This window comes from Nelumbo lutea, chromosome 1, assembly GCF_056320005.1.
Source record: "Nelumbo lutea isolate HS-2025 chromosome 1, American lotus-T2T, whole genome shotgun sequence".
In the NCBI taxonomy this organism is placed as follows: domain Eukaryota; kingdom Viridiplantae; phylum Streptophyta; class Magnoliopsida; order Proteales; family Nelumbonaceae; genus Nelumbo; species Nelumbo lutea.
Genome location: NC_142684.1, coordinates 16841059 through 16897610, shown reverse-complemented (window position 1 = coordinate 16897610; position 56552 = coordinate 16841059). Strand labels below are relative to the sequence as shown.

Genomic DNA, 56552 nt, shown 5'->3' with positions numbered 1-56552 from the left:
TTTGGATTTTGAGAGGAAGAAACTTGGCCAATAGGATTTTGGTTTACATTGACTTATATACTTGTTTCTTTTTTTTAGGTTTATATGGGATCTACAAAAAAATTATTAATTTTCCTATTAGGAAAAAGTTGCCAATACTTTGATGGAACAAAATTACCCTTTTTAATAATATCATTTTATGACTAAAATGGTTATTATCTTATTTACCTATAAAATAAAAGAATATGGATAAATGCATTTGCCTATATAAATAATTTTCAGAAAATATTTACTGAGATAGATGTATTTATCCAGATGAATAACTTCTCAAAAAGCGAACCAGCCTGCAGTATTCACCACAAATACGGGTTTCTTCATTCTACTAATTAACTCCCCTTCTCTTGCAATGCTTTTGACCTATGCAATTGCTCTCACATACACATGGATAGGGTTAGGCTTGTTGTCTGTTGATAGGTCGGGTCTGGTAAGTGGTTGATCGTTGACCCTATACTCAACCGATAAAAAATTATTGAATCCAGACCCTACTATGGTTTTGGAGTAATTGATCTAGATGCGGTCCCTTTGATTATCAGGTTTGGTTTCATACACCCACTATATGTTTGACATCGATACTACAGATACACCACCGTTTTCTGATGTGTGGATTGGAAGCACCATTTTTTCAGAGCAACAACAACACTTTCTATTTGGAAATGTTGTGGCCATTAGGACATTTTCTAGAGCAACAACAACACTTTCTATTTGGCACCAATGCTCCATATTTGCTTTCAGCACTAGTATCTATTATAGGAAATCCATGCCACTGTTACATCATGTCATCGCTAGCAACAACGAGCTCCAATCTGAAAAAACGCCAAATTCTATATTACTCCAAACCATACCTTCTCGATTTCCAAAATGCGATTTAGAGCACTGTTTTTACGAAAAAAAAAAGTTTCAAACATATATATCACCGTTTTCTAAAGCAACCGCAGACGCCCAATTAATAAATATTAGCGTCTCATTTAAAATGTATAACTTATAATTAACCTTTTAAATATCATCTTTATATAATATAGTATGTCATATTATATAATTAAGGATCAATTTGGCTTACAAGAATAGGGTCTGGAATTAGATTTTCAGCCGTTTAGTTGGGTGAAATGGGATTCGATAGAATGGCATTTCTCTATTGGAGGGAATGATCATTCCGTCCTCCTTCGTTGCGAATGAGAATTTAATTCTAGTATTCTACCTGGCAATAAAAGAAAAGCAATTGACTTAAAAACCCCTCCAAAGTCCAAACCCTAGTAAAATGGGGACTTTGAGTCGTGTGTAGTGTTGAAAACTTGGCTAAAATCCTTGAATCATTGCTGTTTTGCCGCTGCATGTACTGGAAGGTGGGTATTGCACTGAGTCGCTGACACATGCTTAATGTGAAAATCTGCCATCATTCCTCTGCATCAGGCTTCGGGAACAAACAAAGAAAAGGTGGCACGAGGTTGGTGAGCAAGCGGGGATGTCGGTCGGACCTGCTATTCATTAAAGTCTACTGCAGGTTTTGGTGTCTAAGACTATAGACTCTAGTGCAACCTGGCATGTGATGAAGTGCCTGCTGTAATTGCACAAAGTACAACTCATCTTTTGGTCGCTGTGATACAATTCGTTGCATGTGGAATTGAAAATGCCCTTGGCTTAATGATTTTTCATTTGAATTCCATTGATTGTTTATGTTTTGCCATCAATAATTCAAAATTTGTTCGGTCATTTCATCGAAAACTTAAGAGTGAAGTCAACTTTACCTGCTTGCAAGTTTGAACGTGTTAACTGAAATTCAGACCACAAAGAGTCCCGATCCATCTTATTGTGATGAAAGTGCACCTCTAAAGAGTGTAAATCAGCTTGAACGTATGCACATACGTGTGTATATATTATACGGTATCAAACTCTCATACTCTTCTCTATTATTTTTAAAGAGTGTAAATCAGTTATTATTAAAATACTAAAAATAAAGTTTATAATTTTTTAATGTGGGACAAGTTTAAAACTGGGTTTTGTAAGAAAAAAGCTAAATTTTCAATCAAATGTACATGTGCAATTTCTCATGTAGTTGACCAATCAAACCCATTGAATTTAATCTCTTATGAGATTAAAATCCAATAATTCCCCACATTGATTAATCAATTACATAGTTCTCTCTCAATCCAAACTACTATGACACAGTTATGCATACAAAATGTGTTTATCAACTTAAACCTTTTGTTAGTATAGATATCTTAGAGCTTTGTCAAAGTTATTGGTGATAAGACTTCAAACCAATTACTCTCAAGATAGATTGGAGGCACCTATACACACAAAAATGTCCAGTCTCTGCAAGAGTTTCAAGTTTTGCTTAGCACTATTATGGCCATGTACTTATTTCTTGGTTTCATGAACAATCCCGAGAGCAAACCCAAACTCTCATGAGAAGCGCCACCACTTCTATGTTCACATAGGTGAAGTTCCACTGTGTTCCCTTTTTTGACACATTTCAGAACTTCATTAAGAGTTTAACTTAACCTCTCATAATAACGGGCAACATTGTTTATGTTGTGATAGGAAATTTTTCAATGTCAGTGATAACAATCACATTGTTGTGACTTGTTGTTACTCATTAAATCCAATACTGATGGTTTTTCAGTTTAGGTCGGGTTACCATTACAGGTGACTAAGTAAAGAATTTTAATCCCATCTCTTTGGTTGTCATTCTTATCAATTCTTTAGCCAAGCCCTTAGTAAGAGGATTAGCCAAGTTTTTACTTGACCTCACATATGTTATAGTGATGACTCCATCTTAAATCAGTTGCCTAACAAATTCATGTCTCAGACTTATATGTTTGGACTTACCATTGTAAGTACCACTGTAGGCTATTGACAGAATTGCCTCACTATCACAGTAAATGGAAATTGGAGGCATAGGACCAAGCCAAAGTTTTATATCTAATAATAAGTTTCTAATTCATTCAATATATTTTCCAACAGTTGCTAAGGCTATGAATTCGGATTCCATGGTCGAGTGAGATATATAAGTTTCTCTCTTGGATGCCCAAGAGATAGCACCCCTACCAAGGTCGAAAATTCATCCGGAGGTGGACTTGTTATCTCTATTACTGGTAATCCAACTTGCATCAGTGTACCATTTCTAGTACAGCTAGATAATCATAATAAAACAAACAAAGTTCCAAGGTTCTCTTGAAACACCCAAGAAATCTCCCAATTGCCTTCTAGTGCTTTGCATTGGGATTACTTGTAAACCGACTAAGTTTAATTACTACAAATGCAATATCAGGTCTAGTGCAAAGCATAGCATACATCAAGCTTCTTACTGCATTAGTATACTCAAGTTGTGCAATTGCTCTACCAGTATTTTCTACTAACTTTATACTAGAATAATATGGCGTGCTATATTCTTTAAACCCTAAATGCTTAAATTTCTCAAATACTTTCTCAATATAATGTGATTGGCTTAATGCATAACCCCTACTATGCTTTTTAACTTTTATTCCCAAAATGATATCTACTTCTAAATCTTTCATCTTGAAGACAGAGGATAAATATTTTTTAATTTTATTTATGCCAATCATATTTATACCCATAATAAGCATATCATCAACATAAAGACATTTAATTACTCCATAATTTTCAGTGAATTTTGAGTAGATGCATCTATTAGCACTATTATATTTAAAACCAAAATCTAGAATGTAAGAATCAAATTTCCCATGCCACTATTTAGATGTTTGTTTTAATCTATATAGTAATTTAACCAGTTTATAGACTTTTTTCACGTTTCCAGGAAGAACAAACCATTCTGGTTGTTCTATATAAATCTCTTCATTTAAATCACCATTTAAGAAAGCAGTTTTAACGTCAATTTGATGAACAGATAAGTGATAAATGGATGTTAATGCTATGAGTGTTCTAATAAAAGTTGTTTCAGCCACTGGTGCATAGGTGTTAAAGTAATCAATCCCTTCCTTTTGACTAAATCCTTTAACTATCAATCAAGCCTTAAAAGTTTGTATAGTTCCATCAGTGTTGCATTTTCTTCTAAACACTCATTTACATTTTATTAGTTTTGATCATAGAGGCAGGTCTATTTGTACCCATGTGTTATTTGACATTATTGAATCCATTTCATCATTTATAAATTTCTTCCAAAAAGCAGCATCTCTAGAGGTCATGGCTTCACTATAGGTTTTTAGATCATTTTCAATGTTCAAAACAATGGGTATCTTATTTAAAATGTTCTTTCTATCAGCCTCAACAAAAAATACAACTGATTGAGTAGAGACAAAATCTGAACCTAAGTGTTTCTCTGTTCTTTGTCTTTGACTTCTTCTAGGTCCTATTGTAGGTGTTACAATTGTGTCATTTCTTCTTTCAGTCTCATTATTATCAATATGTATTGAGATATGAGTTTCTCTTTCAAGTTTTCTATCATGGTTCATTTTCTGTAGATTCAGAACATAGTTTATTTTCAAAGAATTCAATATCTCTAGTTTCAATTATTATGTTGGACTCTAAGTCTAGAAGCCTATAGGCCTTGCTATGTTTTGCATATCCAACAAACATATTTCTCTTAGCTCTGAGTCCTAACTTGGTTCTTTTAGGATCTGAAACTCTATAATATGCTGAGCACCCCCACACTTTTATATATGCTAAATTAGGCTTTCTTCTTGTCCATAATTCATATGGGCATTTGTTATTAACTCTAGAAACAATTCTGTCATGTAAATGGCAGGCTGTTAGGAGTGGTTCCCCCCGCAGGTTTAATGGTGCATTATCTTTTAACAACATGTAGTTTATCATTTCTGTAAGTGTTCTATTTTTTCTTTCGGTCAGGCCATTCTGTTGAGGGGTATAGGGAGCAAAACACCGTTGTATTATTCCAAATTCTTCACAAAAAGAATTAAACTCATTTTTAAGGTTTTTAGCACCCCTATTACTTCTAAGGATTTTAATTTTCTTTTTTAATTTATTTTCAACTTCAGTTTTGTACAATTTAAACATGTCAAAGGCTTCATCCTTAGTTCTCATAAGGTAGACATATGTATACCTAGAAAAGTCATCTATAAATGTTATGAAGTATCTCTTACCTCTTCTAGTTAATACATTATTGAGTTCATAGATGTCATAATGAATTAGTTCTAGAAGTTGAAAATTTCTCTAAACACTAGGGAAATGTTTCTTAGCCATGTTAGATTTTACACATATCTCACATTTTTCAGTTGATTCATTACTGTAAACAATTATACCAAGTTTGCTCATGTTCTTTATGGATTTAAAATTCAAGTGGCTAATCTATCATGCCATAAAGAGAAAGAATCAACAATACAAATAGCAATTATTCCTTCATTAATACTTAATTTGAACATACCATTACAATCATATCCCTTTCCAATAAACATCCCATTTTTGGATAGGATTAGTTTGTCGGATTCAAAAACAACTTTGAATCCCCTCTTATAGACAAGATTTACTGAGACCAAGTTCTTTCTAATGTCAGGAACATGAAAAACATTCAGGAGAGTCAGTGTCTTTTCGGAAGTGAAGTTCAACTCTACGCTGCCTCTTCCAACAACTTTGACGCATGTTTAGTTTTTCATCTGTACCTCCTGGCCATCAGTCACTTCTTCATATGTCTTCAACAAGGACTTGTCCTTACAAACATGGACTGTGGTGCCTGAATCAAACCACCATCCAAAAGACGATTCTGCCATGTTGAATTTAGTAATCATGGCCACTAGATTGTCTTCTACCATGTTTGCAGACTTGGTCTCGCCTTTCTGATGTCGGCAGATTCGAGTATAATGCCCATTCTTTCCACAAACATAGTAAGATCCTTTCTTATTATTGCTTTTCTTGAAGTTCTCATCCTTCTTCTTTACTTGTAATGTAAGGTTAGTCTTCTTCAATCCATTTTCCACAAAATTGACCTTAGAATTCAGCATACCGGCCGGGGTCTTATCCCTATTGTCTTTAATTCGAGATTCTTCTTCAATACGAGTGTGTTGCTGAATTTGCTCAAAGGTAAATTCTTCAGCCTTATGTAGTAGCTTCTTCTTGTAATCCTTCCAAGAGGGTGGAAGTTTGACAATGATTGCTCCCACTTGGAAAGATTCAAGAAGGATGATGTCAATGGATCAAATTTTGTTGACTATCACCTGTAGTTTATGAACTTGCTCTAGTATGGGTTTATGGTCGTTCATGGTGAAGTCAAAGTATTTTGCAATAAGATATTTATTCGTACTTGCTTCTTGCACTTTGTATTTGAATTCCAGGGCCTTCCAGACTTCTTTTGGAGATGTAAGTTCCTTGTAGAAATTGTAGAACTAGTCTGATAAAGCATTCAGTATGTGTCATTGGCACATAAGTGAGTTATCTTCTCATTTTGTTTTTTGTGGTCAGAAAGAATATCATCTTGTCTTGCCATCAGTTGAAGTTTGCTCCATCGAACTAGTCTAGTCGAACAAGATCTTGGTTCATCATCTTGATCAAAGTCATGCTTACTTCCACCTCCATTGTAGAGTAATGTTCTATAATTGTAGGAAAATGGGGTCACTATAACTTTGGAGGAGAAACTCTGAGGCGCGTCTAAAGACATTGTCTTTAGAACGTTATTTGCCCCCACTCAGTCTCACTGAGTTTGTTGTTGGGTTACAGACAAATCCGTTTCCAGGATACAATAGAGCATTGGGCGAGAATCTACAACCAGCAAAGTTGAAGAATCTCCGAAGAAACCTTCTGTGAGACTGTAGCAAACCGGACAAAGAGAGAGAGAGAAAGTGGATTTCAAAAATGTGTGTTTTGAAGTCTAATTCATACTCCTTAAATAGTTTATGAAGAGGTATGAAGAAAAGGTATGTGCAATCATTGTAAGCAATGCACACACGCGCACACACACACATGCGCGCACATTGTGTTGTATCAAACCCCCATACTCTCCTCTACTATTTCTAAGGAGTGTAAATCAGCTCCTATTAAAATACTGAAAACAAAACTTATAATTTTCCAGTGTGGGACAAGTTCAAAACTGGGTTTTATAAGAGAAAAACTAATTTTTCAATCAAGTGTGTAGGTACAATTTCTCCTATAATTGACCAATCAAATCCATTGGATTTAATCTCTTATGAGATTAAAATCCAACAAATTATATACATATATATATTTAAAACTAAAATTTGAAAAAAAAATAAAAAAGGCATATTGCTAGATCATATATTTCAATTAGAAAAAATTGTGTGTATAAGAAACATCAAAATTGATGTTTTAGGTAGAAATAGAAATTTCTATTAATCAAATTGAGGTAGAAAATTCTTTCTCATCCAAATTTGTATGGATGAACCCAAAGCACAATGGCAACACGACACCACTTACCAAATGCCCCTTTATTTCTCTAGAATTACATAAATTGATTGAACCTTCAACCATTTGGATTTTTCTTTGTTTTTCTTTTCAAATTCAAGTAATCCATATTTGGAAATACCATATTTTTTTTTAATATTCGGTGCTATGCATCATTAATAACTTCCCCCTTGACCCCTTTTTTCCAAAGTACTGGTTGCGGGATCCAATTCTGCATCAATGCGGGAACAAACCAACTAACACACCAATGAGCTAGTCCTCTGTTGGTTATATTTGGAAATTCCATCAGTTCGATGGCAATGTTTTGCATGCTTTAATGGAGTTCCCTTTCACTCCTTCATTTGAGCAGGGAAGGAAGGGACCATCCCTTGTTATATAACTTATATTAAATTTGGGCTCTATTTGTTTGCACTTCAAGTTTAAATTGGATACAAATTTTACACTTTTTATTTCATCTGCATTCATTGACAGTACAGATGCAAACCACTTTCCTCTCACCTTAATTCTTTCTAAGGGAAAGCCGAGATCACATCAATATGCTTCCTGCATGCTTTCATTCCTTCCAAACAAGTAATCTTCCTCCCGCCTCCATTCTCTTTTATATAAACTGACAACCACATCATCATTTTACTTCCTATTCCATTTCTTTCTAATAAACAAAACAAAGTCAAATCTAAAGCAGAAGTAAGAAGACAACCTATTTCTACTTCTATTCATTTATACTAAATCAATTGAAAAAAATTTTGCTCTGTCCTGAAAATAAGTACTTTCGCTTTTTCACGATGGATGATTCAGCCACGCCTCTTGTTATGTTGAAAATTTTTGAATGTTAAATGAGGTGGCTTGAATATCAACAGTGAAAAGTGGAAGTGTATACTTCCAAGATGGAGAAGTAAAGCCCCATATGATTCTTTCAAATATGACTTGGAGCATTTGCCACATCAGCAAAACATGAAAACAACTAGCAAAAGTAATATATTTTTGTCATGTGGTAGCTGTTTTTATTTTGAAAAGAGATTAGAAAAAATAGTTTAATAAAATATAATATTTGAAAGATGCAGTTCATTGAATTATTGGATCAACTATCTCACTTCAGGGAAATAGAAGAAGATGCAGTTATCCCACCTAATTAATTGTTGATCCCAAACCTGACCAAAAACATTAATAGTGTATTCACCAAACATATGTTTTCTTTCTAAAATTTAAACATTTTCAACACATTGACAGAGTGCCTTGAACTTATGAGCTGTAAGTTGTCCTCACACAAGAATTATCATTGCTTAGAGAGATTGCAGCACCAACAACCAAATAATTCATACTATTTTTTAATGATTTTCATTTGTTAACTAGTTCTAAAAGTCTGATAGATTATGTTCCAGTCAAGTACATATTAAAATCTATCATTAATCTACTTCAATAAAGCCATTCTTAAATCTCCCTCTCCCACTTCAATCGTCAATGTTTGTAATATCTCTCCTCCTCCATTAAGTCTCTCATTTCCTTTTAAATATCTTTGAGCCATGGTTTTTAAAACTGGATAAGATCGGACGGTTGGACCGAAAAAACTGGGAATCGGTCAGGTGATCGATTTCCTCCCAAAACCGTTGATTTTGGTTAGCTTACCGCTGAACCGGGTGACTAACTGTTCAAACAGTTTTGACCGTATTTTATTTATTTTTATTTTTTTGTCAGAATGGGCCAAGCATTCAATTCGAATGGTCGGACCGTGTTACCCGGTAACCAGACCCCTGACCAGTTCGGTCATTGGGTCAGTTTTAAAAACCATGCTTTGAGCCCCTTTTGACCCTTTCTAATAAAACATGAATATAAATTAGATGGATTGAATGGGGTTAAGTGTCAATCCAAAACGAAATTAATCCAAATATGCTAAACTAAGTATAACCAAGTTTCTATTCAACCCTATGTATTTGCATGGCTTTACTTGCTAGTACTAAATGATTTTGATTCTGTCATTATAAAATCCCTTAGGAGAGATTGCTATGTGCATTGCAAATAAGGTTGCAAATGATATCCATTTATCCAAATTCGAATTCAAATTTGATCCGGTGATTCAAATTCAATCCATTTATAATAGAACTAAATATAGATCCACTCATAACCAATATGAAATAATTCAATTCGATTTGATTTAAGGCTCTATTTGGTTCATGATCAGAATTGGAATGGTCTATTTCCCCACTTGTATGGCATAGACGGGAATCAAAATCTGATTTCATTTGTTGCAGTTTGGTTCATTTGGAAGTCGAAATTGGAATTAACCATGATTTCAATTTTACCCCTCATAAATACTTCAAATTTTGGCTTTTTATTGTTTTTTTAAATAGATACAAAATTTGACATTCAATTCACACAACCAGAAAAAGAAAACATGAAAAAAAGAAAAGAAAAAAGACACATAATAAGATAAACAAACCTCAACGACAGAAAAAAGGGCACTTCTTTTGCAAATTTCTACATTTTCTATATTTTTCTTCATGTTTTTGCAACCTTCCACATTTTCCTGTATTTTCTTTCAAAATTTTACCTTTTTTTTTGCATTTTCTTACAAATTTCTATATCTTTCTACTAATTTCTTCATTGTTTTGGAATTTTTTGTTTTTTTGTAATTTTATGCATTTTCAGTATTTTTTTTACACTCCCTTGATTGAATGCCATTTCACCCATGGCTTTCAAAGCCAGATTGGACCAAATGGTCAGATTGGAAAAACTGGGAACTGGTCAGGTAATCAGTTTCATTTTACCCCAAAACCGTTATTTTGCCAAAAACTGTTGATTTGGTTAACAAATTATTGATCTGCAAACTTCAAACCGTCCAATGGTTTTGACTGTTTTTTAAATTTTTTTTAATTTTTCTGTTAGAATGAACTGTCCGTTCGATTCAAACAGTCAAACCGTTCAATCTAGGAACCAAACCCCTAACCGATCATTGTCCGATTTAGTAAAAACATTGATTCCACCAGGGTGGGGATTCTACTTGTGTCCTATTCAACCCGATCTATTTGCATCTCTAGCTGAAGAATTTTTACATGGGCATGTCACAATTAAAGGGGACAAAAATGCAGATAAATTTATTGATCTCATTTACCAAATTACAACTCTTTTAAGCCCACATAAGCTATTTCTACGTGGAGGTGGGGAGTAGGAACCTTAAAATTTTGTCAATGAAAATAATCTAGGGGATAGGGGACCAAACCATACTCCCTAACTTCTAAAAATATTTTATTATGAAAAAGAAAAACTCTAAATATATTTATATTTATAAACTATTAGTTAAATATTCTATGTTGAGGAGTGCTAATAATTAAATATGATACTTGGACTTTCGAGACTATTCTTACACCAACTTGTGAAAGGAATCAATTATTATACTAATAAATAAACTATCATTGATGAAGGAAGATTTGGCCCAACCTCGTAACTACTCAATACGTGGAAAGGCAACAACTCGGCACAACAGTACACCCAAAGTGCGAACTCTGAAAAGAGGAACCCGCGGTCCGAACTCCCCACAAGGAGCACGAGCTCTCCCTTGGACCCCGAGCCTTACAAAAGGCAACAACCCGAACTGGCCCGCCCCATGGCAGTTCGGGCCACATCTCTATCCGAACTCAAGACTTCACCTCGCACACCACTCCAGCACTTCGCCTCCGGGATGTCGAACTGAACAACCTCACCGTATCTGATACCAAAGGAGTCCGTATCTATTGGCGGTGCACCTGATTGACTTGGGACTTGACGCTTGACAGCCGCATTCCAACGACCACCTACCACCGCCACCTGCCACCGCCATCTCCAGTTATAGAGACGGCTCCGACAAAGAGAGTAGTGGCGGTTCTGCCCTAGCAGAGGTGAGGACACCCGAATTGGCAGAAGCGCAGGTAATCATACCCGACCTGACAGAAGTTTGGGAGTGAGTGTGCAAAGTGGTTATAAAAGGCTCTCTACCCCCCAAGAACGAGGTATGTGAACTTTGCGCCATCTGGTTTATCATCTTGCCTTTGAGGATACTAACTTGAGCTTCGGAGCATTCTCATCGGGTTCCTCCCCGGAGATACTCACTTTTATCCCTGTTTCAGGCACTTTTTGCTCCAGTCAGAGACAAGATCGTTGACAACTAGGACCGGTCGGATTGCGCACCACCAATCATCATTAAGCATTGTCCAAACTAAATGAAATTGGCTAGATTTGTGGTTTACCATTCATTTCTTACAGCCATATCTATTGCTAAATTATAAATGGGAGAATGATAGTTCAGCCTAGTGTTAAGAATTTTTAGGCCTAAAGTACAGTTGGAGTGAGTATCAATTTGGAATTGATGCTAACTTACCAGCGGGCTTTAATGTATAGAATGGGGTTTTTGACATTTTGAATATTTATAATTGTATAGTAAAATTCTTTCTATTTTTTTATTTATTTATCCATCTTTAGGGTCATATTTAAACTATATTCATTTTTTTAAGTATATTATTTCATGTTTGTCTAATACTTTACTCCATACTAATAAATAAAACTATACCTAATGTAATAATTGTTAAAAACAAAAGGTAATTTTGATAATAAAATTGGCCTTGAAATCAAAATGCAACCAATTACCTCTTGATTGTTGGCATATGTACTATCCTATACGTACCGTAGCTCCATGGGGAAGCAGTTAGAGGAAATTAATTGCATCCTGATTTCAGGACAAATTTATTACTTAAATATTTAGGGCCAAAAAATAATGTCATCTATCTATTTTGGTATTATATATGAAAGGGTGGAGACAGCAGGGACAGGGAGGTGCAGGTGAGGTCCGGTGACCTTATCAATGAGAAGCTGTACTTACACGGTTTGATCCCATGAGATCACATCAGGGCTCCACATGCACGTCTCAGCATGTATTGGAAATATCTCCCATACTTGTCAATTGGAGATGGTTCCTAATACACGGTTGAGATGGGCTGTGTGGAACTGATGTGAACTCTGAACCCACACCTGCAAAAACAGAGTGAGATGGTCACTCTGCACCCCTTCCAAACAGTACAAAGAATTTACCCTCAAAATAAATATCAAATTTATTGCAATTATTTTTAGCATTTTCCATATTTTTTCTCTTCAAACCTTTATAGCTTTTATGGTGGATATACCGTTGTTCTATGTAACTCTACACATTGATATTATCCATCAACTCCCACTCATGTCCTTAACACTGACCTCCAGAGCCAGGTCTCCAAAATCTGCCCCTCTCCTAGTTGTGACTAATGTCTGCCTGATAATCCTTTTGGGTCTTGATACTTCTTTCAGTCGTAACAAGGATCAAAATTTTGTTACGTATTAATTGAGCATAAGGTGGTTCAAAGAAGGATATATTCCTTGTTTCATATCGGGATATATCGATACTTTGAACCTTAAATTATAAGTATAGCATCCTCCTGATGCATAAAATTTCACCTTGCTAGTTCGTTTATATGGGTGTGCCATTTCATAACCTTGATGGTGAGGACTGATTGCTGTCTTCTACATGGGCGTCAGCTAGTTCACTTAGCTGTGGGAATGTGTGCTCATTTGTATATTTTCCTTCTCTTTTACTCTTCCCAAAGGGAATATGTATGTGCTTAATTAAGGAATTCTAAACTTAAGATTCAAACATTTCTTCAGAATATGTGTGATGTTTTAATAGCCCAATAAAGGTATCAATAGCATCCTTGACTACCTTATTGTGGTAGGGTTTCAATTCGGAATTCCCTTCCCTTCCGTCTTAAGACATCCTGATTGCCTTCTTTTTGCCCTGAGTGCGACTTCACTCGGAAAAAGCCAATTCAGTCCAACAACCCACACTTTCTAAGGAGGTATCCAAATTCCTTCCACCCATATCTACATCTACAAAGATTTTACTAATGGGAAACTCCACCCTACTACTAACCCTAAAAAACCCTAGTAATCTACATGATCGGATGGTCATGACCATACAACGATGCCAGATGATTGGTTTAAGGGGACCCATCATCACATGATTAATCAGTCTCAGCCCCACAACCTCAATTTTATTTAATAAATTCCATAATTGGAGCCAAACGCCATGCAAGACGTATTCAATATTATAATTTATATCCCTCCTAATGCTTTTATTATATTGGCCTTAACTAATATTCTGAATTATTTATTTTAAAGGGTCGTTTGGTTGTTGACTGAGGGGTTCCAATTCCGACGAAAAACGAGGGCCTACACGGTGGGAGAGAAAAAGAACCAAAGCATACGTTACTCCACTCTAGTATTCTAATGTTGGATTCTTGCCTTACGCCTGTGGAAGTCCTTTTTATTAGATGTTTGTACGTCATAAAATTAAAAAAGTACTTCTGTGTTTTGTAAGTTTTACTCAATCTGCCAAGCTTTTTAACTCAAACTTCGAGTGGGGATTTTTCTAAATATATAATCAGCGTAGTTGTCTTTGTTAAATTAATTAAGTAGTTGAATTCACTTGATAATGAGAATTGAGAAAGAGCAAACAAATACTTTCACCCTTTTGGCCTATTTTCATTTGAACAACTCGGGAAAAGAGTAACTGCCAACTGGCTTTGAATTCCCAAAAGGATAGCCTAGAATGATAATATTCCTAGTTTCCTACCTTCTCAGCATTCAAGGAATCGTACGTAGTACTCGCAATAAGGAAGGTTATTTTAGTAAAGCTATGCAGCCTTGTTTGTTTTCTCATAATCTCAGCTCGAACAGGGGACGTGAAATCCGTTGTCTCAAGTCCAGATATGGAGATTTCACGGTTTCCCGACGGTGAGGTGAGTGACTACTTTTTCTCTGTAAACTTCGTAAATCTGTCCACGTGATCCCAGGCAAGCTCTAAAAGAAGAGCTAGATAAACGGGAAAGGAAAAATCATACCATTTTTCTTTGTTTGGTAGAAGAAAATATAAATGAAAAATAATCGATTTTCCATTAACGGCGAGTAACTTGAAGGCGCGGTAAGCAAGGAAGGGGAAGGAAGCGAAAAGCGTGCAAAGGGGTTTATCCCTCAGTTGCTTTTTCTCTCTTTCTCTCTCTTTCTTTTCTTTAACCCTTTATCTTTTTCTTTGGTGTTAGAGTCTAGACAGTGGACAGAGCATCATCACTTCTGAAATCACTGTCGCTCTGTCCATCTTTTCAGAAGAAAAGAAGACGGGTTTTCTCTCTGGATCGGTTATTCTAAGCAGGTAACCTTCTATCTCCAACCTTGGATGACTCTTTCAATGAACATATCGATTATGGGTTTTGAGAATGAACTTGGTTTTCTTGAGGGATATATATATATATTTTTGGCGTAAGTAGATAAATTTTTATTTTGTGGGCTATGAAAATAGGAAAACATCTGGTGTCCTTATCATCCTTGAAGTGTTTCTGATTGGCTGTTTTTTTTTTCTCTTTTCTTTTTCTAAGATGCTCTAATTTTCTTCTGGTTGATCAGAGCTTCAGAGTGAATTAGGAATTATGCACCTTTTGTCGTTCATGTGATCAGTTTTGAATAAAAATTTGTTTTTTTTTTCTGCTATAGGTGCCTGCTATTTTGTTGTTTCCAGTTTCAGTAGACTATAATGGAACTCGTTATGTAAATTGTTCTTGTTTTTATTTATTTATTTTTCTGGGTCTGGTGGTGAATAGGATTTTATTGTCTTTTATTTTTTGTGGAAATTATTAGTTCTTATTATTTTCTCTACGTGAAGAATCTGTTCACTCATTGAATAATTTTCTTTGTTTATTTGTTTTTTCCTAGGAAAATTAGAGACATTTTAAAAATACTTTCTTCTTCTTGATTGGACTTTTCAGTTTAGAATTGCTGCATCATTTTGCTGTTCAAGCGCTCCTATTCAATTTTTGTTTGTTTGGAGGAAAATCTACAACATTTATTTATTTTTTGATAATTCTTCCTTTCCATTTTCTTTAAAGAGTCAAGAATTGAGATTGTTATGGGAAGTTTCTGATTGGGCACAAACTGGGATGTTGAAGTTTATGGCTTGTTCTGTGGTCTGTTTCTTGCATCTTTCCTTCAGATTTTAGAGTTATGCCTGGTTGGATTGAATTTCGAATTGGGATTTTGGGGCATTGTCTTTGTAGAGTTCACCCAGTTCATGATGCTGAAAAATCTTATGGAGGAAAAGCAATTGGACTTTAATGCACCACTTCTATCTGTAAGGCGTTTTGCATCTGCATCACCTTCTTCAGAAGGAGATGAGAGAAAGAGGATTGTGAAGTCTCAGCCAAAAATTCCCTCTCTTCCTTATTATAAATCGGAGCTGAAATCAGGGCCTGTTAGTAATCCTGGTGCCGTTCCTTTTCTGTGGGAACAGATCCCAGGAAGACCTAAGGATGGAGGTGGGGCCCAACCACGAGCTACTGAACGCCCTCCTGTTGCCCCAAAGCTTCCACCAGGAAGGGTTTTGGATGTCAAGCAACAGTCTTCAAACAAGGAACCTGAAGATCAAAGTGCAATCAAGGCCCAAATGGATAATGATTGTCCTGACCATAAAATTTCTTATTTGGATAATAATCTAAATGCATTGGAAAAATCTAAGGAAATCTTGAAAAAAAAGGGGGATGCTGATACTGAGGAAGATGCTGATGAAGCCTTTACGGATGCACTTGAAACACTGTCAAGAACTGAATCATTCTTGAACTGTAGTGTGACTGGGATGAGTGCATGGGATGGTCCTAATACAAGATCATCTGGAACCTTCTTGACAGACCCACAGACTCGAGATTTCATGTTGGGCCGTTTCTTACCTGCAGCGAAAGCAGTGGCTGCAGAGATGCCTCAGTACACTTCAAGAAAGCAACCTCTGCCATATGAACAACCGAGAGAGACCAAGAAGGTGGTAAGTGGAGATACACGACCTCCACAATACAAATATAGGCCTAATATGATACAACAGTTTCCCCGGGATGAAGGGGAAGAAGAAAGTGAAGATGAAGATGAAGATGACTATGGTGACACTGGGAATTTATCAGCAAATGCTTGTGGGCTATTTCCTCGGTTGTGCTTAAAGGGTTCTTTTTGCCTTCTAAACCCAGTCCCAGGGATGAAAGTTAGGACTCGAGTGCCTGTGTCTTCTGTCCGTGAGGTTGGCAAACAGGTGAAAACTACATATGCTAGATCTCACAAGGAAAGCAAAGATGAGGTAACTCTATAACTCTGTGTGTGTGTGTGTGTGTATGTATGTTTGTCAGCACACATTTACATGTATTTGTGTGTATTTCTGAATTTTTGTTGTTTTTTATGTTCATGTGGCTTTGCAGCACTCATGGGATGCTGTCTATAAGCACAAACTAGCTAGTAGAATTCAACGTACTGGTGTTCTTGAGGATGAGAGTAAGCTGACTAGTCAATCAAACCATCTTACTTATTGGAGTGATTCTCAGACACCTGATGAGTCAGCTCCCAGCAGGATATCACCTTGCAGGGTTGGAACACGCCAGTCTTCTTTTCGTGAAGGATCAGGATTTCTTGGCATTCCTGAAGAACTTAAAAATCTTAAGGCTAATGGTATTGATTCACATAATAAAGACCATAAAAGTCTAAGAGAAATCTTATTCCATCAGAACAGTCAAATAGAATCAGGCTCAGTGAGCCCTACAGTTGAGAAGACTCTCTATGTAGACTCTGTACATATTGTGGAGACTTCAAATTCAAAGTCGAGTTCTCCAGATGCTAAGTTGTTGATGAATAGCTCAGGGAAGGATTTTGAAACTCTGGTTGAAGGTTTGGTGGTGGAAGAAAATCTTGCCACTGAGTCTTACACTAAAATTATTAACCACCTGAAGATTCCTGATGATAAAGGCATATTGGAACCTCAGATCTTTAGGGTTGCTGATTCTGATCTCCCTACTTCTGACAGGTCAAATCTTGGAGGGAACATTGATAGAATAGAGGGGTTTAGACAAGATAGTGTTCTTGATCAGGAGAGGTTTGTCTTGTGTCCCAAAGGGCTTATTGATGAAAAATTGGATTTTGACAACCCCCAACCTCTAAAATCAGAGGATAAAGGCGTTTCTTACATAAGCTCTTTTCGTTCTCCGCTTGCTCCACCTCTACCAAAATCACCATCCGAATCTTGGCTTTCGCGCACCTTGCCTTCCATTCCCTTAAGGAATCCCTCTTCACGGTACCAAAGTACACGGTTCAATGTTACGAAGCAGATTCCTGAAACTTCTGTTGATCCAAAGTGGGAAACCATTGTCAAATCTTCAAATGTGAACACTGGCCATTTATGGTTTTCTGAGGTAATGTGATCTTTTTTTTTTTTATTTTCCTAGTTCGCAATTTCCTTGTTTCTATTTATAATTGTGTACCTGACCCCAAATATTTGGGATAAGGCTTTGTGAAGTTGAATTTAATTGAATTAATATACACCTGTTTTCTTTTGCATCGTGTGACTTGTCAGGAACTAATAACTCCTTTATCCCAGCAAACTGGAACATAGAACTAGAAAAGCCTTTCCTGAATTCCATGAACCATTTCATTTACTTCATCTTTGAAATTCAGGTTTCAATGGGCTAAAAGGTAACTAAGAACTTTTCTACACTGATTCAGTGATTCTTTCTTGTAGATGGTTTCTTTTTAATCTTTACTCATGTTATTATAGGTCTTTGAGATTCAGCACTGGAGTTATCGTTTTGTATCAGAAGTACACATGTAAGCTAATTACTGTATATTCTCTTCTCTTCCATGGAGTTGATCAAAAGTGATGCATCTCAAAATTTAATTTCACGTAAAGGTTACCAATTTGTTGAACATCAAATTTGTTGGTGTATTTGGTTTCCTATGGCTACAATGTTGTAAAACGAAGCAACAACCTTTCTGTAATAACAAAGTAAGCTGCTTCTTTGCCAATGTATATATGCATTCCACATGTTTATTCTGGAGGAGTGGGTTGAATTCTCCTATCTTATATCTATGTTATTATGGTGCCTTAATTTTCTTTATTTAAAGGTTAAACCATAGATTTTGGTTGTCTTTGCCTGTATGCATGGTTTCTTTTTTCACTTTTCAAGAGCATCCCAAAGAGGTGGGGTTCAGTAGGTTATGCTAAAAGTCTAAAAATGTGCACATGCACATTCTTAGATATGCACTGGAAAAAATTTCAAACATGGACCAGGCAGGATAAGAAATAGAATGGCATGGAGTAATGGAATTCCAATTCATCTAAAAATCAGCAAGTGTCCAGATGATATAATAGGCAACAACATTTATATACAGAAGAATTGGCTCCCTTATCATTAATTACCTATTGGAACTAGGGGCCATTGCTTGGTGCAATGATAAAATCTCAAGGCTGACAGGAATGAGGATGAGGGCTTGAGTCTGAAAGTTGCCACCTTGTGCAAGAAGTGCCAAAAATTAGGTCTGTATCCAATCCACCTCTCATACAACCCTGGATAGTTGAGACCAACATTGGGTAATTCCCTTTCTAACTGATCTTCGTTAAAAAGGCTATTACCGAAGTTGTCAAGGCTACACCTAGGTGATAAAGCATTTTTCTTGTGGTCGCCTTATGCCTAGCCTTTGTGTTCTCATATTGGGAGTGTAAAAACTTTCGGTGTAGTGTAGCTAAATTATATTGCGTTATATTGATTAAGGTAAAAGGGTGTAAAAGGTCATCATATAAATTAAGGCTTAGTTTGGAAGAAGTACAAATACAAATATGTACAGTACAAATACAGACAAAATAATATAAAATACAGAGTTTTGCACTGTACAAATTTGCATTTGTACTCCTTCCAAACTGAGCCTAATTTTCAATTTACAAATCTGTAAAATGGGTTTGGGGAGAATCACAACAGAAATAATGCATTCATTGTGCTAGGGATTTAACTAGTTGTCTTCAGCATGGTATTAATCATAACAAGCTTCTTTTACCTCTCTCTCTCTCTCTCTCTCTCTCTCTCTCTCTCTTGTCTTCCCACCTGGGTCAACCCCCCTGATTGTTCTTTTTTTCTGCAATTAAAACATGTAAACACACACTTTGTCTCTTGTATATCTTTACTAAATTAAACATGTCACGAGCTTTGCTCCTTTTTTTTTTAGTTTTTTTTCTCCATTATTTGGTTTATTGTACACACAAGCACATATGTTCTCTTTATATCTCTTTGGACAAACAGAATAAGATTTCCACCGTCTAGGTTTATTTTTCAGACTATGTAATGTTGTTTGCATTCTACTTCTAATGTTTAATTTGTTAAATTTAGATCACCTTTAGTGTTTGCTAGTTATTAGTTGTTACTTCAACTAGGGAAGCAAACTACTCATATAAAAGCTAGAGAAACAAGCTAAATTAACCATGGTTTTCTATATAAAAAATATCTCTTAGATGACACCTATGCAACAATTCTCTCTCCTGTCCTCTATCTTTACCTCAGCACCTTGACAACTACAGCTATTACTTAGTGCTGGTTCTGGCCATCCGGGGCCTAGGAAGAGGTGGATTGGATATGAACCTAAACCTCTGGCACTAGTCTATTCACAAGTCAAATCATTACGTAATTTAAAAATTTAAACCATTGTGGAATCCTAGTAAAAAACTTCATAAATGAGAGGTAGAACTTGATTTATTAGGAATCAAAAAGCCAGAAAAAGAACAACTATCCTCTATTTGTTAAACATTGTTCTATGGAATGATTATGGTAAGCGTTCCACTCAACGATTTGCAATTTAAATCAACTCATTCATCATTTATTTACACGTAAATTTCCAAAATTGGGCAATCAAAATGAAGGCATGCATATTTTTTTATCAACTCCTACAACCTGAATAAAAAAGAAAAGAAAAGAAAGGAAAGGGAAAAAGATAGCTCCTAATGCACCACTGGGAATATGTATGTCTTTCTTGTACAGTTTGTTGGGATAATAATAATATTAAATATAATAAGCTAGTAAACTGAACTCAGGCATGACCTAATTATTCAGGGTTAGTTTCTTCAAGCTCTGGCACTTTACTTTCCTGCACCATAATGATGTGGGTACAGTTTACAAGATGATATCAGGATTTCTTATTTTTTATAGAGGGGTAATGATGTGGGTACAGTTTACAAGCTCTGGCCTAGGTGTTTCTACACAAGATTCTTCTCACTGACTCCTGTTCTGGCTAGGTGATCAGCTAGACTATCTGTTTTAGGCATCCACCTGAGCGAGGCATTTAGGTTCTCAGCCCATGTTCTCTAGCTTCTCTAAGCAAGAACCTGAACATCCAGAATACCTCCTTTCCAGATTTTAGCATTTTGGAAAAAGGTAAAGTATCATTTTAATGTATTAATTAGCAAAAAGTATACATGGTCCTCTGTACAAAAAAGATTCTGTACATTATAGTATACACATCTTTGGGACCCCCAAAAAAGTCTATGCTCAAAAAAGATGAAGAAAATTCCACCCCTCTAAAGCAATTTAGGTTGGAAATCCAGTATTTAAGCATGTCTGTTGACATATTGATGACCACCTCCTCAGGGTTTTACTTTGTGTGCAAAAATCCTGCCACTCCTTTGTTTCCAAATAGCACATAAGACTGCAAGAGGCATTGTTGCCCAAAATTTTCCAGATTGTAATTAGTTAATGACAACTTGTCAATCCCCATATTCATTCCATCCAGTTTATGAGGTCAGCTTGAAACCTTGAAGAATCAGAGATGGAAGTTCCACCTTCAAAGAATTACCAAAATCCACTGGCCATGAGAAGTTAAGGAGGATACTGCCATTGCCATCTCTGATAGCACCGCTGAAGCCCAAGGTACCATAGGAATTCAACTTTAGTTTGATTGCCTCTGGGGCCCTCCATTCAACCAATCTTTACTGTCTCCTAGCTGAAAATCCTACAACTGCCTGGGGCTCCATTGAATTCTTCACAAATCAAAATTGAATAAATGGTTCTCCCCATAATGAGATCAATTAAGGACTGTATCTTTTGTGCCTCACTTCCAACAATTTTAGCATTCCTCTTGTTCCATATACTCCACAGAATGGCTGCTTCAGTACATTGCCACAAAAAATCAAGTTGAGTAGAAAACAACTCACTAATATTAACCAAGGCGTTCTGGAAAGGAGGATTAAGTGGTTCCATACCTTAGAAGCAACCTGGCAAGGTTAAAAAAAGGTGACCGATATGCACAAATGAGGGAATAAATGCCAAGTTATGCATTATTTGAAGAGCAATGCACAGGTTTAGCTTTTGTATGGCTTACCACAGCACTCTAATTCCTGTCCTTAGGCATAACCTCAGCAAAAGCAAATTGAATGTTTTGGCATTTGCAGAATGTGATCAATGATGAATATTTCGTCTACAGAGTAAGAGGACTGATGTTTTAAAAGGCACGTAAGGCTTATGCCTTGAAAACGCCCCAAGGCTCAACTTGGAGGCTCTTGCCTAAAATTATAACACACAACCTTTGTTGTGATTAATACTTTGTATTCCATGTTTATATGATGAGTGATTCACCTATACATTTTTCTCATGTAAAAATGTTGTGCAAAACCCAGAAATATAGATTTCAATGGCACCCAAAAGCAAAAGAAAAACAGAGATAAAAAGAAACAAGTAAAGAGGATACACAGATTTACGTGGTTCAGCTTATAGCTTACGTTTACGGGTGAAAGAAGAGCAGAAATCCACTATGCAATCTGCAATGGAGAGGATGGCAAAGCTGTGTACTTATAATCTCACTCACAGAAAATCATAAACCACTTTTCTCTCACAAAACAAAGACTAAGTATACAAGAGAGAAAACCCTCAAAGTACATAACTCTTCGTATTCGGTTAAAACCAATAGGCCGGTACAAGTTCTACGCTTCCATCACAAACCACTATGAAATTTTGCCTTTGGGTTTTTTATCAAATTAATTCTGAGCCAATTCACAAAGAATTCAAACCACAGACATAACACTTCTGTTGTGACTAATACATTGTATTCCATGTTTATACGGTGAGCGATTCATCAATACATTTTTCTCATATAAAACCATAGTCACTTCCTATCATTTTAATTCATGTCTATTCTTGAAATCATGGTTTTTAAACCGACCCCGCGACTGAACGGGGTCCGTTACTGGTTCGACCTGAATGGTCAGTCCATTCTGACAAAAAAATAAAATAAAATAAATTAAAATTTGAAAAATGGTCAAAACTGTTCGAACGGTTCAAACTATTAACCGGCTGGTTCAGTGGTTTGCTGATCAAAATCAACAGTTTTGGGGAAAAACGAAACCGAATTTTCCCCATCTAGTTCCCGATTTTTCTGGTCCGACCATCCGGTCTGGTCCATTTTTGAAAACCATGCTTGAAATAATGAGATTTGAAGGCTTAAGAGTGGTGAAATTGTATGCTCATAGCCATTCAATATTGCATTTGAAGGACAACAAAATACTCAAAATAGCATTTAATTCAAGTAGATCGTTCTCATCTTGTCATTGTAGTGCTAGCTCTTTGACCTCCCATACATATATATCCATGAAGGGCTGGTTAGTGACCGATAGGCTCGTTTCAGATTTATCTTTTGCCCTTGATTCTAGTTCCACAGGTATAACCAACGATTATAATATCAATATGATAACATACGTCCTTTGCACAAATCACAAATATTTTAAAATTTTTACAATGAAACCTCTCTTCAGGTTTTTGGTGTTGTTGAAACCTCCCAGAAATTTGGTAATTACAATCATCTTTCCTGAACTTTCTGACAGTAGTAAGGAGACCCTCTGTAAAAATGTCCAAAAAAACCCATGCAGTTTCTTGTGATTAAAATGTTTATTTTCCAATTTTTTTCTTCATATCAATCTCTAATTTCTCTTCTGAAATTGATTTATTTTCTAAATTTTTCCTTCATATCAATCACTAAAAAAGGTAAAATTACAACTTAAACTCGCTTTTTTCCTGTTGTTCATAAAGTTTGTATTGTTCTTGTATGTAGAAATCAACTTCAAAGGTAACCACATGGGTATTTTGGACATTTGGGGTCTTATTAGAGGTAGAGGATTTTAAAAGAGGGGTCTACTTGCAACTATGTTATAAAGTCACGGGGAGGTGATTGCAATTACCAAACTTTAGGGGAGGTTTCAACAACAGTCAGCAACTTTAGGGGAGGTTTCAGCAATTTACCCTTAAAAGGTCTTAAATCTCTTATGAGACCCTTTAATTATTATGAAATTAAGGTAGTGTTTGATAAATCTGAAATCTGAAAAGCTAAAAAGATATTAAAAGTGTTTGAAATCTGAAAATAGATATAGTTGCTTTTCAACTTTTTAGAGGCTCCTAAAAAAGAAGGTTGTTTGTGTTGGATCAAACCTTCAGCATCTAAAATTCACTGATTTTACTATTTTACCCCTAGAATAGACTATTTGGTAATTTTGAGTTCAAATTGCATTATTTCATAAAAAAATTATTACATTCGAAATAAAATAATATTCAAAATCATGAGTAAATTATAAAAAAATAAAAAAATAATTTATTAAAATAAGAATAAATTTGAAAAATACATATCAATTTATAAATTAAAAATAAATTATTAAGAGTTAAAATAATAATGAAAATAGTGATGTAGGCCATGAAGCAATAAAAAAATTTAATAATTATCAAATTAATATCTCAAAACTATTAAAATATTTAATACGAAGATAATTTATAAAAAACAAAAAATAATTTATTAAAATAAGGATAAAATTGAGAAATACATATCAATTTATAAATTAAAAATAACTTATTAAGAGTTAAAATAATAATGAAAATAGTAATGAAGACCACAAAGTAATAAAAAAGTTTAATAACTATCAAATTAATATATTAAAACTATTAAAATATTTAATAATTAATACAAAATTAAATAATTTATAAAAAGTAAAAAATAATTCATTAAATAAGAACAAAATTAGAAAGAACTGCCATTGCTGCTGAGAGTTGCAGTGGCGGTTGTTGGAGGATAGGAGAGAGAGAGAGAGAGAGAGAGAGAGAGACCAAAGAATTGCCGCTGCAAAGAGTTGCAGTGGCGGTGGTGGGAAAGAAGAAGAAGAAGAGAGTAGAACTTCCCAGTGGCAAATCTCCTTTCTCAAACCAAGGGAGGAGTTAAATGATCTAAATTCTTGGCTTATATGAAGGGTATTATGGGTCATTTCAAATTTCTATGGGGGCTCATTGTCTTTTGCCCATGTCTGAAATGCCTTTAAGTGCATTAAGGTGGTGTTTGATAAATTTGAAATCTGAAATCTGAAAAGTTAAAAAGATATTGTCTAAAATCTGAAAAAGAAACACGTGCTTTTCTACGTTTTAGAGGCTCTAAATCCGTAAGTTTGTTTGTGTTGGATGAACCATTTACTATCTGGAATTCATTGATTTTACTATTTTCCCCTAGAACATACTATTTGAAAATGTTGAATTCAATTCACATTATCTCATAAAAAATAATTTTCAACTTCAAAATAATATTGAAACAATATAAATAATAAATAATAAATTAAAAATTACTAATTAATAGATGAAACAATTAGAATTAAAAAAATGACTATAAAAATATTAAAATAATTAATAATTAATAAATAATACATGTAAAATTAATAACAAATAATTAATGTTTAATAAAAAATATTAAAATAATCAATAATTAATAATTAGTAAAAGTAATTCATAATTTATTATTATTATTATTATTATTAACACACACCCTCTTGAGAGAGAGAATTGTTGTTGGTACAACTTGCAACAGTGGTGGTAGGGAGAGAGAGAGAGAGAGAGAGAGAATGAAGTAGGGGTAATTTTGACTTTAAGCCATGTTTGAGTGCGTTAAATGATGGGTTTGAGCCTTAAAATTTCAAATCTGAAAAAACTTTTTAGATCATGCTTCAGATGCAACACCAAATAAGCATTGCATCTGAAAAACAGCTATTTCAAACTTTAGAAGTTTTATCAAATGCCACTTAAAGCACCTAGGGAGACTGTTTTCTATTTAGATGAAAATCAAATTAAACCCAAATCTAGGTGGCACCTAAAAAACAACATTTTCAGATTTTAGAAATTTAAAAAATGCTATCAAACGCCAGATAAAAAAAAAAAAGTATTATCTGTATTGATACACAGCAATGCCCATATTTAGGCATCACAGATATGGATATTTTAATCCTTGAATATCATTAGTTTTTTTTCATAGTTTTCTGTCATACAGCAAAAGATCAACTAGCAGCGGAGAGGAACATCCAAATCATTCATGAGATGTAAAAACTTAATTCGGTAAGGAAACTTCTCAATTCGGTACACAGAGGAACATCCAAATTATTCTAGAGACGTAGAAGCTTCACCGTTCGGTTTTTCTTGAGGAGCGTTTACTAGAAAGTCTTTGCAGAAATTATTTATCTCTAGAACTTGAACAAGAGGAAGAAGTGGAAACCACACCGACACGTACCCAAATTAATCATCCATCAACTGACACTGATGTTCTTATGATTTTCCACGTCTTGTTTCCGGTAGATTCGGAGTCCCAAAAATGAGGCTGAGCCAACAGTTTGACCATCACAAATATTTATTATGCTTTTTCTGACCATCCAAGTGGCAAAAGGCCGACCATTATCAAGACCTGATCTGCTACCAGCACATGTGCAGAGGATGCCACGGCCACACATCTCGAATGTTTATGATGTTCATCTATGGCTATGGCTATGGGGCCATACATGAGATGTATGTACGGCTGTAGCATCCTGTGGGAAGCGGTTTTTTTTTTTTTTTTTTTGTTTTGTATTTTTTTCCAAAGGCCCAAACCCATAAGCCCTGGTGAAGGTGGGATTGGATCCCAAGTAAGGCTGCAACTTGGGCAGGGTTGTTCCGAACCCAACCCTAACCCAATCCGAAAAAGTTGGATTGGATTGGATTGGGTTGGGCTGATATTCGGGTTAGGGTTGAAATTCATGAACACGATTTTACTTCGGATTGGGTTAGGGTTGACCTCTTAGCTAACCCGAACCTGAACAATAGTACATGTCATATATAAATATATGTTATATTAATATATAACATAAATTGATTTGTTTAGATGCATGATATTTGTATAACCCCTACCATATAGTATCATGTATTTCTTTTAAGATAATCACTTTACTTTAATCAGAAAGACTAAAACCTTAATAATATTAATTATTTTGTGTATTTTGAAAATTTTATTCTTTATCTCCTCTATGTTGTTTGCTGCCCAAGAAAGATCTATCGTAAATCATAACTCATAATAAATTATAGTCATTTCTAACACTTATTTTTCTGAATTTTGTAATAAAATAACAAAAAAATAACGTCAACAAACAAATACTAATGAAACATAGGATTAATATATATATATAGTGAAAGTTGAGTTAAGATCTAAAATTGAGAAACTCTATGAGGTTTTAAAGGATGGGAAGAAGGTTGGGTTGGGCTCAACCAAACCCAAAGTTGACTTCGGGTTGGGCTGGTTGGGTTGAAGGTCGGGTTGGGTTAGGGTTAGAGTTGGGGTTTAGAACTTAGGGTTGGGCTAGGGTTAGCCTCAACTCGACCTAACCCGGCCCAACTTGCAGTCCTAATCCCAAGCAGTGTTTTCATTTCGTCATTGACTGTCCGGTTAAACCATTTGAATTGTCACCCTTTCATGATTTTGGGTTTGGTTTTATTGAAGGTCGAGACCCGTCATTTGATAAAAAACATTGACTTTATCAAAAACCATCTGATTCAAACGAGGTTGACCCATTCGACTTGGTCATTAAGTTGCAGATTGTACATTAGATGTATATACAAACTTGGTAAGGCTTGCCTTGTTAATTTTGTAGGTGCAAAAAACCTTTTCTTTTATTTCAAATTGTAATTTTTATTTTTATAAATAAAAAGTAAAAAATATAAATTAAACACAAAATGACACACACACGTACAGTGTTTTGCTAACCCAACCATTTGACCTGAACAATCCAACTGATAGCCCACTATTTGGTGGTAAAAACAGTTCAACCTCCAGATCAGTTTATAAAACATTGATCCCGAGTCACTTTGCTACAACAAGCCACAGCCAGAAACCATACCAACTAATACGGTTGGCATCTTGTTGTGGATAGCAGATCCGGAATCAACCATATCATGGCCTGGTTCTTAGAACTCAGTGCTATAGGAAATGTGGTGTGACTGGTGTCTAAAGTGGTAAAGGGAGTATATCACATAGGTAACCCGTGATCAAGATGTAAACTCGGCTTGACTTGACTCTATAAGGTTGGATTAGGGTTAAGTATATTTGTCTTAGAGTTGGGTTAGGGTTTTGATTCTTTTACCTGATCTGGGTTTAGGTCGGGTTCAAGTTTTGATTGATCCGCCCGTTAAGTCATGATACCCTGCACACATTTCAAGTATTCTTGCAATTTTGACTTCTTATAAGTTTATAGGTTTAAAATTTAAAATTTATTTATATGTTGATTTTGATTTCTTTCTTTTTTTAAATGAAAAAAATAACACCTTACAATCTATAAAACAATTTCTTTACTTAAATTAATGTATTTTAGGTCTTCAAAATATGTTAAAAAAATATATTTGAAATTATACAGGTCAAGCCATGTCAGAATCGGGTTAAACCCCCTATAGGTCAGATCAGGTTCGGGAATCATATATTTTTAAGCCGGGTCAAATTAATTTCTAATTGGGATGCTGGAGGATCGAATTAGGGTTGAAACAAACCTGTGCCGAACCCAACCCGTTGACATCCATAAGCATCACACTTCACACCCACCCTGACCCCGCAATACCAAAAGCAATAAAGTAAACGATGGAACTTTGGAAGCCCTGAAAATGAAAAACAATATGCCCTATTCAAGAAACGGAAAGGATACAACATGTGAAACGTTAATTTATTGAAGTTGTAGATCTGGAGCTCAATCTCTACTCACATGACACTCGTATTTAGAATATCTCCCTTGTCATGAGCAAACGTTCCCAAATAGATCATGAATGCTAGATTTGACTGTTGAGATTTGGCTAATAGAGGAATTGATGGAGACGTTTGAACTTTGAACCGTCCAAATTGATGATGGAGTGATAAGTGATAACCATGTGAAAGTTCTTTTGTCCCGTGGAAAGTAGAGAAAGAAGAAAAAAAGGGATAAGTAGATATCAGGGTTAATGGAACATAGACTTCACATGATTCATTAAACACCCGTAGTTAATGGCAGACTAAAGCATGGCTGAGATGCCGTCACCGCTAACGTTCATGCAACCAAGAATAGTCAAACCAGGTTAAAGAAACAATGAGGATAGACAATCTATGCTTGGGGAGAAAGAAATTAAGAGAAATTTCCTGGCCTCTTTCTTCCATGTTCCATCCCATCTGTGATTTGTCTACTCTGTCACTCTCTCTAATCTCTATTTCTATTCATTACACATGACATTGACCCTCTGTTTCATATATATATATATGAACCAGTCTTCATGTCTCTCTTCTAGCTTGCGAGCTCTTTTGTGAAGCTCTGGTTGTTTGGCGATCGTGTCCGTCGCTGAGATGGAAAAGGGCAGGAGTATCCCGCGCTCGGAGACCTCACAGCCGGACCACTCCAATTCTGATGCTCTAAGTATAAACCAGCATATATGGTCCATGACTGAATTTGTCGCTCACTTTGGTATGGGCTTCTGCTTTTTACTAATTTTTACCTGTCTTTCTATTTGTTGGCTCGATTTGGAAGGAGCATAAATACAAACATGTAGAATACAAAATTTTGTATTTTGTATTATTTTATATGTATTTATATTTAAGTCTTTTAGGTTAAATGAATAATGCGGGCAGTTTCTTGAATTTGTTTACAAACTCGCATCGACAGGGAAGAGTTGGTTAATGATCTTCTAATTGATTTTCTGTAGACGTCTAAACATGGCTAAAATCGAATAGCTGATTGATAATTTGAACTGGAACAAATTCAAATATAGGCACAAGTTCTGGATTGTAGAATTATTTAATCCTATTTTTGCATCTTACATCAGAACGATAAGTAAATTTTTCTCAAAGTGAAAACAAATTTTTGTAATTGTCATTCTATCACCAAAGAGTTGCAAAAATTTTAATGCCAGCTGCCAATCTGACATAACCCTTTTCTTTTATTCAGCTTGGGACCAGAGGTGTAAGACAAATTCATAAGACTTGCATAACCCTCAAATAATTGGAACAAGGCTTAAATGATGATGAAGAATTGAAGATGATTCGGTCTTTACAAGTATTTGGACCAGCCAAATGCTACCATGCCATAGGCCTTCACACCCTTATCTATGACTATGACCACAACCGACTTTGGTATATGGTCAGAAGTAGAGCCAGGAATGGAAAAGACTGTTCCTTTTTTTCCCCTTTCGGGGTGAGTTCACATTTCCGCCCCCACAATGTCCCACACATTCCTGCCGTGTATTGAAAATATCTCCTGATGATAGACATTATTGCTTTTAATACTGTCATCGGAAAATATTTCTAATACATGGCGGGGATGTAACTGTGGGTCGTGGGGCGGAGATGTGATCTCGTCTGAGGTGGGGATGGGGCGGGAAGCTTGTACTATTGAAAGGATTTGTAGGTTAGGAGGTAGATGGGGTTTGGTGGCAACCTGGCAGGGTGTATTGGTATCGGTAGATCGGGTCTGGGCTGGGTCTGGGTAGACCAAGTAATAAGAAATCACTGTCCTTGGCGACTCTGTGCAGGACAAACTTGGCTCTCCCTGTTCTGCAACCTGGGCTGTAAATTGGGCTCTCCGCATGAAAATATTCTCAACCTGGGCTGTAAATTTGGCTTTCAAGAAATCTGGGCTTCAAGTTTACATCAGCGCCCCACATGCACATCAGAATACATTAGGAACATCTCCCTGGTAATTAGGAACATCTCCCAGGTAATTGGGAGATGTTTGAAATACCCAATTGGAATGTGTTGTGGATACGGGTGGCAACTGAGTGGGTTGGGTTGGGTTGGGTAAGGGTTGAATATCAACCCACTAACCCATCATGACCCATCACCAATCATAGTTAAAGAAGGTCACAACCCACCCTAACCCTAACCCACCCTGACCCACTTGACCCATCCATATTGACCTTTAACCACTCTCACCTATACTAACCCACCTACCCTTAATTATAGATACAAAAATGGGTTGGGATGGCCCATATACACAAAATAACAAAAATTGAGAGATTAATCTCTCTAAAGACTGTCACGTGACAAAAACGAGTCAAGTCAACCTGTATAACCGAAAATTAAAAATTGTAGATAAATGCAGAAAATTGACAGAAAATGCAAAAAAAAAAAAACCAAAAAAAATTGTAGAAAATACAGAAAAATACCAAAAAAATGCAAATATGCAGAAAAATACAAAAAATGCAGAAAAATTATAGAAAATGCAAAATAAAGCATAACTTTTATAAAAATTCTTTCGCAAAAGTACTTTTATGAAAGTACTTCTACAAAAGTGATTTCATAAAAGTACTTTCATAAAAGCACTTTTGTAAAATGCTTTATGCGTTCATAAAAGTGCTTTCATAAAAGTACTTTTGCAAAAGTGCTTTTATGCTTTTATAAAAGTGTTTCCATAAAAGTGCTTTTGTGTAAAAGTGTTTTCATAAAAGTACTTTTATAAAAGTGCTTTTACATAAAAGTGCTTTTACAAAAGTGCATTTCATAAATGTACTTATGAAAGCAATTTTATGCTTTCATAAAAGTGTTTTCATAAAAGTACTTTAATAAAAATGCTTTCGTGTAAAAGTGCTTTCATAAAAATATTTTTTGTAAAAGTGTTTTTTATGCTTTCATAAAAGTGTTTTCGTAAAAGTACTTTCATAAAGTGTTTTTGTAAAAGTACTTTTATAAAGTTTGTGAAGTACTTATGTAAAAGTGCTTTCATAAAAGTCATTTTCATAAAATTGCTTTTGTAAAAGTGTTTTTGTATAAAATTGTATGTGAACATGAAATTGCATAAATATATTTTATTTCACTTTTATTCTCAAAATGGGATGTGGCACAATGGTTTGGAACTGTTATGAGATGTTAGCATTAAAGCTTGGGTTCAAATCTTACAACTTTCGTTTTTTGAGATTTGGCGAGTATAGATAGAGTGACCCAACTCATCTTGACCCTAATGGGTTGCTCGACCAGTATTGACTCACCAATGGATTGGGTGAGTATGAGTGGGTCAAATGGGTTGAAGTCAAGATTGCCAATCCTAGTTGTGGAGCGTTATAGGACATGCTTTATGACCCTGTGACACAACGGGATGGGGGATGGGGTAATCTATCCTCTAACTCATAACCCCAACTCAGGTAGGATTCAATCCCATGTCTCTGCTACGACCAGTAGTAAACCTTACCACCAGCTGGTTGGCATTGCATGCCAATACAAACAGCATTAAGCATTGGGGTGTCAGGGTTGTGAATTTGTTTGTTAAATGTTCAATGGGCATGTAATTCACTTGCAGCCTACATACAAAGTACAAAGTACAAACGTGGTAGGATCCATGAAAAGACATTACTAAAGGCAAAGATTAGCATCTCTTCTCATCTCATGATCCCCATGGATATTTTTATGGCAGTAGTTGGTATTCATCTACCAAACTACCAGTTATTTTAAATAATTATTTAACAAAAAATAGTTATTTTATAAATTCAATTAAAAATATTGACTAAGGTAATCCTTTAGCTATTGGAAACCATATCTTCTCAAAAAAAAAAAAAAAAAAACATACAATGGTCTAAGCCCTTATTTTTAAAATTAAAAATTAAATATGTTTTGTGGGGTTTTAAAGGTTTATTTGGCTTGACCAGTATGCTAATTGGGTTGAATGTGTAAACCATGTTGTCCTTCTGTTTTCTATTTTTCTATTTATTTATACAAGTGGAAAGGCAATAGTGGACATTAAAAACCCTGCTTTTTATATTTTTTCTAAGTCCTAGTACATACATTTTAGGAGTTGGCCAGACCTTAGAACTTGAATTCTGTATATGATAATGGTGCAGATGAGGTGGCAAAGAGAAGATTGGATTCCATGAATCAGAAATTGAGAGTGATGGAGACGCAAATGGAAGCACTTGAAGCTGATATAAGCAAGATATGTGCCTACTCCAAGGCCGAATTTTCATGAAAAATGTTATGGGCTGTGATCTCAGCACTTGAAGACAAACTGCCCATTATGATATTTGCAAGTGCTGATTGCCCCATTAAATAGTGTCTTTTAACAAGTTCTTTGTTTTGTTTTCTTTTTTTTTCTTTTTATTTGGTTACAAAAAATATTTCTCATTAGATCATTTGCATCCTTAGCTAATTCCTACATTGTATGTATATAAGTAGAGTAGATGTTGATTTGATTTATTTTTATTTTTATTTTTTTAGGTTTAGGTTAATATTCATCTTCTTCTTAAGGGGTTCTGTTAATTTAAAGGGAAAATTACCGATATAGGCACTTGTAAACTTTCACTTGCAATTAAAGAATGTAGAACAAACTCATTGCAAAGAATTTACTCCGGTGGTAACTTATGCCCGCTATGTCCTATTTATACTCAACCTCTGTCCAATTATTTCAAAAGGTCCGTTTGATTCATAATTAGATTCAGAATTAGAATGGTCAATTTCCATAGTCTGTTTGGTTTAGACAGAAATGAGAATGGAAGTTGAAATTAGTGGGAATAAGATTTCATTTCCAAGGGACAGGGGATGGTCATTCTCTCAAATGGGGGAATGCCATTCCAGTAGAAATGGGAATGAGATTCCAATTCCACTCAACCAAACAATTAGTCAGAATAATCCATTCTGATTCCGATTCCAAACCCCTATTTGCACAAATCAAACGGGGCCTAAAATGTTTAAAAAGATAAAGTAGTTCTTTTGCTTTAGTTTCTCTTTTTATACTTTTTACATATCAAAATATATTTTCTTATTTCTTTTATTTTTTTAATTTTTATTCACTTTATGTAATTAACTATTTCCCCATTTGAGTTTCGGACAACATGATTTTAAAAGGCTGGTTTCATTGGTAATAACTAGGAGAAAGAATGAATTTTGTTTTTTTATTTGTTTTCTTCACTGATAAGATTAAAGAGAACATGGGGTTTGTGACTTTATGATAGATTGAGGGCCATAACCTTAAATTTAAAATTAAGAGATTTAGTGTAAAGAGTTTTCTGCACTATTTTTATAATTTTATTAATTTAAATTTGACTTCGATTATGATGCTAGAAAGACTTGATACCGGAAAAACTTATAACCAATCAATCCAATTACATGATTTTTCATCCCAATCGGAAAATGTGAACCAGATGGTGGGTTCACTGCTTTCATTGCTTGCTTTGTGCAGGACCAGTCAGCGCCATATGAAAGATTAGAAACTTCAATTTGTTTTTGCCAAAGCCACTATAGTAGGGAATATAGTAATGATGTGTTGATAAAATAAGAACAATGATCAATCACTATTAAGTATTAACCACGATTCTAAAACTAAAAGTATGGCTTGTTCTTCTATAATAGTTCGATCAGTTCACAAAACCTGAAATTTTCAACATGGTAATTAAGGTCCGAATGGTTGAACCAAATGGGCTCAAATTTTATAGACAATGAGAAAATATCCCTGAACTAGCTTATATGGTTTCTCATGGTTGAAGCGAGAAAGACCAAATGACATTCATTTTAAGGTCATGTTTGGGAGTGTTTTTGTTAAAAATAAGTGTTTATTGAATAAGTGCTTAAAAACAAATGCTTATTCGAATAAACACTTATTTGCAATTGTCACCTAACTTTTTTAATTGTTTATTTTAAAAAATAAGCACTTATTTTATATTTGGCGTTTGGTAGTCTTTTTTTCTCTAATAAGCACTAAAATAAATATTTTTTACTATTTTGTCTTTCATTTTTTTTTTAATTTTATGAAAGTACTTTTATGAAAGTATTTTTATAAAAATCACTTTTACAGAAATACTTTTATGACAAAAGTGCTTTCATAAAATTCAACTAGGGATAGTTTTATATATAAGTGGTATTTTAAAATTCAACTAGGGATGATTTTGAAAGAAAAAAAATTGAATAAGTGCTTATTGTATAAGCACTTAAAAAAGTTGGAAATTTGAGTTTAAAAAATAAGCACTTATTTCAAGCTTACTTCTGAAACATCAATAAGTACTTAATGATGTATACCTGGCCTAAATAAGTACTTATTTTTAAGCACTCCCAAACATAACCTAAGACTTCTTTTGATTTAACAAATCTGGTTCGTATTTGTTTGGGGATCGTCTTCTGAAATCCATCTTCGATGATTCACAAGCAGAGTTTCATATTTGTTGTAGATATACAAGCAGAAAGGCAATGATACCAGCAGTGAATAAGTCTATGAATATTTTCTGCATAGGCTCTCCGATAAGTGGGGTGTCTGCTCTCTATATAAGAAAAAATCTACATGCTGGAATTCCAATTAATTATTGGGTAAAAGACTCGTACATACCCTGAGTTTTCATTAATTAACTTAAATATATCTTAAGTTTTTTAAAAAGGCTTAAATATACCTTATAGACTTACCCCATTAAACTTAAACATACCCTTATCAATGAAAGGTCACATGCCAATTTATTTAAAATTTCTAAAATCCTATTTTGCCCTTTGCCTTTTACTAGATGAAACATTACTCTCTATTCATTTGTTCATTATCCCATGTTTGTCTGGCGAAACCTTTTTTTTTTATTATTAATTAGATAAAGCAAAGTCACTTGATGGTAACTCTCTTTTTGCACAGTTTTATCAAATTTGATAAGTCGTCATTCATAGATGAACTGTACACAATTTTGATTATGTAAGAGAGCACATTTTAGATATCGATAGCTCTCTTTCAGAAGTGAGTTAAACTGAGAAGTGAGACCTTCTGGTTATGTAAGAGAGCACTTTTTAAAGTCGTCAATCTTTTTGAAATTGAGAAGTAAGAGCTTTTCATTATCTAATTGAGCACATTTTAGATATAATGGAATCATCAACAATGCTGAAACTTCTATAGGGTATAAAATGGTGTCAAAATTTTGAAGTGGGTAGGATTCATCAAACAATCTCAAGAGGAGCTTTCTGATTCCGAACACGATAATTAAATGGTATCGTATAGTCGATATCTACTATTGTTAAAACATCCAACGTCAGAATTTTGTATAGCCAAATTTCGACTTAAATCGGGTGGGGTCATCAATCAATCTCATTATATTTTGGGGACATTCTTTTTTCGGATTTTGAGAGGGGGAAATTCGGTCAATGGGGTTTTGATTCCCATTGACCAAGAATCTCATATTCTTCTTTCACATTTATGTGGGGACTAGGGAAAGTCTATTTTCTTGGGCAGGTAAGTGATACCCATCTCCTAGGTGTGGGTAAATAACCTTCCCACCTAGGGGTAAAGTTGCCAAACACTTGAATGAGACAAATATGCTCTTTTTAGTAATGAATTTTTATGGCTAAAATGGTCATTGCCTTAGTTACATGAGAAATAAAAAAACATGGGTAAATGCACTTACTCAGGTAAGTGCTTTCCGAGAAAAACTTACCCAGGTAACTACATTTACTCGGGTAAATAACTTTTCCGAAAAGTGAATAGAGCCTTAGATTTATCATCCCTTTGGTTCTTTTTGAAAATTTGAAAGAAAATGAAGGGTAAAAGAGTCAAAAGGTATCTTTAAGTCTTTTTGAAAAATTTGAGTACATTTAAGTCAAATAATGAATTGAAAACTCAAGGTATATTCAAGTTTATTACCCTTAATTATTTCTTGGTATATGCTACTCTATCCAAATTGCACAAATGGACAAGATAATTGCTAACTTTGCAAGGGAATTAGCAGCCTCAATATACACTTTCTCTAGGGATGTGAGATATTAAGGTTCTTTTTAATTTTAGTAATTTAGTATTTTGAAATTGTTTATAGAAATTTGGATGAGAAGCTTTAAGACATATCTAAAGACAATGTTTTTTGAACGTTATTTATCTCCACTTAATTTTATTGAGTTTGTTATTAGATTATTGATAAATTCATTCCCAGTATAAAACAAAACGTAGGGTAAAACCTACTACTAAAAGTTGAAAAATCTCCAAAGAATTTTTTTTTTGAGACGGTAGTAGTTTGATTGAGAGATACACAAGTGATTTGTAGTAAGAAGCAAAAACTTGTGTGCAAAATCAATTTGATTTACACCCTTTTATAAGTTTTAGAGAGTTATCACGTAAATCAAACCAAGTACCTTATTGCACCATACATGCATGTGCACATGTATACATGCACATTGCATAGTAGCAAGCCTCCATACTCTTGCTAATTAAAAACCCAAGTCAAATTAAATATTTTTCCAATGTGGGAAAAGTCTTAAAAGAAGAAAATCAAGTAAAAAAGTAAGAGTTTTGGTGGAAACTTTAAAATCATTTTCAAAGTATATATATAGGTGTGATTTATTATGTAATTGATCAATTAAACACCCATTAAGATAGCAAGAAATGAGGATCATCTGAGATCATGCTTCAAATTGAGTGCTAAATATGATTCATTCCCTTCCGTAGAGGGACCATACAACCATAGTTCCCATTACTTGTTTGGCAGAGAGAGAGAGAGATTGTTTCATAATTTGAATGGATGGCCTCCCATTTTCTCTTTGATTCAGGAATAACTTATATTTTGTTTTAACTTATTGCTTAGTGGCCCAGGTTGATCAACAGATTGGGTTGACTCGATTCTGATTCTAAATGGTTTAAACTGGATCTGTGGTGTGATTTTGATGTCTATGTTCTTACAATGCCAATATTTGCTGAATCTAGAATATATATATATATATATAATCCCATTCAGCATAGTTAATCTAGATAGCTTAAACAGGGATGGGCCTGCTGAAGCCATTTGACAAGAAACCTCAATCATCTAAGAATCGTCATGAACAAATTCATGTCTTCTGCAACTGCACTCCCTTGCAACCCTCTAGGGACCATGCTCATGCCACATTCCAGCAATGGAAATTTAGGCTGTTTGGTTTGAAGGAAAAAGTAGGGAAAGGTAAGGAAATATATACAAGGTTTGTAAAAGTTTTCTTACCTTTTTTTTTTTTTCCTTTCCCTACCTTTTCCTTTATTTTAGCTTTATATAATCAATTCTTAGAACAAATTTTGAAGTGGGAAAAAGAATTAGAATTAATTCTAATAATTTTGATAAATCCAAATTTAAAAGTGATTCTTAGAATCATAAAATTCATCAAAATTAGCTTTTTTAAAGTATGCCAGACACGGTACAAAACTGAACATCTTGGCCCCCCTTATGAACAGTCCGGACTAGCAACAAGATATAGAGCATTACACCAGTAGGTTGCATCAAAGCTGATTTTGTAGATAAGAAAGCACTTCCTTTACTGCTACTGCATGTACGTTAAACCTCTCAATCCGATACTTGACCGATTTTAGTGAAAACATTTAATTTTATTTCAGATTGTTGAGGATGTTTTTTGCACTAATCACCTGTACAGTCCATTCTCCCATTGTTTTCAAAACCGGACCGGAAAAATCAGAAACCGGTCAGGTGACCGGTTTCGATTTTCCCCAAAACTGATTTTTCTTTAAAAACCATTGATTTTGGTCAGCAAACCGTTGACCATCCAGGCGATTAACCATTTGAATGGTTTTTGACCGTTTTCGATTTTCCCCAAAACTGAATTTTCTTTAAAAAACATTGATTTTGGTCAGCAAACCATCGACCATCCAGGCGATTAACCGTTCAAATGGTTTTGGCCGTTATTTTTTTATTTAATTTTTTTTAGAATGGGCTAACCATTCAATTCAAATTTAACTTTTTACTATACATACCTACACCCAATACAATACTTATATTTTTTAGTGAAAGTGATTATTGATAAAGTCCAAATACTTTCCTGTAAAAACAGCAATTATACTAAATACAACCTTAATCCCAAGAGTCTAATCCATTCCAACCTGAAAGTTAAAATCAGGCTCAAAGGTCAAATTCCACTTTGACCTGAAACCATTGCCCGAGCGACCCACTTCAACCTAGGGGTCCAATTTGACCTCTAAGGACTTAAGCTTGTACACATTAGACTTGAGCCACATAGGCCACATACCAAAGGCATATATATACCCCATAAACTTAGGGTGGATGCTATATTCTTTATAACAAGGGTTAAGTTTTTCTACCATCTTTTTACATGAGGAAGTTGTTTGGAGGTCAAGGAGACATTCCCCAAAGGTCAAAGATGTTGTGAAATTCTTGTCTTAAATAAGTGCACAGATTAGGGATCTCATCACGGGCTGACATGGTGTAATGCCATTATTCTTATATGGAATAAAATAGGGAGAATAACCACCTAAGCGCCACTTAGTGTGAAGGTTTCAAATTTTGATATGATACGTCAAATTTCCACTGTATTAAATTGTATCAGGGGGTATTGGTAGCATATCAACTAATATGTTATGAAAAATATGCAACTAAAAACTAAAAAAAAAAAAAAGAAAAAACGAAAAAGCAAGCTTCTTTCCCCTAAAATAAGCCTTCTTTCACCCCCCAAATGATTCTAAAACTCCAAACCTTATTCCTAAAGTGCTAGATATGCAAAAATTTGCAAGAAGCAAGCATGAAACAATATTTTTTTAAAGATTTTTCAAATTTTGAAAAAATATGACAAAAATAGGTAAGATTTTTCAATTTTTATAATATCTTGTGATTTCTTTTTTTCTTAAATGTTTTAATCTATGTTGATCTACATTTCTTATCTTAAAAATCATATTTTTTTTGTGTTATGTGTAGATCTATAGAAATTTTATGAAGATATGTGGGGAAAATATAAATTAAAAAATTTGAAAATATAATTTTTTCTCTGCCTATAAAGACTTAATATGTTTAAGATCTATGGATTTATTCATCGTATCCATAGAGTAATTGAAATTTTTTCTTTAATATTTGTTTTGATCTTTTTATATTTATATAATTAAAAGATAAATAATAATTAGTTATATTTTATCATTTGATCACAATAATTTAATATATTATAATTCTATGGACAATCTATCATATCCATAGAGCAATTTAAAATTTTTCTTTAATAACTATTTTTTGAATATATCGTATAATGTCTATTTATTTTTTATAAAATTTTAAAATAAAAAATAAAAAAGTATTAATTATATTTTCACTTAGAAGTTGTGTCGGTGCATGTTTTATGTTGGATAGAATTGGATTTTTCCCATCCTATAAAACTTAAGAATTATAATTTATAAATTATAGTTAAGCATAGGTTTTTCTTAATGAAGTTATAATTAACTACAATGTATTTCCTCATAAAACCATTAAAATATATTAATTTAATGTATATATACCTCATTGAGGTATTATATTTAGTGTTATTGATGCATTTTTATGATTTGTTAAAGTATTTTAATTTTTTTGTTTGATACTCATGAATATATATTCATGTGTATCTAATACTTTGAACCTTGAGTGTAGTATGAAAAGGACCCCAAGACAGATTGATTACTTGGGCAAACAGCTAGCTAGCCTTAGCACTAAGAGCTGCTGCAGCAAAAAGATATATTTGAATGTCTCCAAGTTATCAGGTATATATGTCTATTTACATGACCCTAGTTTCTGTCTATATTGGAGCTACTTGCTTTGTGAACTTAAAGCTCGGTCTAAGAAGAGTGCAAACACAAATTTGCATTCTTTTCAAACTGAGCCTAAGATCATCAGAAGACCAAAATTGGTGAAGCATGGCATTATCTTTTAAAAATTGCTTTAAGTGGACCAATAAGAAACCTAGAAGAGGGGGAAAAAAGGAACAATTAATAATAACAAGGCAATACACCATTATTGTAAACAGCAGACAATATTGTTGTTCTTATGGCCTCTAAGACAAGTACTTACAAGATCTCACTCCTATGCTTAGTCGACATGGTCAGATCCTAAGTACTCAGCCCCAATGCGGCCTTGCTGCAATTTGTTTGTAAACACCAAGTTTTGGTTTGGGCAATCTCTATGTGCTTTTCACTGGGATGCACTTGTTGCCTGGAGGATGATGATGATGATGATGATGATGGTGATGATGGGAACAAAGAAAGAGAAAGCATTGTACTGATTTCTTTTGCTTTTTCACAACCCTTCTCTCTTTCAAATGTTAAATTGTGGCTCAAACTCAGCTGCAAATTAGGCTGCCCTTCTTTCTCTTTCATCTTTGAATTTGTATTCTCTTCTATCTCTTGTTCCTTTTCAGTTATTTGCTTGGGTTGATTTTGTAACTGCATTTAAAGCAAGAAACACAACTTTTGAGAAGTATTAGAGAAAAAGAAAAATTTATGATGCCGGAAAGATATGGTATCTAAAGAGTTTTGTCCAATCAAAACCAACTCATGAATTTTAGTAAATAACACCTGATTGATTATTACATTTATGATTCCAGTTGATTGGTCAGAAGTTTTTCAAATATCATAGTATCATAGTCAAACCCATCTGCTTTCGAGGGTTATTATATATCTTAATCAAATTCAAATTCTATGGTTCAGACTTAAGAAGCACTTTCGCCCATACATTGAAAGCACTTTCATACTGGTTAGTTGCACCATATGCCTTTGCATGCTAGTATGGGGTGCAACTGAATATGGGGTGAAGTAAAACTTGCTCTTGCACATGCAATACCATCAATTGAATATGGCCGTATAGCAGGCTGTGTAACGAATAATAACGCCTTACATCAGTGATAAAATATATATGGACCCTTGAATGGTTGTAGGTCCCATAAATTTTATGAGGCCTACAGTGAAAGACTGAATGGTTGTAAGTCCCATATATTTTATGGCTGATGTGGAGTGTAACCATTGGTTCCACAACATACTGAATGGCCATTGCGTTCAGCTAATACCATCACTTTTATATATCCTAAGAAGATTTTACCTGAAGCCTAAATGGGGTCCCACCAAGTTCTGTTTGGAAGCTTCCAGAGATTACTAAGGGATCAGGAATGCTGCAGGAACGAAATTGTTTGTTGGTAGCAGTACTGCTGGCAATCCATCCTGGAGGGTGCAGGGTGTGGGCCACATCAAAACACATGGGCCCAGAATGAATTTGGCCGGGTGGAGGTCGGGAGCTAGTCCCAACCCAACCAACATTTGCAGGAATTGTTCTATCCTTTATTCTTTGGTTGCTATTTATCATTCCACGTGGAGGCCACCTCTTCTCTTCATGAAATTGGCTGTGCCTAATGGGCCCATTTCCTGTGAATACACCCCTTGTACTTGATAGATACGAAACCGATGGCTGGGATAGTCCTTGGCCTTGATCTTTGCTTGATAATGAAACTGGCCTCATCGAGCTCTGCCGATTGAAAGCCCAGTCTTCATGTCTATCAGAAGGGCAACTGGAGAAAAAAAATAATGAATTAGAATAATAATTTATCAAAAACCGGAGTATCAAAAAAAAAAAAAAAAAGAAAAATTCTTCCTTCTATTGTTTATTATTAATGCTATTGTATACATTCTTTACCTCGAGGGGTTGGCTTTAAAACTGTATGACCGTTGTGAGAAGGAATCTTTGAAGAGACACTGAAAAGGATTAGAATCATGGGCTTTCCGGGCCAGGAGAATGCTTCGGTTGTCCATTTTGAAGTGTCGATAAGGACTGTTTCTTTGGTAGAACATTTCAGATAAAACTGAAAAAAAAAAAAAAAAAAGAAAGGTCAGATTATCTGGCTTCAACTATGATACCAGAATTGATATCGAAAATAAAAGGGGTGATAAATCAGGTCATATTCATCAAAATTTATAGGATGTTTTGATTGGTCAAGGTTTTTCTGATATCATGTTTTTCCGATATCATAGATTTTTTTGAAAAAAAAATTAATAAAAAAACAGAAAAGAGAAAAAGAGATGGAAGAGAATAAGTATTAATAAGTAATAGCCTCAAGAACTAATCATTTTATAATTAGCATATTAATAAAAATAAGTATATTTTTTTTCTGAATCTTTTTTCTGGGTATTGAGATATCATTCTATGGCACGCCCTCTCATGCAAAAGCTTATTGGACTTGAAGGGTGGACAAATAAAGGCCCGCCATTAAAAAATTAATTAATTATGATGGGGCAGCAAGTATTGAATATCAGACCATTTGATCAAACAGATTTCTAATACCATCTCAAGAAACCATTAAACCTAAAAACTTAAGCTATTAAGCTCTTAGATGAAATCACTTAATAGGTTTTAATTCTATAATAATAATAATAATAATAATAATAATAATAATAATAATGTTCAGAGCATGATTTTGAAAATCAGATCGGACTGGATGGTCAGACCATTTAACACAGGAACCAGTCATGGCTCTAGGTCCAGTTTTGGACCCAAAAACTGTTTGACCCGGGAACCGGTGGTCAAAACAATTCCAGTTCCGGGTCGGGTTTTTAAACCCATGGTTCACATGTAATAGGACTATTGCCGATGAGACAGGGAACTGTAAACTGCGAGAAGGTATGCGAAGGATGCATAGTTCTACCTTGCCCAGACTCATCCAATTTTTTACTTCGATACATCTGTTTCAGCAAAAAGCATTATCAAACATTAGGCATTGAAGAAAGAGATCAAAGAAAATCTAGAGCACCATAACTGCACTTCGTTTAATTTTACCTGCAAATGGCTTTTTACATGAGCAATGCTTAGTCCTCTTACGTTCATCAATTGAAGAACTAATTTAGGAGTTGCTCCTACAGCCATTTATCCATGCAACAAGATTAATAAACTAGCTAGAAAGAAGGTTTAACGAATTAATATTTGGCTTGCTCAGTTCTACAGAAAAGAAAAATTTTTCATGAAAATATATAGTTTAATGAGAGACTTCATTCTTTTTGTTGGAAATGAGATATTTATTTGAAGGGGCCAAAGTAGGGCCTAGGGGTGTCAATTGGACCGGATATGGTTCAATCTGACCAAATCAGATTTAGTCCCTTTAATCCGTTGATTTTGATTTGAAATGTTCGACCCATTGACACCCTAGCCAAAAGAAAGGAAACTACTAATTAAACTTACTTTCTTGCCCACCAAGCTTTTCAACAGCTTGCACAAAAGAGAGATGGAGATCAGGAGTCCAACGGAGCCGAGGCATTTTTGATCGAACATATTGCCTCACCGTAGTTGTTCGTTCACCGTCCTCTGTGGTGCTGTTTTTATCTGTGGAGTCATCCCCCGCCGCAGTCGACACCGTCCCATTCCCCAGTTCAGAAGTAACAGTGGCCACCTCCGCCGTACTATCATCCTCCTCGCTGGTGGCTTCTTCATTCAAGTCAAAAGATGAACACTTTTGGGAGGACAATGGAGACGTGCTTTCTACTTCATGGATCTCCACTCTCTCAACCATATCGATTGTCTCTCCTTTATGCAACTCCCCAATACTGATATTCTTCTATGGTTGCTACTTTGCTGATAAAAGTAGCAAGGTGGAGAGGTGGGAAGAGAAGAGAAAGTCAGGAATGAATTTAGATGTAAACCCCAAACCATTGAAGATAAAAAGACAATAAAAAGTGTAACATGTGAGAAATTTTAAGGGCATATAATAAAAGAAATGAGTTTAAATAATTAAATTCATGAAAAATATTCTAGATATTGATGAAGATCAATGATACAAATAACTAAATTAAAGAGCAAAAACATGAATGTACTAAAACATAAGCACACAATTATCATTACCCAATTTCACTTCAATTCAAATAACTAAAAGTACAGATTGTAATAAAATTAGTTAACATTCAAACTTTAATTAACCATCTTCTTCAATTAATATCCTTTTAATTACGGTTTATAGGAATATACATGGAACAATGGAATATTAACTTATATTAATCCTAGCAATTTCGTTGCAAGCTTTCTCAACAAGGGCCGTTGTACATTCCTTGTACATAAAACGTGTCTGAAACCCTAAAATGGGATTAGTATTTTCCCCCCTTCTCAGTCATTTACAATAGTAGGGTAGTACCAGAGACCATGATAATCTAGATTCACCGTTTCCTGTTCAACCTATAACTTGATCCAGTGACACTCTCCGTTAATTTCTTTGATTTCCCCTTCTAGCTATTTTATTTGTTTCCTTTTTATTTATTTGGGGGTAGGAGGAACCACACCACACTTAACAAGGCTCCAAACAATTTAATGGCTTTGGGGAATGTGCATTTTTTATTGTATAACTTAAACCACTCAATATGTAAAGTCATAATTCATAAACATGGTGAAAACAGGTGATCAATGGATCAATGTTCAGACTGTAACAAAAGAAAACAAGAAGTGCATATTTAATGATGAACAATTGCCATATTTTTCCTAGTCTGAGAGGCATGAGCCCTAAGATGAACAATTGCCATATTTAATGATGCCAAAAAAAAAAAGGGAATTCCTAACTCCTAATTAGCACAGTGTGAAATTTTCCCTAGTTTATTGCAGAATCAATATGAATGTGGAAATTGAAAAGAAGCAGCAATATTTCCTTAAGTGATAAAAGTAGTGAGGAGGGTGATGAAGTTAAGACTTACATGTTTATGTCATTGCTTGCTAAACGCATGAAGTTTCTGAGTCTCGCTCTGCTGCTCATTGTGTGCTTATTCGTTCTGTGAATTTGTTGGAAATGGAAAATTCAGTTTTATTTCAAAATCTAAATACTGATATTTCATAGAAAACAAGAACATAATATACAACAGCAGAGATTAAAAAAAGAAGAAGGAGAAGAAAATGAGCAAGGTATAAAACAAACTTCACCTAAAAATGAGTCAGCTAGGCTAGCCATTCTTCTCTTTTAATTAGGCTTCCGACTACCTAGTGCAGAAAGTTCTAAGCTAATACACATACAGAACTCGCACTCGTTTTCCTATTTATATTACAACTTAATTGAAGTGAAATCTGGAATTTCTGTTTCTTCTTCTTCTTTTCATTTTTATCTTTTCGTAAGGTCGCCATATATATGGATTGACAGCTTTTTTTCTTATTCAGAAGTCATTAACAACGTGTTTGTGATTTGGAGGGAAACGTGATATGAAGATAGAGCATGAAGGCATGAATATGAGCTGTGAAATTACATGAAAACAAGCCCTCATAGGATGTGCTCCAGTACATGATGATTGTGTGTGTGTGTGTGTATGTGAGAGAGAGAGAGAGAGAGAGAGAGAGAGAGAGAGAGAGAGAGAGAGAGAGAGAGAAGGGGGATGTGAAATTGTTATAACACTGGGGTCTGGTTTCATGAGAAACTTGAAAGACCAGACTTAATCAACATACATAAAGAGAAAAACGCTGCTTAACAAAAATGATTTTCAGGAATAGAACAGCTTCAACTGGTATGGGATACGAGTTAGAAAGGTGATATTTAGCTCGAGATGATTACAAAAATGAAAAAAAAATCATTATAAGAACGTGGATCTTTCGAACAATAAGCTATTAATTAACATAAAGAAGGATTAGTTATTAATTCTTTTGTAGCTGCAAAGAAGGAAGGAGAAAAATAAAAAAGAAAAAACTTGAGGAATCGATATGAAAAAACAAGGCCTATCTCAGATATAAACAAGTTGATTATCTTCTATATATGATCATCAGGTATCGTAAGGAAGATAACCAAACAAGGAAAATGGAACTGGGGAGTAGAAGAGTGATATTATATACATATATAAAAGAAGAGAAATCAAGAAACATCTCCCAATACCTACCATTGATTATGCTGCTGCAGGCACCTCATTTCTTCCTCGGTCCAGGTTTTCAAGCAGATAGCCGGTAAAATCAGATTCTAACATGAGCTCACATGTTGGTTCATGGATTACCCACTCAAACAAAGAAAGAAACGACGATCCTTGAACAAATGATCAGTTGAGAGAGAGAGAAGAAGAAGAAGAAGAAGAGAGAGAGAGAGTTACTGATAGGTAGTCATTGGTGTATGTATTTCAATGTACTTGTCCCATTTTTTCAACCAGCCGTGGAATTCAAGTTCCATGGCAGTAGTTATCACATTGCAGATATTCTTAGAATTTTTGGGTTTTAAAAATTAATGGTTCCCTTTCCATGGTTAATTTCCATGCACAAATATTAATATAAACTTTCAAATAGAAGATGAGGATCGGACACAACTTGTTCTTTTTTTTTTTTGTATACTGTATAAATATCGGTAATGGTTAATAGCAATATAGAATTATAGAAACGACGACCCTTTTGTGGACGGTTGGAGATCATGTGACTTCTCGAGCCTTTTCTCCTTTCGATCTCTCTTTGACAGGTTGTCTATGTAGATCTCTCTCTCTCTCTCATGGTTTGACCAATTTTTGCACTCACTGATATACAGAGATGATCGAATTAAATTCGATATGTTTGTTATAATATATTCCAAATACGTTTAAGCTGATAAAATTTTACTGTGAGAAAGGTAGACCCGTCTCAATATATATGCATGTATCATCACTTCAGCTTATAATATGTTTTCCTGTCTCTTTGTTCTTGTTGTTATTCCAGCAATTTTTTAAATTTTCTTTGTTTTTAGTTCATTTCACTTTCAATGGTCAGATCAGGAATAAGCTTTGTCACTTGATGGTATGTTGGGGTGGGGGATTCATTCATCCAAGCAGGAAATTGTAAGTTGCACTATATATATAGATATATATATATATATCCATTTCCAGTTGAATGAATCTATGAATGGTTAATTACAACCCTCCAAGATGTGATGAAGGATTTATCCTTTCCCGGCAGCTGCACTTTGGAGGGGCCCCACCTGCATGGCTGCATATGAGCCACAAGTGTGGAGGAAACATCATGTCAGTTTGTGAACATTATTAATAGGGTTCTTTGATCTTGATCTGATTTCATATAGCTGTTGTTGTGAAAGAATAAATCCAAGATCTGAAAATAATTGGCAAATAAAAAAGAGAAAAGAAAACCTAAACCCAATTTCTCTCCCACACCAAAAAACCCTACACCTCATTAATACACCCAAGTTCTCATTCTCAAATTTGCTTTATCTATAAAGACAAGTCAAAAGATACATAAAAAAAAAAAAAAAACTCGACATAACATATAGGATGAGACCTATAAATCTGTGCATGGTGGCCCAAACCCTTTGATCAGCTACATACCTCAATGAAATTTTGCCTGCAAATTTTTCCTCACAAATGTTGGTTGATCATGATGTAGGCTGCAACAAGAATTCAGGCACAACTCAACAAATGTATACTTTATTTTCTACAAGGTTATATATCACTTCTTGATTAATATGTGGACTGAATTAAGATGGAAATCCACAGGTTTTTAGATTCTTCCCAAAAGAGGAATTCCAAAATGAGTATCCCATTCTAAGAATTCTAATCTCTGCTCAAGACAAGGCCTCTTCCTAAATACCACCCCTAAAGGAAGTATGCAAGTTTTGTTTTAATAAGTTAATCATTCCCTTATGTTGTCTCTTTTCTCTATCATTTTCCCTGTCATACAGGGATTTACTTTCCATGGCTTGGAAGAAAGAATTCTGATTAATTGTTTGCTGTCTTCAATAGAGGGTCATTTGGTTTTTTGTTTTCCTTTGTTTTCATGTATTGAAAATGGAAAAGATACTAGAGGTTTATTATTTAAATAAGAGGTTAGGTTTGGCTTAAAGACACGCAAAATTGACTCGATTACTGTGATTTGTTTGATTGTTTGTCTGAGAATAATGGAAATAAAGAAGTGAGAGACTAAAACAAAACCCCTTAAAGATTCCAAAGAGCAAAGAGGACAAATATTCCAAGGATTAAAATAAGAGTTTTGATGGAAAGACTACGTGGGAAATAAGGAACTTGGGTCTCGTGTGCTAAGAAAATGAGGAATTCCCCCACCAATACTCCCCAAGAAAATACTTTGTATTTTGTCTTCTCGTGTGTGCATGGAGTTGACATTTCATTATATACAAATTTGAAATTTCTTCTAAATCTTGCAAAGAATTTATTTCATTTCTTTTGCCTTCCATCACCATAAATCACAATCGCTAGAAAACTTCTTTACTTGCAATTTGGATATATGTGTTTGATCAGTTGTGTCTATGATATTAATTATCAGCCTTAATTAGAAATCTAAAGTATATTAATGGTGCACACTCTTCTTGATTGGGCCCCATATGGGCCCCAGCGGTTGGGATCATTATATTCTACAAATAATTAAGGAGCTTCATCTTTAGACGGTCCCACATATGCATCATATACATACACACCTACATTTATCAGAGAAATACCCAAGCTTAATTAATTATATGAGCCTATCATCTATGTATTCTGATGGAGATTTCACTTAATTAAGCAAGGGGACCATTCTACCATGTTATCAGTCACTGGAACGTCCATTTCAAAGACAAGGCGCTGGCAAATCAAAGCCAGTCACGCCCTTGCTTTACTCAGTCAATGGTGTAGCTGGAATCAATCCAACCAGTTCGTATTTGGCATTTGTTCAACACAGAGTAGGACCCCACTCTATCAATCAATCTTCTTCACATATGAAATCAAGCACCTAATAACACAGGACCACTATGGGAATTAAGGGAGGATTCAAAAGGCAAAACCAGGTGCTCGAACAAGGGATAATACTACTAATAACTGGTCAAATATTCCCAACTCTCAGTCACTCCAGTCAGTCTATGACCATCCATACAAATAAGCCTATGAAGGGAGCTTGAGATGTAGTAGGGAGGAGGGGACTGTAGTGGGATTGAATAAAACAAAGGAACTGTACTTAAAAAAAAGAAGCAGAAATAGTAGAATAGGATGTGTATGGTAAGAAAGAGAGAGACCCAGTTGATGAAAATAGTTTCTTTGTTTATTTCTCATTTTTTGTGAGTTTGGTTTGAGAGTTTCCACATATCGGTGATTGATATTCCAGGCGCGAAGCTCTGAATTGTTTTGGCAAAAGAGGCGCCGCGAACGTAGGCATTTAATGCGATGAGAGAGAGAGTGGGGCTGAGAGAGAGAGAAGGAGAGATCAGATATCTGTGTGGTGGCCTGGTGGGTGAATCTCTCTGTGTTTGTCACATGCCCATGTTTTCCGGGGACATTTCCTTGTACTTATCTGCCTAAAAGACCAGACCTTGAACAACAAACTCATGGAGTATCCACCAGTAGTAAAGGGTGCCTGTACTCCACCCTCATGGGTGCTTGTTAACAAAAGTTAATTCTTGTTAGTTATTAGTAATTAAATTATTTAATATGAGGTTTAAGCTAAATTAATGGCTTAGGATTCCAAAAAATTCTCTCACAAACAAAGCCCTTGATTCAGACAACTATTCTTTTATTCACACTCATACTTGATAGGAACATGCAGTGATGTTCTAACTTATTGATTACAAAACCCCATTTTGTTTTAGGATTAAAAAACATAAATTCAAGTGTTCTTGGGTCTAAATAAGAACCATTAATTCCAAAAAGTTAAAAACTGTGCTATTAAAACAAATACTATTACTATTATTGTTGTTATTGGCAATAATCGAATAAAATTGAATCCATATTATTAAAATCACAATATACCACATGTGTCCTTTGTACATTGAGGGGAAGGGAAAATGGAAAATAGTCACTAAGAACAGATCCACACGTAAACACAGGTAAGAGAAAATTTTGGGTTTCTGGTTGATTGGTTAAAGCTGGCGTGCTGAACCTCGCAAAATCTTTGATTTCAACAATTAATACTCCACCCAAGAAAAGAAGTGAATTTGTAGTCTAATCAGAAAGATGTATATGTCGGTTCAATCAGCTACACCATCCCAACAACCCCATGGATCGATCAATCAGCCGTGTTCTATCAAAGAACAAGGGTAGAAGGTACCACTATCAGCACCTTTTTGCAAGGAATAAAACGTGTGGGACAATTTAGCAAATGGAGAATTTAAGTAGAAACTGCAATTGGTGTTTTGAATTAACACCTACCCTTCCTTATTTTATTATGGATTTTGCTAAAGAAATTGCCATCACCATATATAATGAAGATGACAAGCTTATTCGGAATGTGATTTCTAAAGGTAGGTTTTCTCTCTCTACAGTTTGGAATCTCGTTACAACATGGTTTCACTGAGGGGTGGTCACGAGACGAGTTTTTCATGAGTCATGAGAGAAGTTCGATTTGTAAAAAGTTCGGTTCACCTCGGTTTTAATCGAGTTCCGAGCTGGGTCAAGCTCTAGTAGAGGTGTAAAATGGGTCATATCGGGTCGTGTCGCCCTCCCCTGGGATAACTTGGGGGGTCGCTCGACACAGTTTATTGCCCAAGCCCAAGCTTATTCGGAATGTGATTTCTAAAGGTAGGTTTTCTCTCTCTACAGTTTGGAATCTCGTTACAACATGGTTTCACTGAGGGGTGGTCACGAGACGAGTTTTTCATGAGTCATGAGAGAAGTTCGATTTGTAAAAAGTTCGGTTCACCTCGGTTTTAATCGAGTTCCGAGCTGGGTCAAGCTCTAGTAGAGGTGTAAAATGGGTCATATCGGGTCGTGTCGCCCTCCCCTGGGATAACTTGGGGGGTCGCTCGACACAGTTTATTGCCCAAGCCCAAGCTTATTCGGAATGTGATTTCTAAAGGTAGGTTTTCTCTCTCTACAGTTTGGAATCTCGTTACAACATGGTTTCACTGAGGGGTGGTCACGAGACGAGTTTTTCATGAGTCATGAGAGAAGTTCGATTTGTAAAAAGTTCGGTTCACCTCGGTTTTAATCGAGTTCCGAGCTGGGTCAAGCTCTAGTAGAGGTGTAAAATGGGTCATATCGGGTCGTGTCGCCCTCCCCTGGGATAACTTGGGGGGTCGCTCGACACAGTTTATTGCCCAAGCCCATGCGGGCCTGTGTTGTGTCATGCCGTGTCATGGGTCAAGCCAGTCTTAGGCCAGGTCAGGTCATGCATCGGGCCAAAGTTATTTATTTAAAAAAAATGACAAAATTTAAAATTTTAATTTTATATAAATTTTGATGTATACAATCGCTTATATATACAATAATTAAATAAATTAGTATAATAAAATTAAAAGAATATATTTATTTTATTAATATATTATATACTATATATTATTATATAATTATAATTTATATAATATTATATAAATATATTTATAATATATATGGATCGTGCTAGGTCGTGCCACGGGTTGGGTCATGTCAGCATGCGGGCCATGGGCTGCATGGCCCACTCGATCGTGCCATGACGACCCAACCCATGGACCTAAAACCCCAGGCCTAGCACGGACCGCACAATCATGCTAGGCCTAGCACGGCCTGCGAACCGTCATGCCAAGCCACAATCGACATGGCCCAATTTACACCTCTAAAGTCAAACTTATGAGTTTTTTACTCTAGCCTTGTACTACCCTGACAAACCAAGCTCGAGCGTCATACTATTTGACTTGGCTCTACTCGAACTCACCCCTAGTTCCACTTTTGGTATTCAGGTCTTCCTACCAAAATATCGATTTTCTTTTGAAAATTCCTACATAGTGTCATACCTCTTGATGATGCCATAAAAAAAAAAAAAAAAAAAAGTGGTATCCAACTTCCTTCCTTCTTAATAATGTAGTTGTGGTGATCATAATGTTGAAAATTTTAATCACGTCTTTACAAATGGAGCAAGCAAAGAAACTATTATAGCAATCTATTCGATGTTTATGTTTTCCAAACTCAACATGTGATTGATAGAATATGTGGTGGAACCTAGCTATAGGTATTAGAGATTTTCAAGTTAATCATTTCTACAAAATCCTTCTTTCTGTCGTAATTTGGATGATGTGGAAAGAGAGATGTAAGGAAAAGATGTATTCTTTTTCAACTCTCACAACATTAATTAATAGATGGTTGATGGAATTAAGCATGAATACATCATCTTCGTATGAAAATTATTCCACCCTTGATGTTTCAAATATTCCCATCAAATAATCAAAATAACAACTATTCGTTGGGTTTACTTGCAATTCCCTATGGGTTTTCCCTTCAAGTAAAACGTGAGAGCAAAGGAGATAGTAATATGAGAAACAACTTTGGAGCTTTCTGCTTTAGCTTTCATAACTATTATTTATGGTAATAGCTTTTCCATCCTTACTGAATTTTTACCTCTTAGGTATGGCATTACACTTTACCTAAATCAAAGGAATATTGGAGATTGAAATTGAAAGTGATAACAAGTGTTTAGTTGATAGCTACCTTGATAAGTTTATGGTTCCTTGGAAAATTAATTATATTTTGCATGAAATTACAATTAAGAATGAATTCCATTATATATGCAAATAAAATTCTCTCACGTTTTTAGAGAGAGAAGCGGATGTGCAAACTTCTTGGCCAATATAATAGAGGGATTGATCAAAAAAAACTTATAAACAAAAACTTAGAATTATATTCAAGCAAAATCTATAGTGCATCCACTATATATAATTATACAGCAAAAAATGTGATTGGTTAAATATACCTTATTAAATATGAAAGTACACTTTGTGAAGCTTTAACCAATAAATTGAAAAATAAGCAAACTTCAACATAATTTTCAAAGATCTGGATTTAACGTGCAACCAATATTAATGAATGCACTGTAATTGAATTCAACAGTGCCATATTATTTACAGATACAAGACTCATAATCCCATTGAAAGAAATCTCCAAGCATTCCCAAAATACCAAAAGTTGGTTAAAAAAACCATTTCTTTCACTCCTTTTTTAGTCACTATTTTCTTTTTTACTCAGTCAGCTACAGTACTTTATTACAGTTATAGCACAAGTTAGTTAGGTGAAACTAAACTGAAGTTTCCAAATTAAATCTGTATTAAAAATGACCTAAACTAGAAGAAATGAAAGTCTTTAGACATCAAAACAAGCCCCTTTCGCTTTCACCAAACGGCCCCTAATCTATAGTAATAATTTATTTACCAAGTTTAGATGATTCCAGCCTTTTTGGGCATCCTGATTGGAGACGGGTAGACATATATATCAAAAGCCAATCGAGCCTTTTCTTCCCAACAGGGTATAATAAGTCTCAATCTCAGTGATCTTCCATGAAATTTAGCTTATATTTGTATGTCTGATTTGCAGGGACGTGCTACCCCTATCTTGTGGAGCCCCCTCTCCGTTTCTATCAAAAAAAACAAAGCTATGACCCATTTGAAAATGTTGATCCTTCACGAGTTCTAATTTGATCCTGATGATGGTAGCCCAAAAACTGTTCTCTGCAACGTGCATAGCATGATGCGCATCACCTAGTCATGTCAAGATGATGACTTGAGTAGAAATGCGGAGTCCTTTGCTAGTCATCAGTTAAATGCCCCACCAGTTACGCCCACTGTATTTGAATTTTGAAGCAGAGCTAGGAGAATTTTTCAACAATTAGTCCGGTTTAAGTTAATGTCGAGCTTGCCTACCCATTCAATGTTTCAAACCCACAATTAATTCAAGCTGCCCCATCCTTGATTCTTAGCTAGGAATTTATTGTGTACTGTAAAGCGCCATTTTATTCAATTCACAACCCCAATTTGAGCAGAAATTGGGTTAGTTCAGCTCAGGCTGCTAGAAGCCTAAATCACACTTCCTTTTATACTCTTCTCCCCTTCTGATAATGTCAGGAGTCACGATATCAAATATGGGATTTGTAGAATTGCACAATGTGGGATTTTGGATATGCTTAGGAGTGACTAAAAATAAGTGAGTATTTATTTTGAGTCGGGATCACATAAATAAGCATTTATTTGTGTTTGAAAAACAAGTCTGCATTTTGGATTTATTTTCAAGTGCTTACTCAATAAGTGTTTTTTTTTTTTTTAATCTAGCCTGTGTTGGCCTGTCATGTCATTTTGAAAATACCTTTTCTATACTTGTTTGAAATAAGTGCTTTTTCACCAAACACTTACGAGAACTTGTTAGAATAAGTATTGATTTTTAAGCACTTATTTTACAAATAAGTGCTTTTTCACCAAACTCTGCCTTAATATATTTCAGAGAGATGGGGGTCCTTGTACATTTTTTAAAAACCTGTAGGCTCAGTTTGGAAAGAGTATATACAAATTATACAATACAAATACATACAACATAATACAAAATACAAAATACAAGGGTTTAGACTTTACATATTTGTGTTTGTACTCTTCCAAACTGAGCCCCAAGGACATTCCAACAATTTTCTCTTTCTTATTTTCTGAGGAACAAAAGGCAACCTCGTAGAACAAGGTATAAAATTCTCTTCTACATTCTGGCTAGCAAGTGTAAAATTTATGCTTAACTATAACAGAAACTTTCTATCATCACCCGAAACAAAACAGGAATCATGCATCAACCGGGATGTCTATGGATTGGGTTAAGTGATGAACTCACCTCAACGCAATCTTATTGATCAGGGTTTTCATTGAATTTTTGACCGGGTTCAAGTTGAGGTCATCCAGTGCCTCGAACCCAACCCATTAACACAATAGTAGTAAACATCTATTGCTATATAAAGTGAATATTTGCCTTGGTTTTGGTGCAGGTCATATTATCTAAAACTCACCATGACTTTCATTAAGGGTGCAACTTGGGCGGATCTAACACAAATTTTTGTATGGATTGGGCCTGAGTCTTTGAGCTGCAGGCTATGCTTGGACCATAAAACATGGATCTGACCTTAACTTGGGTTGATGCCCCAGGTAGCCCAAGCCCGGCACAACCCAACCCAGCCCAAGCTTGAGTTGTGTTGAGTTAAGCTTGATTGGGCCTAGGATGATAAGCTTAGGCTTAATCTCAGGCTGGGCCAGGCCCAAGCCCGAGGTTTGCACTTGTACAGTTGGTTAAGTATTTTACATGACCAAGCTACCCTTGAAAGTCAACCTTATTAAATATTCTGCTGACAATTACCCCTGATTGTTGTGGGCTCACTGACCCGGGCTCATGCCAGGGGTAATTTTGTTCTAAAAAATAGTCAATAAGCTTGACTGACCATTTAGGGGTAGCTTAATCATGTAAAATACTCAAACAAATATGTGGACAATTTTTCATAATCACTAGTGGTGGACTAATGAAAATCTAAGCAGAAGGTGAGTTTTAGACAATAGAAATTACTGATAGGGATTGGTTTTAAAAAGTCAACAAGTTTAAGAGAAATGTGAAAAAATTCAAAATCGCATATCAAAAAGTTAAACTTAATTATATAATGTTCTATACATTTATACTTTACTTGCACGTGTATGGCATGTACCCTTACACCAGTTTCCATACAGGCCTTCACTTAAATGTAGGGCTATCATCATGGGACAGAGCAGGTTGGGTTCAGTGTCCTATTTTCTTTAGTCAGATTTGGTCAGGTTTGAGTTAGAGTACAGATCAGGTTAAACCCACACCAAACACTGACATTTGCTATCCCTGGAGCTAATAACCCATGTAGAGGAAATTAAGGCCATGGTTCAATTCTCATTCAATTCTAAGATGGAAAAAAAATGAGTAAAAATGGGAAGAATGAAAAAATATTGTTACGAACCAAACACTTTTCCCAAAATTTGATTTTTTACGGCAAGAATGAGAGTAAAATTTTAACCTATTTGATTATAAATTTCATTCTCACTCATTTTTTTATTAATCAAAATAATAATATAAGGGTTAGAGGTGTAAAATGTGTCATGTAGGGTCCATGTAAAGTGCGGGTTGTGCCGTGCCGCCCTCCCATAGGATAACTTGGGGGTCCATCTTCAACCAACTCTATGTAAGCCTAGCCCCAACCTTTGGAATTATCAAAGAGACACCTGGCCCATGCTTCGTTTGAGATCAGGGGAACCTAGGGTACTTAGTAGTACCTGTACTTCTCCATTCAATGATTTGTTTGGTTCGTGTTCATGGTTCCTGATTTGTCAGCATTAGAGAAGTTAGCCCCGGGAAAGAGTATTCTTATATGTAAGTGTCAATGGACCGGTTTTGGATTGGACGCCGTCCAGTCCAAAATCAATTTGGACAGTTAAAGGTTTGGGTTGAAACCAATCTAAATTAAAATGAATTTGAACAGATTAGATGGGTAATGGTTAATCTTGGCAGGGGACAACTGAAAAGAAGAATGGTTGTTGGAAGCACATGGCTTTTCAAAAATGGGAACACCAAGGATCTTTTTATCACTGAGTCTGTCAGTCACCTTAACACTCTTAGGCTCAGTATCATGTACATAATGCAAACCGGGACCATTTCCAGCTTCAACTTTGTCAGAAAAGTGTTGATG

At 35.0% G+C, this 56552-nt stretch overlaps 2 protein-coding genes and 1 long non-coding RNA gene across 12 annotated transcripts; 2 read left to right on the top strand and 1 right to left on the bottom strand.

Annotated features, from left to right (window-relative positions):
* The first annotated feature begins 13844 nt into the window (after positions 1–13844).
* Positions 13845–18262, top strand: LOC148873726 (uncharacterized). 10 transcript variants are annotated; one of them, XM_088965675.1, is made up of 6 exons: positions 13845–14177; positions 14485–14587; positions 15486–16546; positions 16665–17648; positions 17810–17928; positions 18011–18262. In XM_088965675.1, the coding sequence occupies exons 3-5, from the start codon at positions 15500–15502 to the stop codon at positions 17846–17848; spliced, it is 2070 nt and encodes a 689-aa protein (XP_088821801.1). In that variant the 5' UTR covers positions 13845–14177; positions 14485–14587; positions 15486–15499; the 3' UTR covers positions 17849–17928; positions 18011–18262. The 10 variants fall into 10 exon arrangements, with proteins under 10 accessions (XP_088821801.1, XP_088821794.1, XP_088821793.1 ...); XM_088965668.1 differs by having other exon boundaries at positions 13927–14177; positions 14478–14587; XM_088965667.1 differs by having other exon boundaries at positions 14028–14177; positions 14478–14587; positions 15318–16546.
* A 10373-nt stretch (positions 18263–28635) lies between these two features.
* LOC148873725 (uncharacterized) lies at positions 28636–32863 on the top strand. Its single transcript, XR_016099355.1, has 2 exons — positions 28636–29005; positions 32367–32863. It is a non-coding gene; the product is annotated as an uncharacterized LOC148873725 (long non-coding RNA).
* A 7318-nt stretch (positions 32864–40181) lies between these two features.
* LOC148873724 (uncharacterized) lies at positions 40182–46423 on the bottom strand. Its single transcript, XM_088966311.1, has 8 exons — positions 46073–46423; positions 44912–44986; positions 43419–43808; positions 43020–43096; positions 42889–42925; positions 41883–42048; positions 41295–41757; positions 40182–40642 (listed from the first exon to the last, which is right to left on the bottom strand). Exons 3-8 carry the CDS (start codon positions 43744–43746, stop codon positions 40310–40312), a joined length of 1404 nt encoding a protein of 467 aa, XP_088822437.1. The 5' UTR covers positions 43747–43808; positions 44912–44986; positions 46073–46423; the 3' UTR covers positions 40182–40309.
* Positions 46424–56552: the final 10129 nt, after the last annotated feature.

Coding starts and splice junctions, on each gene's coding strand:
- LOC148873726 (XM_088965675.1), top strand. CDS start 15,500: ATGATGCTGAAAAATCTTATGGAGGAAAAGCAATTGGACTTTAATGCA. Junction 16,547..16,664: donor ACAAGGAAAGCAAAGATGAG/GTAACTCTATAA, acceptor GTGGCTTTGCAG/CACTCATGGGATGCTGTCTA. Junction 17,649..17,809: donor GCCATTTATGGTTTTCTGAG/GTAATGTGATCT, acceptor GTGACTTGTCAG/GAACTAATAACTCCTTTATC.
- LOC148873724 (XM_088966311.1), bottom strand. CDS start 43,746: ATGGTTGAGAGAGTGGAGATCCATGAAGTAGAAAGCACGTCTCCATTG. Junction 41,758..41,882: donor TTTAAAGCCAACCCCTCGAG/GTAAAGAATGTA, acceptor TTTTTTCTCCAG/TTGCCCTTCTGATAGACATG. Junction 40,643..41,294: donor GGACCCCATTTAGGCTTCAG/GTAAAATCTTCT, acceptor CTTTAAATGCAG/TTACAAAATCAACCCAAGCA.